The 72089-nt window shown below is 43.0% G+C and overlaps 1 long non-coding RNA gene across 1 annotated transcript; it reads right to left on the bottom strand.

Annotated features, from left to right (window-relative positions):
• Positions 1-25720: 25720 nt before the first annotated feature.
• LOC128349482 (uncharacterized) lies at positions 25721-53148 on the bottom strand. The gene is made up of 3 exons (XR_008318831.1): positions 53038-53148; positions 26557-26646; positions 25721-25883 (listed from the first exon to the last, which is right to left on the bottom strand). It is a non-coding gene; the product is annotated as an uncharacterized LOC128349482 (long non-coding RNA).
• Between the last annotated feature and the right edge of the window lie 18941 nt (positions 53149-72089).

Below are 72089 nucleotides of genomic sequence, written 5' to 3'. Positions count from 1 at the left end.
AAATTTGAATTAACAAGTCTCCCATTATATTGTTTAATTAGGAATGGTAACCAAAATTGGGTGTATTGGCTGCTCTGCCATATCAGAAGTTGTGTGTGTGTGTGTGTGTGTGTGTGTGTGTCTTGTTGTGTTGAGAGTTGAAACTTAGGGGAGGTGTGGCTACCTGAAACTTCTAAGCCATGCTTTTTACTGAAGAATCCATATAGCCAACCCTATTTCGTCTTCTTGTCCCATTCCTCCAAGGGGTTGGAGGCAAAATTTCCCCATACAAGATGGAATGTGGAACACTGTGATATTAGAACAGAAAATAGGTTTCAGTCTAAACATTACACTGTGTTATTAGAATAGAATATAGGTTATGTCTAAGCATTCAGACAAGGATCAATGTTCTGTCTAATACTAATCTGATTTCATTTCTGAAACTCTTTTATATATGGTATCTACTTCTACTTCTACTTCTTCTATGAACCACAGCTTGCAAAATGACTTAACTGTCTAATACAGATTATAAAACAAAGCAATGTGAGTTTTGAATCTGATTCTTAGAAAGGTCATACACTTGCTTGATTGACAAATGTAGGTCATTTGCTTTTTGTAGATTAGATTCTATAAAAATGTAAGTGGTTTTTAATTAGCTGGCTTAAATTTATCATACATATAAATTTGTGCATGCTCCTTCTTGAATAAAATATTTCCCACCCTTATTTGAATTCTAATAAGACATATTTCTTTCAGGTATTTTCCTTAGGCACAGGTAATTTCTAGAATGAAACCATAAGATGTTGCAAAATAAACAACCCATTGGGATGTCCTCAGTAGGGATGTGCAAACAGGTCCGACGTCAAACGTGTTAGATGTTGAAACGGTTCAGTTCGACTGTTTGTGCTGGAACCTAAGCCCCCCACCCTGGGGTTCATGAGTTAAAAAAAAAATTCTTTACACTTACTCCCTTCCAGGGGAGTTTTCTGAGGTGGTGGTGGTGGTCCAAGGAGGCTTCCCTTCCACTTCTGCTGTCCTCCAGTTTTGGGCCTTTCTCCCGTGGCAGGGTGGCCATTTTGGAGGCTGCTGCACCTATGAAATAGGTGCATGATCTAGGTCATGCAAAAACTCATGAACTCGCCCCAGACCTAACCGAACCATGGGGGTTCAAGGGGGTACCAGACTGAACTGTCCCGGTCCTGTTTGGGACTTGAACTGAACTGGACCAGCCTGTTCTGTGCACACCTCTAGTCCTCAGTTGACAGTCACTGGCAACAGCTTGGACATATTGATAACCCATCACATAATGCATGGGAGGAGAGCTGGTCTTAGGTACATAGGAAGCTGCCATATACAGAGTCAGACCATTGGTCCATCTAGCTCAGTATTGTCTACACAGACTGGCAGTAGTTTCTCCAAGGCTGCAGGCAGGAATCTCTCTCAGCCTCTTGGAGATGCCAGGGAGGGAACTTGGAACCTAGATGGTCTTCCCAGAGTGGCTCCATCCCCTAAGGGGAATATCTTACAGTGCTCACATGCAGTCTCCCATTCATATGCAACCAGGGTGGATCCTCCTTAGCTAATGCGTGCTACTATAAAACCAGGTCTCCTCCATGTCTTGTGGTAGCAAGCATGAATTGTCTCCTTTGCTAAGCAGGATCTGCCCTGGTTTACATTTGAATGGGAGACTTGTGTGAGCACTGTATGATATTGCCTTCAGGCAATGGGGCCGCTCTGGGAATAGCATTTGCATGCTTGCATGCTGAAGGTTCCAAGTTCCCTTCTGGGCATCTCCAAAATAGGCCTGAGAGATACTCCTGCCTGCAACCTTGGAGAAGCTGCTGCCAGTTTGTGAAGAAAATACTGAGCTAGATGAACCAATGGCCTGACTCGGTATAAGGCAGCTTCCTATGTTTTCTATGTTTGTAATAGTAAGAATGAAGCCCTATTAATATGTTATTTATTTATTATTTATTTATTTATTACATTTATAAACAGGCTCTGGGCAGTGTACAACAAATTTAAAAAGACATAAAAACACACACAATTTAAGACACAGTACTAAAAACAATATAAAAACAATTCAAAAACAATTCAAAACCATTTAAAACTAATTGAAATACTTTTAAAACAATGTAATGTAATTTAATTTAACAATATATTGTTATGTTATATTTTTATGTTCAACACTTGTACAATGAGTGTACATTATACTCTGGTACAAAACTGTACACAGATAGAGTTATTCACACATTATGTTGAACACAGGTACAGCAATACACTTCCTGTCTGTACCATGCATTTGAGAGGCATGTACCCAGGTTCACTTTTAAAATGAATACAGGTTCAGTCATTCACACAAAAACATGTACATGTGTACTGTAGCGGATTTAACCCAACTTTTGACTCGAAGGAAGCCCATTTTGGGAAAAGAAGAATGTTGAATCATTCCCTCCATGTTCACTTAACGAAGACTGTTCCTTTAAATGTAAACTGCTTCTTCAATAGCACTGCCACCACACCCATTTTTAACAGAGCTTATCCCCTCTCCCTGATGTGGGCAAAATTCCAGGGAAACTCTCCTTCTCTTTACCACTGTAAAAGTACAAAAACCCCTCCATGTACAGCTTCAACATGGTGATAAAACTTGGTAGTGAGCTGCTGAGCAATTAAACTTGAGATGTGTGTTGCACCAGAGTAAAACCCCTTTTCCTAAGTTAAAAATTCACTCAGAGGCTGGTAAAATACAAAGAACAAAAAGAGAAATACTACACAGTGCATCCATCTGAGGCTTTCTCAGGTTTTAGTTACAGGTAAAATTAACATTCAGTAGTTGCAAGAATACTTCAAAAAGCATCCCCATTGCAAGGAACAGGGATATAGGAACCTTTAAAATCACCTTTAAAGGTTACAGAGACTTTTGCAGTGCCCTGGATGGATAGAAAGGGTTCCAGCTAGTGCTTCTTAGTTTGTTGTGTTAGAGATAGAACACAATAGAACAGTTGTAACAATTTGCAAAGCACACCAAAAGAAAGTAATCTAACACAAGCTAACTAACAAATTGTCCCCTGGCTTAACCCACCAGAAGCCCAAGAGCCCTGGCTTCCTTCCCCCCGAACTCACCCCAAACTCCAGGGGAGAATTCAAGCTTCCTGCAGTCCTCTCTCTCAAGGATCTGCAGATGTCCTTCTCTGAGAGAATTCTCCAGGCTGGCTGTTGACCACGAAGCAGCAACGTTCCATGCCGCTCACTAAGCTTTCCACCCGTCCTCTCTCATCTCCCACCTAGCTGCTTCACAGACAAAGTAACTCTCTCTCTCATGGCCCTCAAGGTCCCACCCACCATGTGCTGAGTGGCTGATCCCTAGCCTGTTAGTCAGAACAGGGTACACTTCTGGTTCACTCTTTACAGGAAAGGAAAGGCTGTTACTGCCTTATCGTTACATGTACAGACATCTGCACACTTATACAACAATGTTGGAATAAGGCTTGAGAAATATTACATTGTCTAAACTAAAGACTAGAGTTGGAATCTTCACTTTTGTTTACTAATAATTTTCCATTCCCCTTCAAAGATTTTTTTTTGGGGGGGGGGCAATCCTACAGAACACATATTTAGGAATTTGAATGAATTGGTGATGTTTTCAAGACTCACATTTCCAGGCTGGAAGATGAGTCTTGGGGGCTTATAATGCTTGCCTCAAATACTGACCCCAGATCTGACCCCCTCCCCAACTGAGAGACAACGTGGATAGATTAGGGTATGAGACAAGTGGGAAGACCCAAACTCTGGGCAACCTCAAGGCTCCAGGAACATAACCATCATGAAAACCAGTACTTCTAATATATTGCATGTTGCTAGACCTAAGTCTTATGGGTTCCTACTCAGAGTTAGGATCCCTTTCCCCTTGAAGATATACAATGAGGCTATTCACATGCATGTGCAAAACTGGGCTAAGGGAGCCCAGCTCACTTTTGCACACATGTGTGAACTTCTGGGATCGGGCCCAATCCCGGCAGCATCATGGCAGCAAACCCGCTTGTGGAGCCACCCTTTAAAACAAGGTTAAGGGAGTGTGCACTCATGTTTTTTTAATCATCTGACAGCAGCCGTGGCTGCCAGACTGTGGAGAGCCTGGGGAGGGGAGGGGGGATCCCCATGATTCACGTGGTGCATTATGGTATTTCATGGGGGCCAGGATGAAATATCCTGGCCCCCAACCCTCCCTGCTGGGGCATGCAGGGAATTGTCTGGATGTGCAAGGAGTGTGCCCAGCACTGGAGGAGTGGTCGTCTGCAGGAAAGGTAAATCTAACTCAACTTCCCCGCAGCCTGCTCTGAAGCCCTTCCCACTGGTTGTGAGAAGAAGCTCATTGTCTAGGTCCCTCCTGCGTTCCTGCCTTGGCAGAAGACCAGGCTTCACCTAGAACAAGATAAATATGAGATGAGCATTAAAGCTTTGGAATTCTTCTCTGACTCAAATTTAAATCAAGTCAAAGAAGAATTCCTCTGATGGATTTATACCAGGTTTGAACAATATAAAGTATGTTAGACCTTGGATAATATTGGTCCTATGTATCTATAGGAATCACTCACTCACTCAGTCAATTAATCAAGTAATCATTCTTGGTCTTTGGCAGGGGATGGGAATCCAGGATGGGTGGCAAATCCTGGGAGGCAATTATTTATTAATTATTAATTTATTAATTTAAATTGTTAGATTCCATGTGTGATAATAAAGGTAGTGACATAATGGTAGTATGTGTTGGGAATTCTCTCTGGTAGGAGAAACCCTTTTTCATTATAGCAGAGTGCACAGAGGCACAACACAGCAGAATTTAATTAGGCATGCGTGTATGCTGAGAGTAAAATAACTTAGAGCCAGTTCATAGTTTCAAATCAATATAAATGGTATTTATTAAAGAACTCCATTCTAGATAGGAAAGTGATGAGTTAGGATCTCTAATCTATCTAGCTGGCTGGATGCAGATGAATTCTGCATCTCTGCACACATGGTGCAGGGGAGAGGAGCTTGCATGTTGCAAGGTACAAGGAAGGGAAGAAGAAGGAAGAGGAAGTGGCCAGGCAGGCAGGAAGTGTCCCTGAGAGTAGCAATCTACATTCCAAAGGGATAGTGTCAGAGCAGTAGAGAAGGGATGACCAATGTCTTGACCCTCTAGCCCTCTAACTCACTAATCTGTCCTCCTATGTCATTGAGACAAGAGACAGCACATAGTCCTTCACTTCCAACAGTATGAATGTGAAGAGAAACAGCTGTACCACTTGTTCAGGAGGTAAAGAGAATAAATATGAATGAAGTCAGCTGTTGAAGGAATAATGCCTGTGCTATTGCTCTCAGAGGGCTTAAAGCTGCAGAAACCAATATCAGAACAGAAGAATTCTCAAGTATATGGAAAATAATGCCATTTTGCAGAACTCATTTTGCTCTTACATTAAAAATGTTTCTTTAATATCACTCTAGACTTACTGGTGCCATTGTTTTTAGAAACCAGAGATAGTCTGAATATCTAATGAATCTATTCATGGGCTCTTTAGAATGGAGTATATAATGCATTGAAAAGCAACTATTGACTTTATCCCTGCCAATCTTGATTGCTTGTATCTTTTTTGTTTGTTGGACTATTTATTTATATTAATAAAACAGTGACATTGGCATAATGCTTTGATCTTATTATCTAACCCCATGAGTGTAGAGGCCAGTTTTTGCCCCAACCTATGTAGGGAGGCAGCATACAGTTGAAAAATGAAGCTACACCACTAAGGTAGCAATAGTCAACTAGGAGAATAAAGGTACCGAAGCACATATGTAAATGTTTAATGCTTTTTACTGTCTCAACTTACCCACACACCCAAAGTCAGAAAGTGTAGAACTAGCTGATAACCTTTCATGGAGTTGAAACTGGCCACGAGACAGTGTTTTTATCTATGGCAGGGGGTGGGGTGGGGAACATGGAAGAACGCAGAAAGGATTGGTGAGTTTCCAAATACGTATTTATCAAGTAGGATTCTCATGTTTGCTTCTTGGTGGGAGTTGCTTAAAAACCGTGGAAACGCTGAACAGCTGGAAGAAATGCTGGTCTGAGTGAGAGTGAACAGACTCAGACTTAAGCAGACAGAGGAGCTATTGGTTGGAAGTTTTCTCATCTGTGTGATCCAATTTTGTATGGGATTGTACTTCCTTGAAAACAAACAGATGTGCGCATTTTGGCATTTTGATCCAGTGTTGTGCTAGGATTTTCAGGTGATAGTCTGGAGCCAGGAGCAATTCTTATCAGTTCTGGCTAATTTGGAATTTTATCTGGAGAAAATGGACCTGTCTTGGTCATCAGTGCATAACGTTGAGCGATGACCAGGATTCAGTCTTTGAGGGAAAGGAACAAATCAGATCCACATCACCAGCACGCATGGCCAAAATACTGGACTCAGGTCCTGACAGTCAGCATGAACTGGGTAGCAAGAGCTGCAGGATCTTGAACATGGAGCCTCTGAGTCAAGGGGTCAGGCCCTGCTCTGCTTGGAACCTCTCATTCTTCAGTGAATTCTCATGGAGACATCAGAATGCTTGACTCCAGAACTGCAGATTGCCTCTAGGAATTCTCGCTTTTTGGCAGGGTCAGGAATCCAGGAGGGGTGGCAAATCCTGGAAGGCATCAATGTGCTCAGCTGGAATTGGAACTCTGTCATAACAAGATGCTCACTTAGAGCTATCTGAAGTCCCTCAGCTCAAACCTGCCTTCACTCCTATGGGTTTCTGTGCAAGGCTGTGAGATGAGAGTCATACACCCAGGATGGAAGACAGCAACATTCTCTATGTAGACTCCTTTTAAATACAATTCAGAAAATACTATTGCTTCAAAATATGACTGTAAATTTGCTGATTACAGGGGCAAGATGGCAGCACATATTGATATCAGATTCAATATCAGATTCTGAGTCAGATTCATGTTTTAATATTTTAGCTTAATATTTTAATTGTGTATTTTTATAGTCTTGTTTTAATTTTTCTGTGTGAACTGCCTTTGGATTGTTTTAATGAAAGTTGGTATATAAATTTAACCATCAACCAATCAATATCTGTTAAACTGGTTGCCACAATGTTTCTGGGATCAGTTTAAATTGCTGGTGTCAATTGATCCCAGGCCAATTATCATTTTAAGGGTTATCTTAAGGACCACTTCATTCTTATGAGCCTCCTGGAAGGAGACCAGCACTACATGCACTCAGATCTGAACTCTCTGCTCTCTGAATAGCATATATGAGAGATGGGGCTTTTTTGGTTTTTTTGAGGTGGCCAAGAAATGGTGGAATTCTCTTTCTGAAGGCATTGGCAAAGACCCTCCTACCGTGCTTTTAAAATAGTCTTTAAAACATTTTTATTTCAGGATTGATCCCATTTCTGTAATCATATTTATTTGTGCTGGTTCTTTAATACCTTTTTATGCTGATGTGATTTTATCTATCTGATTTTATCTATCTGAAATAGTAAAAGTCATAAAAATGCATGAAAGGCATAAAAAGTAGGGGGGGCACATAAAAATGGATGTAATAAAGTTAAAAGACATGAGAAGACAGAAATATATAAAAGCCTGAGTAATAAAACTGGAAAATAGCCAGATTAAAGGTTATAAAGAACAGTAAAAATGGAGGCATGTGAGCAATTGCAGGGCCTGCCCAGAGTCACCGAGGGTCAGATTAAGGCTGATAGGACTCACTGCCTGTCATCCGCCGATGAATGCTGATCACAGCCACACAGTACCTGGCGATGTGATATGTGATGGCAGGCTTAGTGTCAGAGAGTAGCAAGGAGCTGTAAAACTGGCTTGGACAGCCTGGATACTTGCTTAGCAATGGAAGGATGAGGAAGGCGCAAATGTGTCTATAGAACAAGCAGTAGAGGAGAACATGCTCAGGAGTTTTGATCTGCCCTAGGCCACAGGGGCATAGTTGCTCTGCAAATGGGGTTCTTGTATGGGGTCCTTCTAGCACTGCTGAAGGGAGGCCATGAAAGCGAGCCAAAGTGAACACCCTTCTGTGCTTTCGAACATCCAGTTGGGTGAGGTATGCTGCTGGAGGAGCAGAATATCTAAGCCCGTCACTGATAGGAAATTGTGGGACACTGCTGAGATCAGTTTGGTGCTCAATGTCTATCATGTGTTGCTTGATGGTTACTTTTGCCTGATCGTGGCCCATGCTGAGCAAGGTCAAGGGGGAAAGGCCCAGAGTAGCTATTTTTGTCTCAATTGTCTGAATCCAGCTAGGTTGGTAATCATCATGTTGGTAATCTCCAGCTTGATCGGGTCTGTCTCCAGGCTCAGAGTGGCACTGGAGACACATCTCGATACTTGGAGTGCTGCCCTCAGGAATTTAGATTGTACAAGTTCCAGAGTTGTAATGTTGGGGAAGGGGCCCAATTGAGCACCATAGATGAGCTGAGCTAGCGATTTGGCTGTGATCAGTTCAAGAGCTGCAGGTACATAATGGCCTCCTCTTGTCTGCAGGAATCTGAGTATGGCAGAGGAGCTTCTCTGGGTATTTAAAGCCATGTGTTCTCCATGAGCTTTCCTAGAGCCGCCCAAATGAAAAACTATAACCAAGTATTTGAGGTGTGCAACTTGCTCAATCTTATGTCCCTCAATCCACCAAGAATGAATCTTGGGCCTCCTGGTGAAGGCCATAATTTTAGTTTTGTGACAGTTGATTTCAGTCCTCCCCACAGTGCAGCATCAGGGCCCTCAGTACTCTTCTCAGGCCAATGGGGGTCCTTGAGAGGATGGCTTCAGCATCCACACACAACAGGATGGCAATGTTTCTCCCAGTGAGCTTTGGAGGGTGGAAATCTAGGTTCCTGAGCTGGCCAACAAAAGAGTTAATATAGAAATTGAAGAGGAGAGGGGCCAAAATGCATCCTTGTTTGATGCCCTTCTGAGTTGTAACAGCTCTTGTGAGGTGGGCTTGGGGGCTACATCTCACCTTGAGTGATGTGTCTACATGCAGGGTGTGAAGAAGGTATAGCAGGTGCTAGTCAATGGAGGAGGCTTCCAACTTCTCCCATAATTTGACACATGAGATGGAATCGAATGCTGCCTTGAGATCAATGAAGGCGGCATAAAGAGAGGTCACCCTGCAGGAGGAGTATTTCCTGATAAGATGCTGTAGAACTAGGCACTGATCGATAGTGGAGCACCCTTCCCTGAACCCTGCTTGTTTTTCAGCAAGAAGATTTTCCTAAGTTTCCCATATAGGTGTCTCGCATAAAGTTTGCTAATGGTATTGATCAAACTGATGGGTCTGTAATTGGTGTGGTCATCCATCCATAGGGACAATGATCGCTACCCACCAGTCCTTGGGAATTTGGCCATTCATGTCAATATAGGTGAAGAGCGATGCCATGATAGGGGACCACCAGTCCAGATTATTTTTAACAGCCTCTGGTGGAATAAGGTCCTCACCTGGAGCCTTCCCCAGTCTTAACTGGGCGACTAGACTGTGGATCTCTGAAGTTGACACCAGAGCCCATGCTGGAGTATCCTCCATGGCACAGGTGGCACTTCTGCAAAGAGCAGCAAGGCCATTGTATAGGTCGTGAAAGTATTTCTCCCAGATCCCTCGGTGAATATGACAATCCAAGTGATTTGGACCATGGCTGAAAGAATGCTTTGTAAGACACCAGAACATGGCAGAATCGTTGGATCTAATGACCTGGATGAGTCCCATCCAGGCATCTTTCATGGCATCTATTTTCTTACCAGCCAGCAGAAGTTTGTACTGTCTTTTCTGCTGAAGGAGATTCTGCGTGGCCAACAGACCAGACCTAGATTTATAGACTTGATAGGTAGTGGTAAGGGCTTTTTTGGCATTAACACAGTCCTTATCAAACCACTGCTTGGCGACCTGTTGACACTGTGCATGTGGCTAGCAGTTCTTATGAGAGAGGAACTGCTGTAATTCCTGGACTAGGGCATTGTAGGACTCCAAAGGCACACAAGTAGGGTCGTTAATTAGTAGGAATGATTGCAGAATGACTGCAGGTGGTCAGAGGCAAGTAGCTGACTTAACTCTTGATCCAGCTGTGGAGACCATTTAGCACAGCAATATGCTCCTCCTGCCAAGGATATGGGGGGATTATAATGGTTCTCTGTGTGGGATTGATGAATGAAAGGCTTGAAAAGGATCAAAATGGGGAGATGATCACTGCCAAATTTGGGGGTAATCTCAAATCTCTCCACCAGAGGGAGCAGGTTCCCTCACGTGATAAAGTAATCAATCAGGCTCATTCTGGATATTTTAAATAGAGATGTGCACGAATTGATTTTTTTGATTTGATTTGTACCCAAATCGAATCAACCCTGATTTGTTTTGGGTCCGAATCTGGCCAGCTAGCACAGGGGCGATTTGTTTTATCCACAAATCTCCTGAAACAGGTAGATTTGGGTACAAATTGTTTTCTACCCAAATCAGTTCACACGGTCAGCAGTCATAGGCAATGATTCTCTCAGCAGCAGGAAGGGGGTGAAAAAAAAATCTTTTTTCCTCAGTCAAGAAAGCAGGAACAAAAAGCAGAGAATCCATTCCAGGCAGCAGGCAGGCAAAGCAAAGCTCCCCCCCCCCTTCAGGTCCGAAATCTGGGTGATTTGTTTGAGACCCGAATCTGGCCTGTTAGCACAGCAGAGATTTGTTTTGTTCACAAATCACCCCAAACAGGTAGATTTGGGTACATATCATTTTGTACCCAAATCAATTTGCACATCCCTAATCTTTAGGGATGGTGCTCTTACCCCTCCTGCAACATTCACCCCGCTGGCGCTGTCTTTTAAAACAGTCTGGCAGGGCAGCAGCATACCTTCTTGCCACCCCGGTGCCTCCTCGGACCAGAAGTGGTAGGAAGTGCTGAGTGCATCTGCTCACATTGTGCGCATGCATGCATGCTATGTGTGTGTGCACACGCACAACATGCACAGTGCATCGGGCACTTCCGGGCACTTGAGGTCCAAGGAGGCACCGGGGTGCATGCGCACATTGTGCTTGCATGCGACATGCATGCGTGCATGACATGCGTATGCGCATCAGGCTCTTCTGTCCATTTCCAGTCTAAGGAGCACCGGGGTGCAAGGAGGTATGATGCCTCCCCACTGGACCATTTTACAAGACAGCGCCAGTGGGGGAAACATGGCAGGAAGGGTACAAACACCTTTCCCCACCTTCAAACTGGCCGAACCAACAGACATTTGAACTGGTTTGGAACTGGATGTGCCAAACTGGTTCATGCACATCCCTAGTGGATGAGCTCATGATGAAAAAAGTATAGTCTAATTTCGTAAAAAGCTAATACATTCATGTATGTGATCCTGCTACTACTACTTGTAGGAGTTATGCAGCTTGCACATTAATTGTCTCTTAGGAATTAACCTACAGGGTATACATAGCTGTAACCTTGCAGCTGAATGCTCTGTTTTATACATGCAAATACTCACAACTAGTTCTGTGTTATGCCATACACAGTCAATAATTTCCAGACATCTCCAGTTATTCTCCTAAGAAACTGCACTGGTTGCTTGGGGAAATCCAGAAATTCAACAGGTTCAGTCCTCCAGGAAATATTTTTGGGTGGCACAGAGGGCTCCTGGGGAAGAGGATAGTAAAAAAAAAAGGCTGCTTCTCTGATGTATAAGTGCAGTTAATCTGGAAGTGCTGTTATTCTGCACCTCTTTCTGCACTAGTGCTTTCTTGCTTTGAATGGCAACCAGTTCAGCTGTAGGTTTTCACACCATATGCATTCATTGTTCCGAAACTACCAGATTGGGATCTTTGCCTGCTCTTGACTGAAGTGTAAGACAGATGTTTTGAATTAATGAAAACTATGCACTTGTCTACCAGGTTTAGGTGGTGGCCAGAGGTGCTTTCTATCAGCTTCGGCTGATATGCCAGCTGCATCCATTTCTTGAGATAATTGACCTCAGAACGGTGGTACATCTGCTGGTAACCTCCAGTCTTGACTGCTGCAATGCACTCTAGGTGTGGCTGCCTTTGTATGTAGTCTGGAAACCTTAGCTGGTCCAGAATGCGTCAGCCAGGTTGGTCTCTGGTTCATCTCGAAGAGACCATATCACTCTATTGAGAGAGGTACACTGGCTGCTGATAAATTTCTGGGCAAAACACAAGGTTATAACCTACAAAGCCTTAAACAGCTTAGGCGCTGGGTATTTAAGAGAATGGGGCTATTTTCATAATGGGGGGAGACGGGGTGGTTTCCCCCCATCCTGAGAACCACCAGGCTCACATGAAAGCCTGGTGGTTTTCTGGCGGCTGGCCCACCAAAGTAGCCCTTCTCTTAAACCAGGTTAGCAGAACGAGTACTCTGCTAACCCGGTTTTCTGATTGTGTGCCGCCGTGGTGCAGATCCTCACCATGGCAACACACAAGGAGACCCTCACTGGGAGGTTCAAACAGGTCTCCCAATCCTGGAGGTCTCCTGAGGATGCTCCATACATGAGGATGCTCCGTGCAGGACATCCTATGATTTCTGGGGGCCGAGTGGCCCCCATCCCCACTGCCCCAACTGGTTCTGCGACAGAGCCAATAATTGCATGGGCAGATGATCAACCACCCAGGGACGGTTTGCAATCATCTGCGGGGAGGGGTAAGTTAACCCACTCTCGCCGCAGATCCACCAGAAGCTCTTCTCACTGATTGTGAGAAAAGCTTCAATGTCTTCTTCACTATGAACCCAATTGCCCTTTGAGATCATCAGGGTGGCTCATCTGGTGGCTACTCAGGGATGGGCCTTCTCCATTGCTGCCCCGAGGCTCTGGAACACGTTCCATGCCGAAATAAGAGTCTCCCCATCTCTGACAACTTAAAAAAAGTGTGTCAGGACACATTTGTTCACCTAGGCTTTTAATTAGATACAGGTGAAACTCGAAAAATTAGAATATCGTGCAAAAGTTCATTAATTTCAGTAATGCAAATTAAAAGGTGAAACTGATATATGAGATAGACGCATTACATTGTTGTGGTTTTAGCCTTTTTATTTTGTTGTAATTTGTATTTTATTGTGAGCCACCTAGGCACACACTTTTCTGGTGGGATATAAATATATCAAATGCATGCATGCATACATACATACATGCATACATATCAGTGAAGATTGCATGGCTCTTGGTCTCTTTCAGTCATTTGTTTGAAGTGTGTTTGGGCACATCTTGCTGCTTTCATTTGTAAGAATAAACTAAGGCTGGCAGCAAAAATTTTAAAAAAGTGAAATTTGAAGTAAATTTCAGGATTGCTCCCAAGACAAGATATCTGACAATTTTCAAGGGAAGTCAATCAATATTCCATTAGAAAAATGAGATGTCTAACAGGTTGGCACATTCCTAGGACTGGCACAGAAATGTCACATGCAGTGAAATTTAAAAAAATGACTGTGAGACAAACAGTCTTCTGCTCATGTACAAACTGAAGAGGAAGTATATTGATATATGTATTCTGTTTTTATATAATGCTTTGGTTCTGTTTGTCAGAGGTTCACTAACCCGCGGACCTTGGGGACTCGGTCAGGTCACCCGGGGGAGCCTCCAAATGGCCAGGGTCGGGAGCCACCCTGCGCCCACCTCGCCAAAGCTCTGCTTTTAAAAAAAAGTCTTACCATGGCTGAGGGGTGGCTGCAGGGGGGTTGGGGAGTTGAGCAGCCCATTTTCCTTCTCCCCCTTTCCCAGCAGTGGTGGGTTGGTAGCAGGAGAGACGCTTGCCCCATCCATTTGGGCCAGCATTTCTTAGCAACTGCGAGGCATGCCCACGCAGTTATGATCGTCGCAAGCCCATGACATCATGATGTCTAAACTGTGCAGGCACGCCTCGCAGTTGCTTAAAGACAGTGGCCCAAATGGATGGTGAAAGTGTCTCTCCTGCTACTACCCCACTGTCACTGGGGGGGGGGGTTAAGGGAACATAGGAAGCTGCAATACACCAAGTCAGACCACTGGTCCATCTAGCTCAGTATTGTCTACACAGACTGGCAGTAGCTTCTCCAAGGTTGCAGGCAGGACTCTCTCTCAGCCCTATCTTGGAAAAGCCAGGGAGGGAACTTGGAACCTCCTGCTCTTCCCAGAGCGGATCCATCCCCTAAGGGGAATATCTTACAGTGCTCACACATCAAGTCTCCCATTCATATGCAACCAGGGTGGACCCTGCTTAGCTAAGGGGACATGTCATGCTTGCTACCACAAGACCAGTTCTTCTCCTGTTATGGGCTGCTCCGTACCCCCACCCACAGGAAATGGGTGGAAATGGGCTGCTCTGCTCCCCCACCCACAGCCGCGATAAAACCTTTTTTTAAAAAGTGGAGCTTTGGCGGGGTGGGCCCCGCAAAGGAGGTTTGGGGGGCCTTGTGCGGCTGGGCAGTTTGGGTGCCCAAATTACTTTGGTGCACCCCTGGTGAAACAGATAGTTTTTTGATAGAAGATATTATAATCTCCATTATAATTAAAAAGTTAAAAAATAATCTCATGAAAAACTGACTACAGCATCACACTGTTAGGTTCTTCCGTGAAAGAAATATAAATGCTCATTTTCTCAAATCAGCCTCTGTTAAAGAAAATAAAAACTTTCATGTTCTTTAGGCACAAGATTTTTGCTGTTGTCTGCAAAAGGAACTCTCACAGTTGGACATGTAATAAGATTCCTCTCAGCTGGAAGATTAATATCAGATCAGTTCACCTCTCTTGTACAGTAGGATGAGAATAATGTACCAAGCAGAAATTTGTTTCAAACTTCTCCCAATAAATAAATGATGAACGATTTTGAATAAAATCAATTTGACTTCCAAATTGCTGATCTTTCTGTCCATTTTTAATTTATATATTTTCTTCTGACAGAAATAAGCTTATGGGTTCTTTTTTTTCCTAACCTAACATCTCCTGAATTTTCCTTTTTATCATCATTAATGATGTAGCCTGCACACAATTTGCAATTCTTCTCTGCTACAAGCAAAACAATGACTGAAAAAGCCCCCTCTTCTAAATGATTCTGCAGAGGTCATGCTAGACATTTTAATCTGAATGGAGAAAATGCAATGATTTGATCACACACAAACAAAGACAGCCTTCAAATTTCCCACTGGGATCTGAAGTTCCCAGAATATTTGTTTGGGGGGCTTTAACAATCAATAGATCAGAAAACAGCATGTTCTAAAATATTATAACAATGATTTTGTGCAATTTTTAAATTCGTAAAGGTAAGGAAAATACTGTTTCTGAAAAGTAAGTTTGGATATTTTATTAATTTAGAAACAAAATTCTGTCTCTCTTGTCTTACCTAGAATGTAACCTGGAATGTGCCCTGGAAAACTGGAAAACTTGTTTGTTTGTTCAGTTATTAAAATTTTATACCACCTAATCCAGATGCCTCTAAGTGGTTCACATGAATAAAAACAAATACAAACAAAATTAAATTAGATTAAAACAATTGAAATTAAAATGATTTAAAACCAAACACCAGGCTTAAAATCTGTGTCTTTATGGCACTTCTAAAGGCTGGTAAGAATCCCGTACTAAGCCAGTTCAGTTCTGCACCCCCTCAACTCTCCCACCATTTGGTTCAGTTTGGGGGAGTAGCTATATATATAATGATATATACGGGACGATATAACTCGTCTCGTCTGGGGGACTTCTCCAAGGCCACAGGGGTATGTCTCCAGAGGGAACACCCACCGGCCTACACCCACTGGCCTCCATCATGTTGCAAATTGTCCAGTCCGGGTAGTCTTTGGCCTGTTCCAGGACTGCCCTGCATGGTGATTGCCATTTTGGAGGCCACTGAGCATGCCCAATGGGCCTCTGTGTGGCCGGGACATGAAATTCTTTTTTTTTTTTTAAGGATCATGAACCCCCCTGAACGGCTGGCAGTTTCAGTCCGATACTGTACCAAACTGGGGGGATTCTGTTTTATATTGGACTGTCGAACCGAACATGTCCGATGTCTAACTTTCCCATCCCTTTGTCTACCTTTTATACACTTTTATGACTTTCATTTTCACACTTTTTATTCCCTCATCCATCTGGTGTACTTTCTACTATTTTTAGCATTTTTTCTATGGTTATGTGCCTTAAGTACCCTGTGAACTTTTTATCTGCTCTCACTTTTAATATGTGATCACCCTTATACTTTATGCTGGTCTATGAATGTAATAAAGATTGATTGATTGTCATACTTGTTCAACATCGAACCTGTTTGCACATCCCTAAGTCAGAATCCTGAAGGCCTTTAAAAGTAAGTTCAAGCACCTTGATTGTTGCAGATATGGCACCAGAAGAGAAGAATCTGTTGTTGTTTCTGCTGCAACTGTAGTGAATTACACAACAATTTTGAAGCAACTCTGCATCACTTATAACTAGGGATGTGCAAATCGATTTGGGTGCAAAATTATTTGGACCCAAATCTAGCTGATTCAGGTGATTTGTAGACAGAACAAATCACCCCTATGCTCAATTAACCAGATTCGGGTACAAAACAAATCACCCCAGTTTCGGAGCCAAAAAATTCAGATATTTGGACCTCCATTTCGTAGCCAAAGTGGTTTGTGTGGTAGTGCCTAATGGGTGGACGCTACCACCCAAATTGCAAAGATATTGGACCAAGGGTGACTTTAAATTTTTTTAAGTTCGTGCATCTTTAAGCTTTCCCCCATATGGAATAATGGGGATTTCAGCAGCCTTATAACTTCAGGGTGGCCCAGAGTGGGTTGTAGTGGGTGGTAGTGCCCAATGCGTGCAAGGAAGCTATCACCCAGATTTCTAAGAAATTGGGCAAAGGAGTTATTTTTTTAAAAAAATGAAGTTCACTTGTCTTTAAGCTTTTCTCCATAGGGAATAATGGGGAATTTCAGCAGCCTTAGTTATATAACTTCATTTAGGGGCACCAGGGTGGCCCAGAGCAGGTTGTGGTAGGTAGTAGTGCCCAATGGGTGGTAATGCCCCCGGAACCCATTTTTGTGCCCCAAATCAATTCAGAGTCAGATTCAGAAAATTTGGGTACAATCGAATCTGGGGTTTTTTGGGGGGGAAGGGAGATTTGGATACAGAACAAATTAGGGGTGATTCAATTTGGGTACAAATCAAATTGAAAAAATTGATTTGTGCACATCCCTACTTATGACCCACAAGACCAAAACCAATCTACCAAATATGTGTGTTCTCAGTCATTCTAAAACTGCAAAAACAAACAAACAAACAAAAAACAAGTAGCTGTCAAATCACAAAGGACAATGCTACTGGTCTCTGTTCACTTTGGATGTTACCAGTTGTGTGCAGGCCTGCAAAAATGACGTTTTAAGAAGGTATAAGGCACAATATAACAACATACATAGGAAAGAAGTCCCAATGCACTGATAATTAGTTACATTTAATTCCTGTTGATTTCAGTGTGACTTGGTTGTGAATGATTTTGCTTGATTGTGCCCTATAAATGTCATATTTTATACACCACACCAGCTGAAATCTGTAATAACAATACTACAGTTTTGTGTGTGTGTGTGTGTGTGTGCGTGCGCACATACACACTTACCCCTTGGGGGGGTTATTGGAGGCGGGGGGGCATGCAGAGGCCAATTGTCATGGCTCATACATGTGCGTGCAGTTTTACCTCCACCCTAAAGGGATGGCATTGGTGGCGGGGAGGCATGAGCAGCTTCATGTAATCTAACTAACTGGAAGACATTTTAAGACAGCCATGTTTCCTAGTAGGCCTGTTCTAAAATGGTACATCCACTCATCCAGTTGTCAGCAGGGCTGAGTGTGCAATTGTTTCCTTCTATTTTAGAACTTGCAACTGTGCAGAGGCCCATTGGGCATGCACAGCGGCCTCCAAAATGACCCCTGCAATGGAGGGCAGGCCTGGAAGGGGCCAAAGACCACCCGAACTGGGAAATTTGGCCATAGAGAGAGGCCAGAATGGGGGAGGGGGTACCTCTGGACACCCCCTGCAGCTGCGGGAGCACCTCCCTGGAGGGGGTGAGTAAATTTTCTTTTTAAAAATCGCACACACACCCCAAACCAAACCGAACCAGAGGGTTTGGAGGGGTTCCCAAACAGAACATGCCCTGTCCAGTTTGAATCCAGTCCAGACTCAATCCAAACCAGGCTACCCAGTTTTTTGTATATCCCTACACACTAGCTGAACACCATAAGATTGTTTTACTATCATGTATGCCTGCCTGCCCTAAGGAGGGAAAGGTTCGCTTTAATTAGTTGCTGCAGATCAGACATGTAATATAATAAAATGCTTCCCATAATTTAATCCAATTGCTGTGCCTCATGTGTTTATTCTGGGAATATGAAGCTAGCCTATTTTTAGCTGGAATTGTTTTATTACATATGATCATTTCCTTTGATTATTGATTGAGTTTAATACCTTGCAACAATTTAATAAGCAAATGGGAATAAAGAGTTTTTCTTCTTGCAAACTTGCAGAGCATCAAGATGTTTCTGTGAAGAGGGAGAAAACAATTTCTAAGAACCAGTTCATAAGCATCTAACCAAAGGAATGTGCAATAGGTTAACCTCACAGAGCTATTCTTCAATAATATACTGAAATCGCGAGCAAAAGACCCACATCATTCTGACATCCATTAAAAATCCCTTCTAGGAATTCAGAAAGTGGCATTACATTGTACATGGGAAATACCTTCAAGAAAATATTGCCCTTCACAAGATGGTGGTTACATACTGTCTACAAACATATCGTTTGGGGTATATACTGGAGTTGTGCCCAGAAGTTGTGACTAATGTGCAGTGCCTGCTGAGGCTACGAGACAAGCCTGACATCAAAGGCAGAAATGTGTTTTCAGCAGTTCATCAATAATTCAGTGATCACTGAATGAAGCTGTATCCTCTGACCTGGCAATGTAGTAGAAAATTGCCTCTGCCCACCCTGATTGAGATAGTTCCCATTGGACACGTGCCATGGTCTTCACTTCCAGTAACCATTAATCTGTCCGGAAAGGAAGGAATAAAATGAGCAGCTAAGATCTGCCTCAAAGCAAGGAATCCTAATGGCTTTAGAAAATATTCACAGTAATTCTGAGAACTTTGGCACCATTTGTTATCTTCCAGATTGATGAAAGTGAGGAGCAGGGTTAGGGTAAAAGAAAAAGGGGGTAATCTGTCACCATTAGCAGAAAGAAAGCATATCCTTATTTTGAGAGAAGGGAATGCAGAAACTAGCCTTCCACTAAAAGGTAAAGTAAAGTAAAGTAAAGTGTGCCGTCAAGTCGATTTTGACTCCTGCACCCACAGAGCCCTGTGGTTTTCTTTGGTAGAATACAGGAGGGGTTTACCATTGCCTTCTCCTGCACAGTATGAGATGATGCCTTTCAGCATCTCCCTATATCACTGCTGCCTGATATAGTACCAGTGGGGATTTGAACTGGCAACCTTCTACTTGTTAGTCAAGCATTTCCCCACTGCACCACTTAAGGTAGTTACAGCCTTCCATTAGAAACTGTACAATCTCAATGCCTATATAATCACACTCCGACTATCCCATTAGAAGATATCCTATGTTGGAGTGGGCTTTCCCCACTTGAGGATGCTGACAACAATATGGGGGTTTGGGGTATGCCGGGCAGGACATTCTCAGGGAATTTCCTAACTGGAAGATTGAAGGAATATATGTTGCATCTGACCTCCTTCTGAGGTGCTGTATGCGAAGTGATACATGTGAAGCTAGGGATGAGTAGATTTCCCCCATGCTCTCAAATTCTGCTGTAAATAGAATAATTTCTAAAATTAATTCCAGAAGTGGAACCAGGGTGGGTTCTTTCATGAGGCAAAGGAAAGCAATTACCCCAGCGGCAGATTATTGGGGTGCCAACTGGGTGAAAAGATGCTTCCTCTGTTGCCATCAGAGTTACTCTTTGGGGCTGATCTGATCCTTGCAAGCTTTCCTAGGAGTGCCCTCCTCACACTCTTTGTAAAGATTTGAGGAAGAACAAGGAGAGAAGAGGAGGCTGCTAGAAAATTTCCCTCTCCCCCCCCCATGCCATTTCAAACCTTGCAAGGGTTAGTTTGGAAAGGGCTGCCCCTCACCTGGGGCATGGTGCAAGGCAGCATTTGTGCCTTATCTTAAGTGCCATAATTCCTTGGACTGCCCCTGAGTGGAGCATGCACAAATTGCTGAAGCTTTCAGTTCCTGGTTTATTTGCATCTTTTCCCCTTTGCTACATTACAGAAGTGCAATTACACATTGCTGAAACACTGCAAAAAGTATTCTTGATGTGACTGTATCAACATTCTCTTTGTGCAGTGTTTTTACTGATGTACTCATATGTTCCTTGGTATTGGAAAAAGTTCAGACTGAAATTGACAGAATATGCAAGCAAGATGTGATGCTGCTGGCTAGAGACTGGAATGCCAAAGCTGGAAAAGGTAAGGAGGAAAACATAGTCAGCCTATATGGCCTAGGAAACAGAAACAAAGCAGAAGAACGACTTATTAGTTTCTGCCAAGCCAATGATCTCTTCATTGCTAACAAATTCTTCAAACAACCAAAGCGGAGCCTATACACATGTACATCACAAGATGGAATACACAGAAATCAAACTGATTACATTACTGGTGCAAGGAGGTGGAAGAGCTCAGTTATAACAGCAAAGACGTGGCTGGGGGCCGATTGTGGAACAGATTATGAACTGCTCATGTGAAAGTTCCAAATCAAACTAAAGCAGAAAAACAAAGCTATCAAGCTTCCATGATATGATCTTGAGAATGGAACATAGGAAAATAGGAAGCTGCCATATACAGAGGCAGACCATAGGTCTATCTAGCTCAGAATTGTCTACACAGACTGGCAGCGGCTTCTCCAAGGTTGCAGGCAGGAGTCTCACTCAGTCCTATCTTGGAGATGCCAGGGAGGGAACCTGGGACCTCATATGCTCTTTCCAGAGCACCTCCATCCCCTAAGCATCTTACAGTGCTCACACTTCTAGTCTCCCATTCATATGCAACCAGGGCTGACCCTGCTTAGCTAAGGGGACAATTCATGCTTGCTACCACAAGAAAATGTAACAACCATTTCCAAGGGGAACATGAGGAAACGCTTTGAAGTTCTGAACCTCATTGATAGGGAACCAGAAGAACTGTGGAATGAAATTAAAGAGAGAAACCAAAGTCATGAAAGATAAAGACCTCAGGAAGGAACTTAATAGGGAATTTCAGAAAACTTTTGAAGGAGACAAGGAGCAGCACTACAATGACATCTGTAAGGACCTTGAGGATGGAAATAGACTTGGAAAAACAAGGCAGGTTTTCCAAATGATGTCTGAACTCAGAGGGAGGTTCCAAACTCAAATTGGTATGTTAAGGGATGCCAAAGGACAAATAACAACTGATTCAGAGAAGATCAAAAAGAGATGGAAGGAGTATACTGAAAATCTGCTCAGCAGGGATGTCAACATGCAAGATACTCTAGAAAATATTCCCTACTTTCAAGAACCTCCAGTACAGTAAGATGAAGTTAGATCAGCACTCTGGTCTATACCAAATCAGAAGGCTACAGGAATTAATGGAATACCTACAGAAATATGGCAGGCAACAGAAGAAGAATCATTCAAGGCTCTAACCAAACTATGCCAGCAAATTTGGAAAATGACACAGTGGCTAACAGATTGGAAGAGGACAGTCTACATACCCATACAAAAGAAAGGAGACTTGCACAAACCATTGCACAATATACTTAATTTAACATCCTAGCAAAAAAAATGCTCAGGATCATCCAATGCAGATTAGAGCCCTATGTGGAAAGGGAAATGCCGGATGTTCAATCTGGTTTCAGAAAAGGCCAAGGAACAAGAGACATCATTGAAGATGCAAACTGGATATTTGAGAATGCCAAAGAATGCCATAAAGAAGTCAATGTGTGCTTTATTAACGACAGAAAAGCCTTTGATTGCGTCAACCATGTCAAGTTGTAGAGTATCCTTTGGAAAATGGGTGTCCCAGAACATCTCATTGTTCTCATGAGAAACCTATACACAGGACAGGAAGCCACAGTCCGGATGGAACATGGTGAAACAGACTGATTCCAGATCGGTAAAGGAGTAAGACAAGGCTGTCTACTTTCTCCTTATTTAGTCAACCTATATGCTGAACATATACTGAGAGAAGCTGGACTGGAAGAAGATGAGCATGGTTTTAAAGTTGGAGGAAGAAACATCAATAACTTGACCAACGCTGATGACACCACTCAGATAGCTGAGAATGCAGATGATCTGCAGGCTCTAGTAATGAAAGACAAAGAGTACAATGAAAAAATGGGGCTACAACTAATTGTAAAGAAGACTAAAGTGATGACAACGGGTACAGCAACCAGCCTAAGAATTGATAATGAAGACATTGCAGTGGTGGATAGCTTCTGCCTTTTACAACTGACCATCAACAGTAAAGGATCCAGCAGTCAAGAAATACGCTGCAGACTAGCACTTGGTAGGGTTGCAATGAAGGCCTTGGAAAGGATATTTAGATGCCGTGCCGTGTCTATACCTACAAAGATTAGAATCATTTGGACAATGGTTTTTCCTGTGACACTATATGGATGCGAAAGCTGGGCTTTAAAGAATCAAGACAGAAAAAGCATTGACGCTTTTGAACTTTGGTGCTGGAGAAGACTTTTGAGGATACCATGGACAGGCAGGAAAATGAACAAATGGATCATAGAACAAATCAGTCCATAGTTTTCATGTGAGGCACAAATGACCAGGCTCAAACTATCATACTTCAGACAAATTATGTGAAGATCCAGCTCCCTTGAGAAGTCCATAATGCTGGGGAAAGTTGAAGGAATGGAAAGAAGAGGACGACCATCAGCAAGGTGGATGGACTCGATTACGACAACAGTGAATGCACCACTGAGAGACCTTAAAGGCCAAGTTGAAGACAGATCATCCTGGAGAGAATCTATCTATGTGGTCGCTTAGAATCGACACCGACTTGACAACACTTAATCAATCAATCAAGTGGAAAAACATTACACAAAAATAATTTTCATACAATCAATTGCACAAACCCACCAAGCTTGCATTTTCCAGTGATTTATCAATGTGTGCATGCAAATCATGAATACAAAAAGAAAAAAGATGACATGAATAAACTGAACAAGCTGAAAGCTGTGGAGCCTGGTCCTGAGCAGTGCTCTGTACAAAATCCGAAAATGAAAAACAGAAAAATGTTTTAAATATATGTTTTTAATATATTGGGGGGCGGGGGGGGGCAGGGAGCAGTTCTGAATGCCACAATCTGGAGATAAATGTAATGGGGAGAAATTCAGATAAGCAATGATGGGGAGTAGTTGGGACAGTGAGTCTTTTGTTAGTTTGGGGACCTTGAGGAATGCTTGATGACATCTCTATTTTCGGAAGCTGACCTTGCTATTTGCCTTAAGGTATAAAGGCCATCCCTGTTCTGAATTCTGTGTTCAATGAATCATTGAGACAAACAATTGTTGCTATAATAATTACGTGGCATTATGCTGAACATTATGCTGAATATTTAAGAAAGATAGTTTCACACCACCATACAATTTTGGGATTATCTTCACTCTTGTGATGGACTGGAAATGTTTAATAGATATTTTCTTATCTGTGCACATTTTTGTTGTACTAATCATAATCTCTGGATGACTGACAGAATAATCTCAGACTTCATGGAAACTTTGGTTGCTCAGGCAACCACTGTTTCTGTGAAACAGTAAACAGATTTTGTGGATACATTCTGCTTAATTTTTTCCTTGCCCCCATACCAATAAAGACACGAGGCACAATTCTTGGAAAATTAAGGACCACAATTTCATTAAGCCAAATTCAATAAATATTGTAGCAGAAATGGGCTCTACAGCCCATTTTCAGTATGCGCATTAATTGTTTCTGTACCAAGACGGCATCCCTATGCATCAATCTTGTTGGACCATTAAGTTCTGTCTCAAAGCAGACTCACAGCTCTATAACTGATGCCACCTTCACACATCATGCCAAACCAGAGGAGACTAAGCCAGAGGTCTGGTTTTGTGGTCATCCAAATGTGTGAAACTGCAGTTTCATCACAGGTGTGAAACTGCATTTTCATCACATCACAGGCCAGAGGGCTGTTACGGCCCAGCCTTATTGCCAGTTCCACACAAGCCCTGGGGAAGGGAACCACACCAATACCTTTCCAGGTAAGGCAACTGGTGGACAGCAGGAGTGAAAATGCTCACTCTGGCAATCTGGTCGTCACATATGCATGTTGGTTTTGCCCAGTACAGCCACCGAGCTTGCCAGGGATCACTGAAATTAGGGGCTCCCTTCAACCCCACGGAGGCCAATCTGCATATGCTGCAATGCCGGATTGTGGCCTCAATCCCCTGTATGGGTTGAGTGTAGAGGGGAAGTCAAGGAATGTGAGTTATATTTTTAAACAGATATACTGGGGCCCCATCATCACTAGGGGCTCCTATAGTTGGATGGCCTTACTCATGATAGTACAGTCTGATGGAGACCCAAATTTCATGGAGCCTCAGCAACTCCCCAGTGGACTGGCTCTCTCATGAAAGAGCTCATCCCTGGCCGACAAGCCGACACAGGGCAGGAGTCTGTTGGTGCTTCCTGGTCTGCTTTGACCGGGTCTGCCATCACAAGAACATCCTTTGTCACAGTGGATCAGATCTGAGGATCCTTTGCCTGCCCTCATATACAAATTCCCTCCTAGGAAGTCATCCTGATCCCTTCCCGGAGTAACAAAGAAATAATGTCCCTCTCCATCCCTCCTCCTCCTCATCGAGACCGTTTGTATGCAGGGCTCTTGAGAGTGTGGTCATGCAAATGTTGTGAGGGAAAGGATTTAAATGCCATTTAAAAGGGTTTAAATGCCCTTTCTCTGCCAAGGGCAGGTGGTCCATGCTGAAAAGGCACAATCGTGCTGGACATGCACCCTTGCAGATTGTGACCAATAGCTGCCGCCCTGCTGATGTGCTGACGCCTTGCCTGCAGTCTTGCAACATGGCCGCTACATATAGCTTGCTGAGATGCAGCCTCAGAAGACCAAGAAGAAGTAGGGGCTCCTCTGCTCTGAAACAAGAGATTGCATGACCTTGTTGGAAGATTGCAGGACAGTCCCTGGGTACAAGAACCAACCTCGGGCTGTTAACCCCAAGTTTGGCGTTATGTGTGAAGACAGCCTGAGTATTGCTCTCCTTGGCTGACATGCAGGGTCAAGTGTCAGCTAGCAGTATTACTTCCATCCTCAGTCTTTAAGGTTTACAATTCCCCAATGTGGAGAGAAGTCCATGAGATGTAGGGAATGGCTGGAACTTCTCTTCACACAAAACCCACGTGTCTTAGGGTGTTCACCAATGAGTTGCTCCTAACTGTGCTCGAACCCAATTCAGAGGCAGAGCCAACTTTGTGCGGTAGGGTTCAAAGAACCTGGGCCACCAATGAAAGGGGCCGCTAGTGCCCTCCTTGTGTGTGATGTCATGCTCAAAGAGGATGTGGCCCGATAGCTGGAAGGCCCACTCCAGCCCTCCTGATCACAAATCTAGCCAGCCAGTGTTTCCCGTTTGCTGGAAGGAGAGAAGGGGAAATAAACACAGCCTGGGAGAGCTTGCATGACAAGATTTTCAATAGCTTTCTTGCTCCATCCACCCAAACCCCTCTGCCAATTGAAGAAACCTGCTTTATCAAAGGCGGTGTGGGACAAACTCACTGCACCTAGCATGTACTGGTTGTGCCATGTGATTTTGAAAAGGGGGCATTCTGAGCTTATATGTTTTGCAACGTCTTCCATTTTGCCTCTTCAACCAATTTCTTTTGCTCCTTTAACTCTTCTTTTCTGCATTTTTACATTTCCCAATTCTAAATAATCTCTGCAAGGAAAAGAAATGACAAAGATAGTGAAAAATGAAAAAGTCCTCTGTGCCAACAGGTGTGTTCCACATACTTTGAGGGGAGCTCTAAGCTGTCCCAAGGCCTAGCAGGGGCCTGAGGGACCTCTTTCTTCCCCTTTCTATAACATTTTCTCTCCCGAAAGTGATCATACAGTAACAATCTCCAGTTGCTAATGAAGTACTCTATATGCAGAAACATAAGAAAGATAAAAGGCTCCATCAAACATTATCTAAGTTATGTATTATCTGACTCATGTTTTCCTTTACTTGTGCTCTTGTTAAAGGCAAATCTCTCAACTTTTATTCATTTATTCAGCAACAATGTGAGGAGATCTCCTACTGCTATGCCATTACTGATGAAGATTCGGGAGTACCCTTTCTTGTACTTCCAAATGTTCTATGACCAAATATGGTGGATTGGCTAGCACATCGAATCTAAACACAAGTGAACAAAATTGCTCCCTTGCAATAAGTTAAGGGACTTTGGTGATTAACAAAATATTTTGCTGGGTTGAGCTTTTGGCTTTTGGTTGAGCTAAAGTAATAAACTGTGATAGGTACAAAACAAGAAAGCTTTGAGTTAAGGTTCAAGCTGTGTCCTCAGCTTACTTTATAGTCAGAGTATGCAATGTTGTTAAGTGAATTCACTTACTGTTTGTTTTCCTTTTCACACACAATGGAATTTGCTGAGGATGAAGGTTCAGTCTGAACTTTGAGTTGTCATGCTTCAGTGGGTACAAACCTTTAGAAAAATAATTTTAACCAGACATAGTTTAGTAAGGTGGCGGGGGGGAGAATAACTAGACAGATCAGGAGAATATCAAACAAATATAATCCTTTAATCTCTAACAGAGGTCACAGACTTGAAACTATCCTATTAGAAGATCACAACCAGGAACTAACACTGTGGCTAATGTCTTTAATTAATAGATTGGCAAAGACCTAGAGGAGATCTTGAAACTGGTTCCAGTCCAAAGCTGTGTGTGTACTCAGGCATCTCCAGAAAGCTCCCAGTTGTGCACACTGCACAATTCAATAGGGCAATTTTATATACAGAGAGTCATGTGCTTGAACAGTTGTCCCTAGTTTTCATGTGCCTTGTGAGCAAGTTCGTCCATTTGGGCTGAATGAATTCAAGTTGAATAAAAAGGGAGTTATATGGATAACTAGAAGAATGCAACTGCACAATTGGTGATTTAGTTCAAGTCAATATGTAAAATTGTCTCAGTTCTCTACATACTTTGCAGGAAAGTCTCTTTCTGTTTCACCTACTATTCTCTTTGATTCTCTGTTGCCTAATCTGCACCCTCCATTCAGCCATCTTGCTTCCAGCTCCCGTGTCTCTTGGGTGCCGTACCTTCTGAGAGCTCTTCACAGCTGCCATGCAAAGCTACTCTTTTCTATAAGGAGGGTGTGAGATTTTAATCCTAACCAAACATTTCTTTCTCTTGCAGAAACTAGGCTACAAACCCTTGGATGGCTTTGTTCCCTGAGCAGGTGGAATATTCATGAATATTCCATGCCATCATTTTACCTTAGCAAATGCTTGTCTAAAGTTTTGTTTCTACAAATGCAATACAATAAGGCCATTCACGTGACTGCTGGGGCTGAGGAGGGCTGGGGAGAGGCAGAATCCTATCTATCCTGCCCCCACAATAGACTCCTCTTTGGGTTGCCACCACTCATGCACCCACATGACTGGTGCGGTGGTGGTCACCTAATGTAGGATCACGAAGTCCTTCCGCATCTCACAATGCACCACATGGGTAGCATTGCATTGCTGCAATGCAGCAGGAATCCTCTCCCTGGCCACTCTGCAGTCAGTTTGGAGTCAGTGCCACACTGACTCCACACTATGGCCCTATGGCCGCTTTTGCTGGAAGCCGTTTTCAGAGAAATGTGAGGTAGGACAGAAAAGAAGTCCAGGTAGCAGATCTGGGCTATCTGGGGCTGCAGCTGCTGGTCTGAAAGACCTCCCAGTCTCCTGGCTACTTGGGTAAGAAAGATTTTACCCAAGCAGCTCATATCATGTGAACAACCTTAATATAAAGCAGATTTTATCTATCAGAATTGCCCAGGGAAACTACATTTTGTTCTGTGAACCACAATGCTGATACATGCTTGCTCTACCAGTGCACTCTGGGCCTGCTGTGTAACTGCACAGACCATCACCAGGCAATACATCCAGCACAGAAAGCACCTCTGTACCTGCTCTCTGCACAGAGAATGGAATACATCTGTATTTAGGAGAATCAGGAAACAGTGTCTCACTTTTTTCATCTAGAAAGGTACTGGAACTGTATTGATTAACAGTTTAGTAATATGTTCAGAAAATAAGTAGTTGGGCAAACGTTATGAAACAATGAAATAAATAAGTTGTTATGAGATATAGCATATCTCAGGCAAACAAAATTAAAAACTCCCTCATTTAGATGATAAATTGTCAACAGATATTAGTAACATTAGCAAATGAAGCACTTCTTAATTAAGATTTCCTCCAAAAATCTAGGGTGAGAATATGATAAAGTGTTTTATGCCAGAGGAAGGCTGACTGAATCCCTTCCCTTCACATGAGATTAAACTGATTCTAGTAAAGGAAATGTTAAAATAAATACTGACCACAATCCACTTAATCACATTCAATACCTCTTTGGATTATGGCCATTGTCTCTTAGGATATTACACACACACACACACACACACACACACACACACACACACACACACTTTTGCACTAGTCCTAAATATATTTTATGTGCAATAGGTCCAATAATTTTGCCAAATCAAAGTAAGCTAATAAATCTCTCGCAAATAATAAATCTAATAAATCTCAAGGATAAATGTTTATTGTCTTTCGAAGTTGCTTAAATAATAATAATGATACACTAAAGGAGGTGAAGAAACCAATGGAGAACATCTTTAGTCAAAGTATTATGCTTCCGTCATGAGATGATATATAATAATGCACACCTGTGCTAACCTGTTTTTTTATCCTGCTTTCTACTAATCACCCAGAATTCTGCATGTGTGTCAGTCTGTGTGTCTGTCTGTCTGTGTGTCCCCCTCACATCAACTTCAGTTGTAGGGTACATTTGTAGGGACACACAGGAACACCTCAACAGCATAGTTTGTGATGATGTCATCTACCCCGATTCAAGGTGGCAGATGTGTAAATGTTAGAGGTGCAAGTGGGCTAACTTGTGAACCACCTAACAGATTTTAACCAAATTTGGTACAGTTGTAGGGGCACATATGGATACCTCAAACACATAGTTTGTGATGATGTCATCCACTTCACTTCAGGATGGCAGATGCATGAACAGTTGAGGTGCAAGTAGGCTAACTTGTGAACCACCTAACCGATTTGGACCAAATCTAGTCCAGCTATAGGATTACTGAAAGGAAAGTAAGCAGATTAGTTCTTACTAGAACAACTTGTTTTGTTTACTTTTTTGCACCTGTTTTGTAAGAACATTATAATATAACACTGGCCCCACCTCCTGATACAGAGGAGCCTGCTAGCGAAGCCCTCCTCTGAATGTAGCTAAGTATTTGGCACTTGTCTGCCTGGATGATCAAGGTTCTAAAATAAAATGGAGAAACTCACCATGAATTGTGCAGGTTTGCCTTTTACAGGCAGTGTCCCATGAAGTGCTAGCAAATGCCAAATTCTATCCATTGCTAGCAAATGCCAAATTCATGGTCATCAGAACAAGTGGCCAGCAGACCCACTATGAAACAGCTAACTCACTGGTGGGAGTGACAGCAGAATGCACCCTGTATCTGCATCCACAGGCCACCTTATCACTTCATTGAGTCATTCTCACCATATCCAGCTATGAGACTCACCACTCTTTTCCTTCACACTTGCTTCTACTCTGTTCTCTACCCATTTGAAAAAAAGGGATGGAGCAGCACAAGTAGAAGAAGTATTGCCAGACATCCTCCTCTCCTCATGGGAACTTGGCTTCTAGTCTTAGCGAGACTGAGTAAAATCATTCATAGAGCCCACCCCATTTGGCTCCAGAAGAAAAATGGCCTCTATTTGGATCACACCACTGCATCATACTGGTGGAAGCTCAAGAGATGGCACACCCACCTTGAAGTTCTTGCATTCTTAATGAAGAATTCCAGCATTTATCTACTGCCAGGCTAACCAAGCTACTAACCTCTCTCTCTCTCTCTCTCTCTCTCTCTGAATTGCCTTCACTTCCTTCCTGTTAGGTACACAGGAAGCTGCCATATACTGAGTCAGACCATTGGTCCATCTAGCTCAGTATTGTCTTCACAGACCGGCAGTGGCTTCTCCAAGGCTGATTGCACTGAAGGTTGCCAAACACCATATTTTCACATTGTGCTCCTGCTTTATACAAATAAATGTTACCTATTTTCAGGAACCTTGCCTCTGAGTTTGTTTGCTCCTCTGGGATACTCAATAATGAACGTTGAACACAGCTCTCTTTGGTCTTGCTTGGAAGCTATTTTGAATGCTGCAAGCATTTATTGTTACTTTTTTTTTAGTATTAGAGAATAACTCTGAATGTTGAGTCAAATTTGAGATTTCTGAAAGGAGAAAGGTTTTTCATCCTTATATTTTAAATGTTTGACTGTTGCAGCAGTAGTACATAAAATTAGCTGCCCGTCTCTTGTCAAATTAAAATCTTCAGGATAAAAAGGCAACATTTGCTGAGCCATATGGGGACTGGAAGCCTCACTGGTGATACATTAACCTTTTATCCCTGAGACTTGAAGTTCAGACTTTTTATGTGGAGAATATGGAAATACAGTAAACCACTGTCAGACATATGATGATTAAATTGGAGAAGTGCAGCTGTGAATTAGCTCTTACTGAACCATGGTCAGTATGTGCTAAGATTATGGTTACAACTATTTTATAGTTAGTCCCTACTGGGAATTTACTAGAATGGCAGACAGATTTAGATTTGAACAGCATGGTGGATTACAGAAATGTATCTGAAATTGCTTTCTAAAGAACAGAACAACAGGACAATGATTTGATGATCAAATTATAACTTTTAAGGGATTAGAGAATGGCAAATACTTACAATTATGGGCATTCATCTGATGCTAAGAGTGTTATATTATCTCAGTTATCTTATTTTTAAAAGAACGAAATCTGTAAAATAAACACTGATCAGATGAGGTTATTCTTGCAATCCACTCCTACTAAGATATGCAGTTGCCTTATATGGAGTTAGATCATCAGTTCATTTAGGTCAAGTCATCTTACTCTGGCTGGCAACAGCTCTACAATCTGGTGAGGCTTTCCCCCAGTTCTGCTACATGGAATTCTTCAGGTAATAAGAGATGCCATCTGAGATTCTAGAGGTAATGGGAGATGCCACCAGTGACTGAAACTGAGATCTTCGGCATGCATGGGATCCACTACTGAGCTCTGGACCTTCCCCAAAACCACATATGAATTTACCTGTATTGATTCTGACCATTGGTCCATCTATCCTTTCTGGCAGTATATTTCCAAGATCTAGGCAGGAAACTTTCCCCACCCTGCTACCCAAGTTTCTTTTAGCTGCTCATCCTAGAAACTGAACCTGGTACTTTCTACATGCAGTGCACGGACTGTACAATGGAGCTATGGCTTCTTGCTATTTTACAGTTGAAAAGGTGTAACTTATTTTTTGCTGGCTCTTAAGCATTCCAAGAAATTTTATTTTCTTTGTTTTTATTTATATCTTGAAAAGCTCAAGAGCAATCAAAAATAAATGACTAATTTTCAACAATAATATGATTTACTGGTCACAAGAGCTGGTCCTGTGGGAGCAAGCATGACTTGTCCCCTTAGCTAAGCAGGGTCCACCCTGGTTGCATATGAATAGGAGACTCGGGGGCTATTCTGACAATCAGCAAAAATCGGGCTAGCCTCCACTAGCCCGATTTTTGCCGATTGTCAGAACCACCGGGCTTGGCTGTGAGCCCGGTGGTTCTGGAGCGGGTAAACCACTCAAGAACCCCTGCCCCAAAACCAGGTTTGCAGAGCGAGTGCTCTGCAAACCTGGTTTTTAGAATCATGAGTAGCCGCGGAGCAGCTTCGCACTGCACCTACCCATCAGTAGACCCCCAGAGGGGAGGCGAAAAGCTGCCTCCCAGCTCTGGGGGTCTCCCAAGTATGCCCTGTGTGATCCGTATGCCCTGGCCGATCCCTGGCCGATCCGGCCACCCAGGTCTCTCTTCCCGCTCACCGCCCCAAACCGGGTCTCACGGATCGTGAGACCCGGTCCTTGATTTGTGAGCACTGCAAGATATTCCCCTCAGGGGTTGGGAAGAGCAGCAGGTTCCAAGTTCCCTCTCTGGCATCTCCAAAACAGGGCTGAAAGAGATTCCTGCCTGCAACCTTGGAGAAGCCGCTGCCAGTCTGTGAAGACAATACTGAGCTAGATAGACCAATGGTATGACTCAGTATATGGCAGCTTCCTATGTTCCTATAATAATATGTAAGATTTCCAAAAGACTGCACAGTGATGCATTCCCTCTACCATCTTCTTTTTCTTGTCTACGTATTTTGAAATGTGTGTGTGGTGGTGGTGGGGGAGAGACATTTTGCCTACTTAGCATCTCCCACCCTGCCCCAGTTAAGTAGAATAAAAGCTGTCCAATGCAGGCATGTCCAGGTGGGCATCTCAGTTGGAATGAAAAGGTACTACTTGTTAGCAAGAGCAATAACACTTGGGCAGTAATGTCATGTTAGCTGAAGAGCTGGGGAACATTACAATAGCTAGTGGCTCACTCGTTCAAATATCTCTTTTCTCCTGGCACATTTTTCTCTCTAGCATACTCTGCCCTTCCACTTCATCAGCTCTATGTTCATAAAACCAGTTGAATGATTCAAGGGGACAATGGCACGCACCAAATATCACTTTACTGTTTATCAAGTAACCTGTATTAAGAATTAAGTATCACGGCAATGTATTTCGTATAAATTCAAGCCAAACAACATTGAAGAAGCTTTTGCTCAGCATCTAAAACAGAATTTGACTGTAACCGTTTACAAAATAAGTTCTGTAGAAAAGCAGAAATGGAAAGAATACTGTCCCCTTGTATCTAGATATTGTTTGTGAGCAGAAAAAAAATTATGTAAGGTATATTTTGATGGTAGAAATGGTGTCCTGGTGATCTTCACACTGAATGAAAAGCTGTATGCAAGAGAAAGTGATTTAAAATGTAAACATTGAGGTCATTCCCATGACTTGCAAGTCAGGCAGCAGGGGGATAGCACCTACCTCCCCTCACCATGATCTCTGGTCCTCTCCAGTCCTCTTCTGGCTGCACAGTTTGCACGCCTCTGTCCTGGGAGCTGCGCAGCCATCTGGAAGCCGAGAAAATGCAGCCCAGCCTCCAGAAATCCCTAGTCCAGAAGCCTCCTAGTCTAATCCAGGAGCTGCGTGTAGTCCAGTTATTTGATTGTTTGTTTGTTAGTTTAAAAAAAGTTTGGAGGCACTGTCGGTTACTGTGTGCTAAGCAACAGCTGGGTCAGAGGGTCACCCAGCCAGAGGTGCACCTAGGTAATTTTGGGGCCTGGACCTAAAGGCCTTTGGAGCCCCCCCCCCGCAAGTTAAGCATAATCCCCCTACACACACACACACACACACACACACACACCATGAAATGTGCAGTATTTTTAACATGTGGGTTCTTGAGGGCACAAATAGTAACTGAACTCACAAGAATGTAAGAATATAAACCAGGTATATTTATGCAAATATGTATTGGCAGAAACATTTCAATACACAACATATTCCCATCCCAATTTCTTTCTTTCTTTCTTTCTTTACTATTTCTTTCCTCACGCCCCACTCTGTCTCTAAAGCAGAGGTCATGATTGACTACCCGGAGCAGGTCACAGTCACGTTCAACCGCCTGACATAACCACACCACCTCAGACAGGATTTGGGGATCCCCAGGGGGTGTGGAGGCCCTGGACCTTGGCCCAGAAGTCCAGAGGTAAGAGCACCTCTGCACCTAGCTACCCATTAACTGTACCCAGCCCTTTAATGAGGTATGAACAAAAGCCCTCTGACACAGCTGCTGCTTAGCCTACAATCATGAGATGGTACCTTCCACCTTGTTTTTAACTGACAGATGATCAAATATTGGAAGTGATCACAGCTCCTAAACTAGGATAGAAGATTTCTCCTACCCTATTCTTGTGAACTAGCCTATTGTGTGGGAACATATGAGGTAGTGTGTGTACACATGAGATTGAAACAAGACCCCCTTCTTCACTCTTTCTCCTATTAGTTTCTGCTCTTCTACGGTGAAAGAGTGCATCTATGAGGTGTTAAAGAAGCAACTGACTGGTGTACAGTGTGAGTATACCATGTGAGAGCATGGGCTCTAGTCTGAGTGCAACAGGCAGGGGACTAGATACAGGGCCTTTTTGGTTGTGGCCCCTCAGATTAGGAACGCACTCCTGGAAGAGCTTTACCATGCTCCTTCCTTCAATGTTTTAAAGAAACAATTAAAGACACATCTTTTTACAGAGGCCTGCTTTATCAGCGACACCATACGGACAATGCAAATGGCCTCTGCTCATGCGCAGAAGCCAGGCGAGTGCAGCCACCACGCAGGATGCTGGACGGGGCACTGCTGCTCATGACAGCTTGCAGGTGCCAGAAGTACTGCTGGTCATCATTTTTTAAAGGTACCTCTCGCCATCCTCACCAGCCACCACTGATTTTCTCCATTTATCCTTTTATCTGTTGTTTATATCTTGTGGAACTTCACTACTCCATTAGATTTGTGGAAATGTTCAACTACTGCAATGCAGCCTAGACTTTCCTTGCTCTTACTGTTGCTTGTTTAAGCCTCAAAGCCCTTACAGCACAACTCTTACTTGCTTTGCTTTCACAGAGTCTAACCTTGCACCCCATATTCATAGCACCAAGTTAGTGCATTACAGTTTATAAGTTCTCCTTCGATGGCTGAGGTACAGCCACAAGGGTTACAACTATAATCCTTGTTTGCCATACCAATATTTACATTGTGAGCCCTTTGGAGACAAGGATCCATCTTATTTCTTTATTATTTCTCTGTGTAAACCGCCCTGAGCCATTTCTGGAAGGGCGGTATACGTAGAAAGTGAATCCTCTATAATAAAAGGCTAAGTGTGTGTCCGTGCCTTTAGAACGTTGGGCTCTGCGTCTGTGTCTCCCTCTCCCTGGGCTGTTCTAGGCATGCGCAAAGCGCATGCCCAGAACAGTCCGAGGGAGACACGACCGCCGACACCAGGCAGCCATTTTGGAAGGAAGGCTGGAGGCGGCGGCCGCGGCGGGGCGACTGACCCCGATGGCGGCGGCCGCGGCAGCAGCAGTGCGGGCGAGGCGGCAGTGGCCGCGGTGGGCTGGCTGGCCCCGCTGGCGGCAGCCGCCACGGCGGGGCGACTGGCCCCAATGGTGTCGGTAGTGGCCGCAAGGAGACTGGCGGGAGAACTGGGCTTGTTGGCGGTGGTGGCCGCCGCGGGAAGCCCAGAGGCGGCAGCCGTGGAACCAGACCGGCCATGTAAAGGGTAAGGGAGCCCTGAGGTGGGAGGCCTGAGGTGGTGGGGGGGTTGGCCCAGCTGGGGAGGCCGGCGCCGGCCCCGGATGGTGCCGGCCCCGGCCGAAGGAGGCGGTAGGCCCGAGTGGGAGGAGGCGGCGGTTGAGCGCGCAGACTAGCGCCCGTTAAATTAACGGGCTGAAAAATACTTGTGAATGAATAACTAATAAATAAATAAATAACTATATTTTACTATGCTTACAGAGTCTTCCCCTGTCCTAACCCTGTATTTTAAACCCTGTATTTTAAACCCTGTATTTTGCAACTACACCCATACATAAATCCCACCCAGGAATACTATATAAAAAGTGTAAACCACATGTGAACTGTAGATCTATCTATCTATCTATCTATCTATCTATCTATCTGTAAACCACTTTGGGAACTTTTGTTGAAAAGCGGTATATAAATATCCGTTGTATTCATTGGCATAAGTGCATTTTCAATCCTTTCTACAGGTAATATTCATTTCCCACCACTAGGTGGATACTTTTTGAAGCTTAAACTTTACAAAAGCTGTACTTCCTAATTATTTCAGAAAGAATGTATTTATTCTGCAGTTCTATAATATTTCATTAAAAGTTTCTCTGTCAAATATAGCTGATTTCACATCCTATTATTTGAGATAAACAGCCAGTCAGCCAGACAGGAAAATATCTATCTACCCATTCCAGCTATTAATGTTTGAGAAAACCCACACAAATCTGCCCAACACAACTCACTCAAATGGGAGAGTCCCAGATCTATCTATCGTTGCATGCTAAGTATTGAGGGGAAGTAAACAGAGTTGCACATTCAGAATACATAAACATGAGAATTTTTGTAAAAGAAACCAAAATGTACAAAACGTTGATCAGAATATCTAGCACAAAGTTCACTTTAGCTTTGTTGTATGCATGTAGTGTGGGAAAATGTATTTCTGTTTATGTCAGCTAACAGTATTGCTGACCTTTGTAGGAGTCATAACTCTACAGATAATAAAGAAACTGGGTGGGGGGGAGCTATCTGATTAGTGATGTGGAGAGTGGCATTTCTGGACAGAGGTGACATTTTATGAGTTGGAGTGTGAGCAAGTATTGTGTAGACTGCTGTGAGAGTGTTTGTAAAATCCATATGTCTAACACAGTTTCTTTGAAAAAGAAGAGATGTTTATCAAACCACAAGCTGAAGAGCTTATCTTAAGTCATTGTATCTTCCTGAGGCTTTCAAAAGTGTGTACACAGACATCCTCTGGGATTCACCTAGGCCTTTCCCTTCCTATGCTTTGATGTGCCAAAAAAGACCCCCCCCTGCCCTTTTTACACCTAGTAATCTCTAATTCTGCCACTTTCTTCATTTATTTTCTTTTTATTCACTGCTAAAGCACACCTTTTTAAAGAAGAGGGATATTTCAGTAATGAATGTGAGTATGTAATAAAGATTAAGGAATGACACAACAGCAGTAGTCTGCAGATTTAGCTTGAGGAATGAAAGCCTGTTAAAAGAATGGGCAGGCTCCTGGTTCACCTTTTCAATGATATAGTGGGGATGGCAGAGACTTTCTTTTCAGAAAATGAGAAAGTGATAAGGTAAGTCTATGGAAACAATCCTGTACACACTTACCTGGGTAACTTCCATTAAACTAATACACAGGATTGTGCTGTTTGCAAAGAATCATGAACTATGACTCATATCCTGAAGCTTCCTTCACTGAAAAAGATTTTCAAGTTAAAAGGACAAGATGATGATGATGTTGTTGTTATTTATTCGATTTCTATGCCGCCCTTCCAAAAATGGCTCAGGACGGTTTACACAGAGAAATAATAAATAAATAAGATGGATCCCTGTACCCAAAGGGCTCACAATTAGGGATGTGCAAAACATTTCCGGTACAGAACGATCTGTACCCGGGTGGCCAATTTTGGGTGATTCGGAGCCGAACCGAATCACCCCCGAAGATTTCCAAAAAATTTCGGATCCGAAACAAATCACCCCTGTTTCGGATCTGAAATATTTGGATGTTTCAGACCTCCATTTTGTGGCCTTCTTCCCCCCCCTCCATTTTGAGCAATGACGTCTATTTGAATTTCCCGCCTTTTTGCCTCCCATTGACTTCATTGCAAAAAGGTCTGATGTGACGTCTGCTCAAATTTTGGGTCCCAGGGGAAAAATAGTGGGGTGGGGTGGTAGTGCCTAATGGGTGGAGGCTACCACCCCAATTGCAGAGGGATTGGGCAAAGGGCTGATTTTTGGTGAATTTTTGAAGTTTTAGTGTCTTTGGGACAGATTGGGGGCATAACATGGGATGTGGGCCAAAAGAGTGGGGTGGGGTGGTAGTGCCTAATGGGTGGAGGCTACCACCCCAATTGCAGAGTGATTGGGCAGAGGGCTGATTTTTGGTGAATTGTTGACGTTTACGCATCTTTAAGGTTTTCCCCCATTAGGTATAATGGAGGGTGTATAGCTTCACGTCGGGGGAAAGGGGTGGCCTAGAGTGGTGTGGGGTTGGTGGTAGTGCCGGGTAGGGGTAAGGAAGCTACCTGAATTTTTTCAAAGGATTTGGGCAGAGGGCTAATTTTTGGTGAATTGTTGAAGTTTACGCATCTTTAAGGTTTTTCCTCATAAGGTATAATGAAGCTTTCAGCAGCCCCATAAGTGCACTTGGGGGGTGCTGGGGTGGCACAGAGCGAGTGGTGGTGTAGTGCACATAGGGTGCCAACCACCCCCATGGGTTGCTAACCCATGGGTTACAGGGTTCTGTTGTTTCTGAGGTATTCTGAGTGTGGATTCTATGATAGCAAATTAGAGTGGATTCATGGTGTCTCATTGAAAATCTCATTTGCTATCATATTACCTCCATCTTGTCTGAATTCAATCTCAGTTTTTTTAGCCCAGATCCAACCCATCATGGCCTCTAGCCCCTGATTCAGGACATCCACTGCCTTCCTAGGATCAGATGTCAAGGAGAGATAGAGCTAAGTGTGATCTGCATATTGCTGACAACTCAGTCCAAGTCCCCGGATGACCTCTCCAAGCGGTTTCATGTAGATGTTAAACAGCATGGAGGACAAAACTGAACTCTGCAGGACCCCACAGGGCAATGGCCACAGAGCCAAGCAGTAGTCACCCAGTACCACCTTCTGGACCCTTCCCCAAGAAAGGACTGAAGAAATATTTCCAATTCCCATACTCGAGATGCAGTCCAGAAGGATACCATGGTTGATGGTATCCAATGCCGCTAAGAGGTGCAGCAGAACCAACAGGGACACACTCTTCCTGTCTAGCTCCCGACATAGGACATCCACTAGAGCGAACAATGCAGTTTCAGTCCCATATCCAGGGTGGAAGCCAGATTGAAAAGGGTCTAGATAATCCATATCATCCAAGACCCTCTGCAGCAGGGATGCCATCACACGTTCTAGCACCTTGCCCAAAAAGGGAAGGTTAGAGACAGGTCTATAGTTATCCAGGTTGGAGAGATCAAAGGAGGGCTTTTAAAATAATGGTCTTACCATCGTCTCATTGAAGCATGATGGCATCCTGCCATCCCTAAATGAAGCACTGATAATCACCTTCAACCATCTCCCTGCACACTCCCTGGCAGCTTTTGTTAGCCATGAAGGCAAAGGGTCAAGAGTGCACAATGTGGCCTGCACACTTCCCAGGATCTTGTCCACATCCTCCGACTTCACTATCTGAAAAGAATCCAACACAATAAGCCCAGATAATACCTGAGGCATGTCTGCCTCAGGTACTCTGGAGTTTAAACGAGCACGGATGCAAGTGACTTTATCTGCAAAGTGACATGTACACTGATCACAACAGGCTGTAGATTATTCCTTCCCCATTACCTGGGGTGGGGGGGGATGTGTGGAGCAGTGTCTTTGCTACATGGAATAGTTCCATTGGTCTGCACTGAGCAGATGCAATGGAGATGGAGGAAAAAAGCATTTCTTCGTTGTTCCCACTGCCACGGAGTAGTCCCTAAAGTGGGCTCTAGCCTGTGTTCAATTGGATTTGTCATGACTCTTCCTCCAGCATTACTCCAGTCATCGTCAAGTTGTTTCATCACCCAACGATAAGCAACTTGCAGAATAGGCTCCAGCAAGCTGGAGAGGGCATTTAAGAGCAACCGTGTCAACAACCCAGGCTGTTTTCCCAATCCAGAGATTCACCAGGGCCTTGACAGAGTCACCAGCTTCCAGCTGGACACTGGAAACTCTCTGAGGGCTGTCTCAGTTGCCTGGACCGTTTCCCCCTGTAATAGCCTGCCCAGCTCCCACGGCCATACCTCCCTCTTCCCACTATCTGTGAAATCACTGCACCCAGACCATTCCCACTCTTCTGCTCTCCCAGACACATCTCCCCAGCCCAACCCATTTATATACCACTTTTCAACAAAAGTTCCAAAAGCAGTTTACAAATAAATAAATAAATAAATAAATAAATAAATAAATAAATAAAATGGGTCCCTGTCCCCAAAGGGCTCAGAATCTAAAAAAGAAACATAAGATAGACACCAGCAACAGCCGCTGGAGGGATGCTGTGCTGGGGATGGATAGGGTCAATTGCTCTCCCCCTGCTAAATAAAGAAAACCACCACTTTAAAAGGTGCCTCTTTGCTCAGCAGGGGTTAGTGTCACTGAAGGTCATGGAAGTCTGAAGTAATTTTAATGAGGATTAAAGCAGGGCTCTTGTATTAACCTTTCTTTTAAAAACAAAATGTTGTGATAATTAAAGTAATTGAGAGCATCTGTAATCCATTGGATCACAAGGATTCCAGATCAGCACTGGAACTAGTAAGGAGTCCTGGGCACATCCTGTGATTCTAAAATGGAAACAACAACACCAAAACTCTACAAGGCCCTTTTTAATGAAGGGTGAAAGAAAAACAACAGACAGCTTCCTACAAAATTTTTGTTCCCACCACCCTCGTAAGAGCCCTGCTACCAAACAGTCTTGCACAAGCAGAATTTCTGGCAGTGGGGGGATGCTGGGGGAGCACTATTTTCCTGTTACTTAGGAAAGGGAAGCGTACTTCCTAGGAGGGGATAGGTATATAAGGGAGGGGGGAAATCCTGGACCAAGGATGCTCTGTGAGAGCTCACCCTAGCAAAGCAGTCCATGGAGATCAAACCACACTCCTGCCCATATGGTGGCTTGCTGCCAGGGGACTAGCTGAGAGGGCCAGTCTACTGGGGAATACCTTAGGCTTGTCAAAACCTTCAGTCTTCCATCAGACGGCATGCTCATGGGTTGAGCTAACCCAACAAAGGGGGATTTGCATGGGCTCCACACTCTTGCTGTTTAAATACAGAACTTTTGCACAGGTACCCTTCCTCTCCAGGGAATTATTTCACAGAAACAAGGGATATTTTGATGCTCCATGTGTCCAGGCATAGCTGGGTGGGTGGACTAGGGAAACACCAGGACCAGGGATGGATGTTTACTCACATTCAAAATTCCTGATTTGGGACCGGCATTGTGCTGTATATAGATCTGCCACTGTGGAGAATCACAGGAGAGGGAAGCCCCAATTTCCAATGACCGGAAGAGAACGAGGTTGCTGTTCTGGGCAAAACCAAAGATGGACATGTTCACATGGGCAGATGGGCTGGCAGAGGACAGCTTCTTCCTGGCAGTCACCAACAGGGAGAGCTGTTGCTGGGGTACCCATCTCCACGCCTTGCTAGTATCTAGCAACCTGGCTGGACGGCATGTGCCTTCCTGCCCCCATGGCCTGACACTCTTATGAAAGAGTGATCTGCGGGAGAAGGGATTGTCATCACAAATTATTAGTGATTCTGCCCAACACCCCTGTCCCCACAGACAGTTCTTCTCATGATTTGTGAAGTGGTATCTCTATGGCCTTATACTTTCATGAGTGAGTGGTCCTCTCAGGAACAGCATCCATCATCATCACATATGTCAAATTGCTCCTTTCATTGGGGCAACACTGATCCTGCTGCCAGGACCTCGTCATGATCCTGCAGCCAGGTTCTTCTCAGGCCCTAAGGACTGCACACCTTTCCCCAAGGGGAAGGGGCTACCCCCCCTTCCCCAACACAACTGTACAAAAATAGGCCTAAGGCATTCAACAATTCCTTGCTGGGGATGCCTTTTAACCCCCACCCTGGGTATCACCACTCTGTTGCCATCTCAACACTCTAAAGGGGTACCCTGCTTATGTTGCCTCCTGGAGTGCATGTGCATGTGAACATACATATTTGTTGCTTCATTTTCAACATCTTCTTCACCATTAGCCCCACCACCGGTTAAGATCATCTGGAGAGATTCGTTTGTGGTTGCTGCCAACCTGTTTGGCGGCTACTCGGAAACCGGCCTTCTCTGTTGCTGCCCCTGGACTTTGGAATGTGCTCCCTGTTGAAATAAGAGCCTCCCCATCTCTGGCAACTTTTAACAAGTTGTTCTAGTAAGAACTAATCAGCCTACTTTCCTTTCACTATCTCTACAACTGGACTAAATTTGGTTCAAATTGAGGTCCACAAGTTAGATCTCGCACCTCAAATGTTCATGCGTCCACCATTGTGGATTGGGGTGGATGAGATAATCACAAACTATGCCATTGAGGTGACCCTGTGTGTTTCTACAGCTGCAGCAATTTTGGTTCAAATCAGTTAAGTGGTTCACAAGTTAGCCTACTTATACCTCAAAAATTTATGTATCTACCACCTTGAACTTGGGTGGAAGATGTCATCACGAACAATGCCATTGTGGTGTCCCTATGTATCACTCACTACAACTGTACCAAATTTGGTTCAAATTGGTTAAGTGGTTTAAACGTCAGCCCACTTGTGCCTCCAAAGTTTATGCATCTGCCATCTTGAATTGGTGTGGATGACATCACCACAAACTATGCCATTTAAGTGTCCCTGTGTGTTGTGCACTGCAACTGTACTCAATTTGGTTTAAATGGGTTAGGCAGTCCATAAATTAGCCTGCTTGAGCCTCAGATTTTCATGTCCCTGCCATTTTGAATTTGAGTGCTTGATATAATCACACACCACGCCATTAGGGTATCCCTATGTGTTCCTACTGGTGTAGCAAATTTGGTTCAAAACAGTTAAGCGATTCACAAGTTAAGCCCACTTGTTCCTCCAAAGTTTATGCATCCTCCATCTTGAATTGGAGTGGATGATTTCATCACAAACTATGCCACTGATGTGTCCCTATGTTTCACTCACTACAACTGTACCAAATTTGGTTCAAATCGGTTAAGTGGTTCACTGGTTAGAACACTTGCATCTCAAAAGTTTGTGTCTGCCATCTTGAATTGGAGCAGATGACATAATCACAAACTATGCCATTGAAGTGTCCCTACGTGTCCCTATAGCTGTAGTAAATTTGACTCAAATTGGTTAGGCGGTTCACAAGTTAGCCCACTTGCACCTCAAAGGTTTATGCATCCACCATCTTGGATTGGGGTGGATGACATCATCACAAACTACACCATTGAGGTGGGGGGGGACACATGGATGGACACAGACACAGACACAGACACACACACACACACAGCTGGATTATCTCATAAGCCTACTGGAAAGTAGGCTAAAAAGTCACTGAAGACACATTTATTCACCCAGGCTTTTAATTAGATTTATGGTTTTAAAATCTTAATCTTAATTGTAATGTTTAAATGATTGTAATTGTTTAATTGATTAAGTTTTGATTGTAATTGTTAATTGATTTTAATTGTTTTTATTTTGATGTCAACCACCCTGAGCCATTTTTGGAAGGGTGGTATATTAGATATATAGATAGATAGATAGAATAAAATAAAATAAAATAAATGAAATAAAGAGCAATCTTTATTTGCAAGCCTGTCCTGCCATCTGTCCCAAGCAAGGGACAGATTGGGAAGAGGGGATGCCCTTGTGTGACTTTGCTGTTTGCTGACAAGCTTGGGATGGGATGTTGTGGCATCCCTTTTGCCAGGCAAATGCTTTGTTGGATCAGAGATGGGGGTGGGGTAAGTGCTTGAGAGATGAGCAGAGAGAAGAACCTCAGACATGGAGCGGGTGCAGCCCCGGGTGGGTCTGTGCTCCTATCTCTATGATTTCAGCTCCAGAAAGTGAATGAAACTGTGGTTATGGTACCATCCACATTCAGCTCTAAAGCTGCCACTGAAAAACCTCAGGTTATGGCAGTGAAACTCACTACAAACCCAAGATTCTAATAGGAGTTTGGCAAGGCAAACTGAAAGTCACTTTTGCTGCAAAACTGCAGTTGCATGCATTCGGGCATAATGGAGTTCCAACCGCTGCCCTGCTTAAATGCAGGTTTGCATTATGTGCTGTTAAATCCTGCCTGACTGGCTCAGTTTAGCTGCCGCTGAAACCCTTCTGTGTACATGAATATAAAATCATTCATAGCAATAGGCAAACTATCCTTGGCTCAGTTTGGAATCAGACTGATATTTTGTCAATGTCAGTTCCCACTCCCACAAAAAAGGAAAACGATGGAGGTGGGAACCCAGATTCGGATCAAATTGATATTTTGTCAGTATCAGTGACAGAACATGGCTCAGTCTGGAATCAGATTTATATTTGTGAATTTTCTTGGCAAGCAATTAAAAAAAGCTCATCTGTTTCGAGAGTTTTCTTCTGGTTTGAAATATTGTGCATATGCATTACTAGTGCAACACACATGTATCTTTATTTATGATCAAAGATCAAATATTGAAACAGTTACAATACTCAGATAGATAACTCAGATTACAAGAAAAAGAAAAAGAAAAAGCACCAGCCGATTAACACATATAGAAAGCCTTGGCAACCCTAGTCTTAATTAAGACTACTGATCTTAATTACCCTGATCTTAACTAAGAAATAAATTGCTCTCACCAGTTGTTAATTGCTGCTGGGTTTTAACTGCTGCCACACAAAATTTTGCTTCATTAAGGGTATTGCACACCCATATTTACCCGGGAAATCCATTAATAGAAGTGTTATAAATCTAGCACAAGAATCCTTGTAGAAGTGGCAATAAAGCAGAACATGTTGTATTGATTCAATTGTGCCTTCACTACAAGGGCCGATCTGATTAACAAAGGGGATTTTGGAATACCTACTCTGTAGCACTGCTGATGGGAGAACATTGTATCTTGCTCTAAAAAGATATTAGGCAGCATAGGAAAAGTAAGAGCTTCCAATTAACCTGCAGGTTCCCAGCTAGCATTGCAAGGTGACCTTTTGAGGCCTCCGGGAGCATATTGAGTTCATTTTGATATTCAACATCCCAAAGTCTCTGTGAAAATACCTCTTTCACCTGGTTGGATCCCAGAGACATGAGAAACTCAGTGGACAGTCCATATGATAAAAGCCTCCTGGCTATAGCTAGCTTCCAGCTCAAGTGATAATTCTCCATGAGTACTAAAGAGATTAGGCATCCTGGGAGGAATTTAATCTTCAGTCAGTAACTGACTATCAATATCCACACCCTTGCCTCAACTTTCTGCATTCCTGTCTCTAACCATAGTTAGGGATGTGCAAACAAGTTCAACCATTCAGGGTCAAACTGAACCATCTCCTGTTCGGTCTGACCCTGGACTGAACACCCCCCGACTGTTCGCGGGGGGGTGGGTGGTGGTGTGCGCAGACATTTTATATATATATATATATATATATATATATATAAACTTATCCCCTTTGGGGGAGTTGTTGGAGGCAGTGTGTTTGTTGAGGTTCCCCTTCCCCCCGCTGGCCTCCCTTCATGCCTGGCAGGATCATTGGCCCATTCAGGCCTCCCCCCCCCCGGTGCTGTGGCCATTTTTGAGGCTGCCATGCTTGCGCAATTGGCTTCTGAATGCCAATTGGTGTCATAAATCTGTTAGCTCAGCTAACCCAACAGGATTTACAATCCCTTTCAGCACTCCCCAGTGAGTTAACAGAAAGCGGCAGCAGAACTGCACAAGTGAAAAATAAAAGGCTCAGAAAGAAAAACAGTAAATGAATTAAGTCCCCTGAACTGCACTAGGTACCCCCCTCTAACAATAACTGAGTAATAAGTGAAAGAAAACACAGAGAAAAGGAATGAAAATAGTGAAGGACAACAGAAGCAAGGAATTAACAAAACAAAGCAGGAAGCATAAACAAGGCAAACTGGAACAAAGTTTGGGAATTCAATGGCACACTGTCTGCAGCCAGCGAACGTTGCAAACAGCACCTGAGCAACTGAGAGACTACCAAATATATATGGCTCAAGAGAACCAGCAGCCAATCAGGCTTCCCTGAGTCAGCACTTTGGCTTCCTCTCTAATGATCTTCTGCGCCTGCGTGACTTCCACTGAACCTCCCTCTTGAGCCGTCTTCTCAAGACAGGTGAAATCCCAGGCTCCTCCCCATCAGAAATCATGTCTGGCAGCTGTTACAAATCCTCAGCTCGAGAGTCTGGGCTCCCTGCCAAGTCCTGTCACTGTGCCTCTGAGCCCTCACTAGCAGGCGAATCCTCCCATTCCTGCTCTGACTCTTCTGAGTCAGAAGTCTGAGCCATGACAATTGGCCTCTGCATGCCCCCCCGCCTCCAATAACCCCCCCCCCAAAGGGGGTAAGTGTGTATGTGCACACACACACACACACACACACACACACACACACACACACGTTCCTGAACCCCTCCGGACTGGACCAGACCGGGGAGTTCGAGCAGGTGCCGGAGCAAACTGGCCCAGTCCAGTTTCAGTCCGGTCTGGACTCAAACCAAACTGGACCAGCCGATTCCATGAGCACCCCTAACAAATATTTAAAGTTGCAGACTTCTATTACCATCTATTCTATTACCATCCACAATCCAGTTTGACTATTTATACCTTTTGGAGAATGACATAATTTTGGTTTTATGGAAATTAATCACCAGCTGGTTCTCCTTACTAAATTGCATGACAATCAAGGCTCTCTTAAGTAGGGATGTGCACAAAACTACCTGGCCTGGTTTGGTTTGAGATTGAACCAAACTTGAACTGCACCAGGCCAGATTGGTTTTGGCCCCCTTAGGGCCCCCCCGCCCCCAGTTCAGTTTGGGGGGATTCAATGAACAATTTTTTGGGGGGGAATTATTTCTTTTTTAAACTTACCCCATCCGGGGTGTTTCTCCAAGGTGGCGTGTGTGTGTGTGTCCTTTTCCTAAAAAAAAAACCTGGTTCAGGCATCTTTGGCCCTTTCCGGGCCTATTCCGGGCCATTTTGGAGGCTGCTGCACCTGCTCAGTGGGACAGTGTGGCCTGGGTCATGATCCGGCCACACCAGATCAAATGGTGGCTCTGCTAGTCTGTAGGGAACAGGGGGGAGGCTCTTCCTCCCCGCAAACCACCCCAGATGATTGTGTGAATGGGTTTACTAAGTCAGATAATTGTTTACCAATGATCTATATTATCTAAGCTGACTGGCAGTTGGCCTCCAGGGTTTCAGGAAGGAGTCTTTCTCAGTGGCAATGCCAGAGATTAAACTTTACCTGGATTATCCTTTTGCATGCAAAGCAGATACTCCGCCACTAATATACAGTGATTAAGATTAAGCTGTGTTTTAAATCTTGATTTGTTTTAGTATCTCCACCCTTGCAGGGTATGTTCATTCTCTCTCTCACTCACACACCTACTAGATCGGAGGTGAGCAAGGGTAGGCTCTGAAAAAGCTCTCATCCCCAGGGAAGCAAAATACATTTTTAAGGCAATTAAAGACATTTTTCAGGAGAAGTTTTGCAGAGCTCTAAGAAGGTTTAAAGGATTTTTAACTAGAGTGAATGAACTAGAGTTCACACTGGGACTGATTTTTTCTGAATTTTTTTACAGGCAGGGTAAGGACAACTTTAAGAGTGGTTGCAAATTACTCAGCTCAACTCAATTTGGCACATAAAATGTGCTTCGCTATGTGTACGCTGCTGTTTAATGACTTACTTTGTAGTCTCTCTCATACTGAGCACATGTTGGGGGGGACTCTCTGCTTACTTCTCATGCACTAGTTTGTTGGAAATATATTTTTATAGCTGCAGGCCATATAATCATTTTCTGCCTTATTCTCAGCTCAATTAAGATGTGACATATTTTTCCTGTTCACTGGTTTCCTTTTATCTCTCCTCCTTCTTATGTTTCTATGGTTCTGTTTTTTCTCTTCTTGCAATGGAATGATGCTGAATACTGATGAGGCTAAAATTACTGTTAACTGCCATGGAAATGTGTAAAATGTGTGTACCTGACATTTCACATAAATCCCAAAATCCTTTTCAGGGTAGGGGAGTTAAAACATTAATACTGTACATATTGCAAACAGACTCACAATGTTATTTAAATTCAGGATGTAATGAATACTGTTTTTTAAAGCATATAACACATATTTTTCTACTTGTGATATTCAGTGCACCACAACTCTGACAAATTTTTCTTTCATTTTGTATTATTTTCTCCAGGAATGTGCACAAAACAGATTTTGGGTTTCATTTCAAGCTTGAAACAAAACACAAATGGCCAAAATGTTCTGTCAAAACAATTGGTCTGACTGGCAGTTTTGACTGAAGAAACTCAAAATGTTTCAAGTGTTTTGGCCATAGGGAACAATGGGGAAACCCCAAGCATTCAGTTGTTCACCATAGATAGGTCTTTGTGACATCAAAGCGGGTTGTGTGGTAGGGGATGATGGATACTACTTACCACTCAAACCACGAAAGAAATGGGTTTTTTAAAACAAATTTTTAACCTTTCCCCAAACATCCATAAGAAAGGGGGGAAAGGTATGGGAAACCCCAATAGGAAAGGGGGGAAAGGTTAAAAATTTGTTTAAAATGGCCATTTGCCCATTTCTTTTGTGGGTTGGGTGGTAGGTAGCACCCATCATGCCCTACCACACAACCCAATTTGGTGTCCCTAGGAGTTACCCATGGGGAACAATGGGATGTTTCAAGTTTCCTCATTCTTCCCTATGGGTGGAACAAGCTGCCCTCCCAGGAGTGCACCGCACATGAGTGTTACATGAGTATATTTACATTATGTTACATGAGTGTATCATGTATATACATGAGTGTATTTCATTGCAAATACTGCAACCCTGTCTTGAAAAACACTGCAGAAGCACATAGTAAACAAATATAGTAAAAGGTTATCTGTAAAAGGTCATATGTATTTGAAATACATATTTCAAACAAAGTCCAAAAATGGCCAAAAAGGAATCACTGACTCAGAATCCAGTGCCAGCCACAGTGTCTGCACTGCACCAGCATCATTGGCACAGGATGCTCTCTCACACACAATTATGACTCCTTACATTACTTCCTAGTACTGCAACAGCTGCCACAGCAGCACCCTAACATAGCACCAAGCATAGCCATAAGCTCAACTACACTTCACCCACATTTTGACTGAGTACACCTTGCAATACAGATTGTAGAACAGACCAGAACAATGAATGGACAGAGACGTTAGTCTCAAGGCCAGACATGGAGCTCATCACAGCAATCACCAAGAAATATTACACAAACATACACACAGAGTTGCCACTGTCCATTTCTTGCCACAATACTATCTCACAAACAAAACAAAGCACAACTCAAAGAAGGCAGGCACCGAAGTTCTGCTTTTGTCAATCCAAGATACAGCAGACCCAGATAGTCATAGCAGCAATAGCACAGCATATTATATTCAGTGCTGAAAAAAGTAAATCACACAGTCAAACCTGCCTTGATTTCTTCCTGCTTTCCTGATGTTTCCTCATCAAAAATCTATAGGCTCTTTCTGCATTCCTCTGAATACATTTTGAAATTCCCTCTAAAATTGTTCCCCCTCCCTCCTCCTTCTGCCCAGTCAGTGTGGGCATAGTTGCGCATACTTGATTTGTATGATAACAAGCCAAGCAAGAAGGAAGGAGATCACAAGCCAATCAGAAGCCAGTGCCAGAAAAACAATCAGCAAGGGAAATACAGGCACACAAATGGTGTTCAGAATGCCAAAACATTTCGATCAAAACAGGGCGATTCTGCTCTGAGCTCGAAACTGGCCCTTTATTTAAAGGATGTTCTCTTCCAAACTCAAAACATTCAACATGGTCCTTTTCAAGTCAGAACGTTTCTCCATTGGAATGTTCTACACATCCCTAATTTTCTCTTGCCAGAACCTAAGGGGTATACTCGTGGGTCAAATGGCTTTTAAAAAGCCAAATCTGGCCACCTAGCTGAGGACCTGAGGTTCAATTTGACTATTTAAGATAGCTAAATATGTGCTAATGGAATCATTACAGAATAAAGGGCTGATCAGTTTTTCCCCCTTTAAAGTTTTATTGTATAAAATTTTGAAAGTTGGATTGTCATAAGCACTGAGAGCAAAACGAAGCCTATAGACTGTAAAAACAGACAATTCCCTAAAGCAGGAGTTCCCTCCTTGTGGTACTCCAGATGTTGGTGAACTACAACTCCCAGTATCACCAGCTGAAATTTATTATGTTTGGGGATGATGGGAGTTGTAGTTCACCAATATCTGGAGTACCACAGGTTGACTGCTTCAGCTGTCAACTAGAGTACTTTAGGATTTGGGCAAATTCCCTACACCAGCAACATTGCATCAGGATTAACTGGTGTAATTCCAAGGATACACTGAGATAATGCAACCCTACCAATGGAAGGGTCAAAAATGGTCGTAGTGTTGCTGAGTCAGGGGAAGAATGGGCTGAATTCAAATCCTAAGCACCTTCAGACACCATTCCCAGTCCCTAACCCCTGCTGAGCAAAGAGGCACCTTTTAAATGTTGCAGAGTGTGAGCTGTCTGCGTGGTTTTCAGAACAAACACCAGAGAAAGGTTTAAGATAACTTTACTTCAGAGACAAACAAAATAGGCACTTGGAGATCAGTATGGAACTTGCTGACTCACACACAGGAACAGGAAGGAGAAGGGAAACTCCTAGCTAGCCCAACCAGTACTGAGGAAGCTACAGTGCCCCCTCTGGCTCCATAGCAGATTACATACAAACTATACACAGTTGTTGCATATCCCAACATTAAAGTGGTGATTCTCTTATATTAGCAGGGGGAGAGAAATTGTCCCTCTCTAAACCCAGCACATTGGCTGTTCCTGGTGCCCATCTTGTATTTCTTTTTAGGTCATGAGCCCTTTGGGAATGGGGCCATTGTATTTATTTTTCTATGTAAACAACTTGTGAACTTCTTTTGAAAAGCGATATATAAATAGTAGTAGTAGTAGTAGGATAGATAGATAGATAGTATTATAAGAGACTGCTCTGCAGTCTCCATCATTTTGAAAAGCGATATTTTGAAAAGCGATATATAAATAGTAGTAGTAGGATAGATAGATAGATAGATAGATAGTATTATTATAGATAGTATTATAAGAGACTGCTCTCCAGTCTCCATCACAGTTTTTAGAAAACAAGTAAAATTTTGCTTTCTAAAAACCTTTTTACCCAGGCTTTTAAATAAGTGTTTTTGTTTGCTACTGCTTTGTATCTTATGGTTATATTGTACACTTTAAAAAAACTTTTAATTGAATTTTTATATTCCATTTTAATTCTTATCATGTAGTTTTAATGGTTTTTATATTGTTTTAAATGTTTTTTAAACTGCCTTGAGATTATGTTAATGAAAGGCAGAATAAAAATTTAACAATAAATAAATAAATAAATAAATAAATAAATAAAATAAGTATTGCACCAGCTTCAGAGATGATGCAAGTCATTCCGTCATGAGAGCAAAAATACATTGCCCCAATTTTGCCCACACTGCCATGATGGAATATAGGATTCTGACTAACTCTTTAGCCAGTCACAGCACAACTATATTACAGGGAGCCTATAACTCAGGGTTTGTGGCATTGGGCTATATCCCTCTGACTGCACTTAAAGCAAACAAGGGAGAAACTGGTGATGGGAACTATGGAGCAAGATCATTTTGGATAAATAATCCTCTAACATATATGAAAGGACAAGTTGCTAGAGGTGTGCACGGAACTGGGTTTGGTGGTTCAGTTCGAATTTGAAATAATTCAAATTACGCCACTGGTCTGTGAGCTGGTTCAGTTCGATTGAACTGGTTCAAACTGGTTCAACCCAGTTCGACCAGGTTGAAGGACTATGCTTGTAAAGTGGAATCAGGTGAGGATTCAAAGTGGTGGGGAAATCCTTTAAAAGTCTTCTAAGGTCAGCCAGGGGGGCAGCTAGAGGGCATCTTAACAGCTTTGGTGACAATTACAGCGGCCAGCAGCTGCCCAGCTTCTGTGGTGGCTGGTCCAGTTCTGGCCTCCATGCATCCAGGCTGCTGGGGGAGGCACTGGTGGGGTTTAGAGGAGCCGCTGCTGCACTACCACTGAAGCCAGTAAGATGCCCTGTTGCTGCCCACTGCTACCCTAAGACTTTTAAAGGATTTTCCCATCACCTTTACTTGTGAAAGGGAATCTGATGAGGATTCCCCTTTACAAGCATAGCCGTTGAACCGGGTCAAACCGATCCATATTGGACCTAGCCCAGTCTGATTTGAATTTGGACCGGCCATTTTTTTTTTTTAATGGCCAATCTGGTTTGAGTCTGAGCCGGTCAAACCAGGCCAGTTTGAATTAAACCCCATTTGATTCAAATTGGTTCAACAAATTGCTTCTACTTTGTCAAATTGGTCCAACAAATTGCTTTATACTTGTCCCTACAAATCGCTTATACTCGTCTTTTCAGAACTTTACAGATAATATGCCTCAGGACCCCAGACACAAACATCCAACAGAAAACTAATCCACTAAATACATGAGGATTCAACGCAAACACACTCCACACAGATAAGCAAAGGGGGAATATACTGTGCTGCAAAGTCTGAAAACAAATGTCTACCATGTCTTTTCTCCCTATACACAGCAATATTGTCCAGTGACTGTTGCTGGTGTCTATCTTATGTTTCTGTTTAGAATGTGAGTCCTTTGGGGACAGGGATCCATCTTATTTGTTTGTTATTTCTCTGTGTAAACCACCCTGAGCCATTTTTGGAAGAGCGGTATAGAAATCGAATTATTGATTGATTGATTGATTGAACAGTGTATTTGCTAAACTGTGCTGGCTATTATTTAGTATAGCTACTATAGTAGTAGTAGTAGTATAGCAGTCTGGTACATAGGAACATAGGGTAAGTAGGTGGTGCACACCACCTAGAAATGTATATATCATGTGGTATATAAATATGATTAAATAAACAAATAAGTAAATAAATAAGTGCTTTGCAGAAATGGGTGCTGGTGATGGCAATGACCCCGCTTGCCGGTAAGTTTCTTATCTATCTATCTATCTATCTATCTATCTATCTATCTATCTATCTATCTATCTATCTATCTATCTATCTTGTTACCTTTTTATACCACCAAAATAAATAATCTCTAGGTGGTTTACTATCTTTATGTTCATGAATTCCAAGCACTCCATTTCTTATTGGGGTGAAAAGCTCCATCCATGGGTCCTGCTTTCAAAAATCACTCTATCCATGATGCTGTTCAGTTAAAGCTTTCATTCTGTTGCCATTGTTATATTTATGTAAATAGGGGTTATGAGATAGGAATTCCTTCTTCTACACCTGGTTCTGACTCTATTCAGCTGACCTTGGATGGGATAGAGTGGGAGGGATGCGCAGAGGTTTCTTCTCTTCCAATGTGGATTGTGTCTGTAGAAACAACTCGTAGAGACATTTCCATCTCATAGAGACATTTCAGTGTTGATGCCTATGGAGTGGTTCATTTTATGCATGGATAATGTAAGGGAATTACTGGCTTGCTTCTCCATGATTGGTGATTGTGTCGTGTTGTCATGAATGCTGTAGGAGTGGCTAAAGTAGAGCTCATTTACATAAGAACAGGCCTGCTGGAACAGGCCCAAGGCCTATCTAGTCCAGCATCCTCTTTCACACAGTGGCCCACCAGATGCCTCTGAGAAGCCCATAGGCCAGAGCATGCCTGCATTGTTGCTCCCCTGCAACTGGTATTTAGAGACATCTTGCTACTGAGCTGGAGGTGGCCTGTAGCCACCAGACTAGTATCCATTGATAGACCTGGCCTCCATGAATTTGTCTCTACCCATTTTAAAGCCATGCAAACTAGTGGCCCTTACCACATCTCATGGCAGAGAATTCCATCGATTAATTATGTGCTGTGTGAAAAAGATCATTTTGTTGGTCCTAAATTTTCTGGCCTTCAGTTTCATGGGATGACCCCTGGTTCTAGTGTTGTGAGAGAGGAAGAAAAATTTCTCTCTGTCCACTCTCTCTACTCCATGCATAGTTTTATACACCTCTATCATGTCTCCCCGTAGTTGCCTCTTTTCCATTTGAGATGTCCCTCACGTTTTCTCCACCAACTTCTCAGCTGGCAAAAAGAGAGAGGACAAATTCTACAATTTCTGGGGCAGGGGCTTAATTCTAAGAAATTCCTCACCCCCACTGGTGACCCGTTACAGCCAGTGTGGTGTAATGGTTAGAGTGCTGGATGAGGACCAAGGAAACCTCACTTCAGCTCCATGTTCAGCCATGAAACTCTCACTTGGTGTCCCTGGGCCAGTCACTTCTCTCTCAGCCTAACCTACCTCACAGGGTTGTTGTGAGGATAAACATAACCATGTGCACGCCACCTTGGGCTCTCTGGAGGAAGAGTAGGAAAAAATGTAAATATAACATAAAATAATAAAAATGACATTACTGGTTGTCATTCTGACTAGCTGTGTGCGTGCTCCAAACAACAGCATGTGCACAGCAGTTGTCCCCTCACTAGTGCCCCTACTTGTGCAAGAGTGTAAATACTTCAGCAGTCTCCCAGTGCTCCAGAAGTGCTCTGTTAGTCTAGCAATGCAAACCTGACCCTCACTATTTTATTTGCTTGACATTTAGTACTAGGGGTGATTATATTATTGGTGTGTGTGTGTGTGTGTGTGTGTGTGTGAGAGAGAGAGAGAGAGAGAGAGAGAGAGAGAAATCCTGATCTAGCAAACACATGTGTGCCCTGATCTAGCATACACGATATATTCATGTAAGCATGCTTCCATGCATATATCTCTTACATGGATCAGGAAATGTAGGTGTAAATCAAATTTGCATCAGAATGCAGTGTACATCCAGTGTTGATACTGTATTGCACTGCCTACAATGGAATGCACAATATGCGTATACATTCCCATTCTCCACAACTGTCATGTTCAAGTACACTATAAAATTGTCCAATCATATCATGCAGATACAATAGGAACTAGTATTTACAGAAACTAGTATTTGCAGAAAAATATGAAATTAATATAAACTGGTGTGTGTGTGTGTGTGTGTGTGTGTGTATATACACATACATACATATATACACACACACACATATACATATACACACACCAATATAACCCAATATATCAGGGTAAATTATAAAATATGCTTCTTTCATTTTATTCTCACAAGATCCCTAAGAGATCAATAAGTCTGAAAGACAGTAACTTACAGGAGCCCCCCAGTAAGCTTTATGGCTTAGCAGGGATTTTATCCAAAATCTTGTGATAACGCTGTTTGTTTGTTTTTAAATAAAGTTTGCATACATGTAATGATTGTCGGCAAAACCAACCATACTGTAGAGTAATATAGCTAACTGTGATTATAGTATTGAAAAGGCAATTGTTAATTTTTTCTCTCTTAATTAGAATCTGAGTGAGAGGATCTAAAACTTCTAATGATAAACTTGCCTAGCCTGATCAAGTGCTATCAGAGGCATACATTTAGTTGTAAATGTATTACAACTTTAGTTTCTTATTTTATTGATTTAACTCATTTTTTTCTGAGTTTACTGCTTTAAGAACTTTTGTTGATAAATGGTATATAAATATTCATCATCCTTGTCATCAGCATAGTTGTAAATGATTTTGTTAGGCAAAATATAAAATCCAGAAAGAGACAGAGAAATAATTTAAATCTCTAGAACACTACAAACCAAAGTAAGCACCTTTAAGTCTCATTTATTTCCAATGGTCAAAAGAGTTACTGTACATCCATGCTTACTTAAAAAAAACCTTTTTATTGTATGCTTATTTTTCTGTGTCTCTTGAATATGTTTATGTTTGGCTGGATACTGTGTTTGTTTGTTATATTGGAAAACTGCCCAGGGACTTGCATTTTGGGCGGTATACAAAAGTGTTAAATAAACAATCAATCAATCAATCAATCAATCAGTATGAAGGATTGAATGGCAGGACTAGTTATCTTTCCCAAAAGATTGCCCTAAATCATTTTATCCTTATTGTATTTCAGAAATACAACACTATGAAACTATGTGCACAGGAAAAACAAGGTTTTTCACAAGGTTAATGTAGCAAGCCCAGACTTGCCCGTGAGAACAGATGGGATTGTGCCTAATCCCAGTGGAAAACCCATCAAGCCAGCCACACTCTTAAACAGGGTTAAGAGAGATAGCATTCCTTTAGCCCCATTTTTTTTAAACCGTCTGCCAGCCCTGGCTGCTTGCAGCCGGGACTGGGAAACTATGAGCTTCCGTTCAGCATTGGGAGAGTACCCACAATGCACGTGCACTTGCATGATACATTATGGGAGTTTGGGGGGGGGCAGGGTGACATGCCCCAGCCCCCAGCCCTCTGCACTGCCAGAGGAGGTAAGCTTTTTGAGTCTTCCTCCCCGCTCTTCCTCGAGGTTTTTCTCTCCGATCTTGAGAAAGGGCTCCATTACTTTTATTATTTCTTCAAGATTGTTTACAAAACTGTGGGAAAGAAGGAGAAGGGTTTTCCCCCTCCCTGTAAGCTAAGTGGGAAGCCATACACACAATACGGAGAAAAGATTTCTCTATAAATATTTTCCCTCTTTGCCCTGTTCCTGTGTGGGCAGTCCTTGCCCAGAAATGTGTTCTGTGCATAGATTGTTCTTTTAAATGTGTTTTCCTATGTACAACAATGGTGCTGCTCAGAAATCAACCCTGTGACTGGAGCACTTATTAAGTACACCGTCCCCCCGACAAGTCACATCCGACCATACTGATATCTATTCAGCAGGATGAGTGCTTGAATTAAGCCACATGGTTCACAGTCCAATCAATGGCGACCCCAGAAGAAAATGAGCGGGACACAGAAGGGCCAACATGACTCAACAGGTCATTCCACCTGAGGTTGGTGAAGAGACTGTAGGTGCCTCCATCAGTTCTACCATCTTCCTGATGAGTGAGGATGGCATGGTCTTCTCGATTGTTCAACAATCAACCATCTCACCTGAGGCAGCGGAAGAATAGTACCAACATTAACCTTTGCTGCTTTTAACTATACTACTACTACAACAAATATGTATATACTGTATTTTGACAATGTGCTCAAAGCAATGTAAATAAATAAATGATTAATAATTTTTTTTTTTTTAAAAAAGATGGTTCCGTGTCCCAAAAAGGCTCATAGTCTATAAGGAAATATAGGGTAGTCACCAGCAACAGCCACTGGAGATATGCTGTGCTGAGGTTGGATAGGGACAGTTTCTCTGCTCTTGCTAAATAAAAGAGAATCACCACTTTAAAAGCTGTCTCTTTGCTCAGTTAGCAGTGTTTTATATTAACCCTATTCACGCATTTATATATTTAATACGCTAAGGTCGTGCATGGCAAACCCCACCCCGGCTACAGCTGCGACCAAAGCCTCGCTACTGCTGCAGCCACGACTTGTTGTTGCCATCTTCTCCGCCACCATGGGGTGGCTTAAGGCGGGGTGGGGAGGTGGGACAGAGGGCTGAGCGGGGGAAGCAAAGGGTGAGCAGGGGAAACAAAGTTTGAGTGGTGAGCAGGGGGAGCAAAAGGCTGAAGGGCAAGCGGGGGAGGAACAGGCAAATGGGGGAGAGCAATTGCTGAGTGGTGAGTGGGGCAGGGGAGGCATGGGGGAGGACAAAGGGTGAGCAGGGGAGAGGAATGGGTGAATGGGTGGGGGAAAGCAACTGCAGAGTGGCGAGCAGGGAGGAGAGCAAAGAGTGAGTGGTAGAGAGAGCAAACAGTGAGAGGGGGGAGAAATGGGTGGGTGGCAGGCAGATGGGCAAAGCAGCTGCTGAGCAATGAGCAAAGGGCGAGCAGGGAGGGGAGAAACAGCCAAACAAAGTCTTAGCAGGGTGGGTGGGAGGGGGTTGGGTGGAAAGGCCAAGTGAGGGGGCCTTCTGCTGCCCCACTACATCTCTGGAGTGTGGAAGGCTGACTGAGGGGGTGGGAAAGCTGAGTGCAATAGTGCACAGATGCTCTGTGCAGGTTAAGCTTGTAATGATTAATGTGTGTACTATCTGTGTACACTGTACGTATATACAGCTCTGTAGTGTACAAATGTCCAGTTCTTCACAGGCTGTGCTGAATGTATGTACATCAGTACGCTTCCTATCTGTACCACACACTTGAAGAGGCCTGTACCCAGTTTCACTTTTAAAATGAATGCATTCTTAGTCATTCACTGAAAAATATGAACATGTGTAAAGACTGAGTAGCTCTCAGGGATATATTTTTGGATGGCACAGAGGGCTTCCTGGGGAAGGGGGAGATTGTAAAAGATTGCCCCTTCTCTGATGCACTGGTACAAATACTAATTGCTCTTAGCCTGATGCTCTCATTCCACTGGTGTTTCCTCACTATGTATGTGAGCCTCAGTCCGTTCTAAAGTAACACTGGATAAATCACAGTACTACACTTTGTTTTACTTTTGGATTATCTTCTTTTTGGATGTCATTCAGAAATATGGATGAGTAATACTTTACTGTATTCACACATACAAAACACAGAAATTATATAAAACATCACACTTTGTGAAGGATTTGAACAAATAATTCCTTGGCACAATAAATTGAGGTTTTTTTTTTTCTAGAAACAGAGGCAACAGTTATTAGTGGATGAGGATTTGTTACCAACTCATCCCTAGAGAATGAGATTTTATCCAAATAAAACTAATTAAATCATGTTCCAAGTTATTATAGTCTAGCATTACATATTGTGGAAATGTGCCTCAGGGGATAATACTTAGAGTGTCTAATCAACACCACAAAGATATTCATGAATCACATGTATTCTATAGGTAATCTCATCAGTGTCATTGATCCCTTGTATACACTTATGCATGCACTTAAATTTCAGGCAACATCAGAACTTTTAGTGTTTAAAGGATCAACCTATATAATATGCATAGAGGTTGGAAAATATTGGAAATGACCATAATAAGTGGACTTATTATGAAATGTGCCATTGGTCCCCCATATCAACTATGAGTGATAGAAGCTCTTTATGGTTTCAGACAGGAGTCTTTCCCAGCCATATCTGGAAATGCCAGGAACTGAACCCAGGGCCATCTGCATGCAGGCAGCTTCCTATTGTTTAATTGTGGCATCTGGAATAGGAATAATCATTTTCCTTGTCTTCACAGTTTATGCTGTGTCTTTGCAGGCATCAGCAGAAACAGAACTGCAAGTGCTAGATTTTTTTCCCCAGTGGTCAGCTCCAGTACATCATGATATGATTGAAACGGAATCCAAGCAAGACAGAAGTGCTCGTTGTAGGGACTCAGAATTTGAGGGATGACTTAGAGCTTCCTGTGCTCGATGGGGTAGCACTCCCCAGGAAGGAGCAGGTACGCAGCTTGGGAATATTCCTGGACCCAGGCCTCGCCCTGGTATCTCAGGTCAGGAGTGCTATCGATCAGCTTCAGCTTATTTGACATCTGTGTCCATCTCTTGAAGAGGATGACCTCAAAACAGGGGTGCATCAGCTGGTAACCTCCAAGCTTGACTACTGCAATGCACTCTACATGAGGCTGCCTTTGTACATAGTTCAGAAACTTCAGTTAGTTCAAAGTACAGCAGCTGGACTGGTCTCAGGGGCAACACAGATATTGATTTATATATTATGCCTGTTTTGAAACAGTTACACTGCCTGCCAATATGTTTCTGGGCAAAATACAAAGTCCTGGTTATACCTTTAAAGCCCTGAATGGCTTAGGTCCAAGTAATCTTAGAGAGTGCCTTCTTCTGCACAATCCCCACCGCATGTTAAGGTCATCTGAGGTCCACCTTCCATTACCACCAGCACGTCTGGTGGCGACTCACAGGCAGGCCTTCTCTATAGCTGCTCCTGGGTTGTGGAATGCCCTTCCACTAGAAATCCTGGCAGAAATAAAGAGTTCATTATTGGCCTTCAGGAGAGCCCTGTTTGGCCTGGCCTTCCAGGGTTTTTAAACTGTAAATGTTTAGCCTGATATTTCAGGGTTTTTAAGAAACTGTTTTAATTTATTTTATTTTTTGTTAATGGTTTTATGTTGCTTTTATAGTTTCTGATTTTAACTGTTAAATGATTTTAGTTGTTCTTATTTTAATGTAAACCATCCTGAGTCACTTTTGGAAGGGCAGTATAGAAATCAAATCAAATCAAATAAATGAATAAATAAATAATAATGTTATTCCTGTGGCATTCTGGGAAAACATGCACCAGAACAGATCCAGCTGTATGGAGGCGCTCCAGAGGTTCTAGTGCTGTTGCTGCTGTCACTCCCAATGGGATAGGATAGAATAGGCCACCACTCCATGGAGCTTCAAGATTTTGTACACACTACCCACCCTTAGAATGCTGACCCCTCTCTGAGATGCTGGCCCCCTCTCCGAGATGCTGCAGATAAAATGCTGACCCCTGTCCGAGGTGGGGAGGCTCTTATTTCAACAGGGAGTAAAACCCACTCACAACATACTTTTTCTGCTTACTTACCAGCTGCCCTACCAATTGTGATAATATCATGAATAAAAGAGACATCTCAGACTTGATGAGGGCGCAAATTCTCCCACTCCGAGCCCAATTCATCACATTTGAATGGGGCCCATATGGATCAGTGCTATTACACTGTGTTATTCTGAGGGCTCTTTTAAGTTGTTGTTTTTTTTAATAGTTGATGCCTGCTAACTGGGCAAAGAGGTTCCTTTTACACTTGTGGTTGGCGCAGCAGGGAAATGACTTGACTAGCAAGCCAGAGGTTGCCGGTTCGAATCCCCACTGGTACCTGTATCAGGCAGCAGCGATATAGGAAGATCCTTAAAGGCATCATCTCATACTGTGTGGGAGATGGCAATGGTAAACCTCTCCTGTATTCTACCAAACACAACCACAGGGCTGCGTGGTCTCCTGGAGTCAACACCGACTCGACACCACACTTTACCTTTTCTCATATTTAGTAGGGGAAGAACAAGTGTTCCTGTTCATCCCAGCACAGCCCTTTCTAGTGGCTTGGACCAGTATTCCCTTGCGTTTCATTTTAGTTTGTCTGTACTTTTGGGACAAGGGACATTTCCCCCCCTTTGTTTTGTGTTGTGAACCACTCTGAGAACATTTTTAAAATTGAAAAGTGGTGTGTAAGTATTCTAAATAATAATAGTGGCCAGCTGACCACTGGGACATATTTTCAAGAGGCAGAAGGGGCTGCAGCAGGAAGGAGAACTGGCCACAATCACTCCTCCCGTGTTGAATGTGTGAAATTGTTTTTGGTAGGCTCAGCCTTAGTTTGGAAGTTAGCCTTTAAAATTCAGCAGGGAACTCTGATAAATCAGTGCGGAAAATGTTCATTTCAATCCTATTTTCAGTTTCCCCCCAAAGTACCCATTTTGTTCTGAGCATATTTACTCAGATAAATAAACAAATAAACAAATTGAAATGTAATACCTCTAGTTGCCCATGCCTATCCTACTGGAATCAATAGCAAAACCATATCTATTTTACTAAAGCTCAATGGAACATCTCATATTTGACACAGCTGTTGAATATTTTCTGTCATTCAACTTTTCTAGAAATTTGGGATTTACTGTGAAGCTCTGTTAATGTCCAGAATCAGAGAGACACTAGAAATTATAATAAATATAGTTTCAAAGAAAAATCCTGTGGCTTAGAAAGGAAAGCGTGAGAAGTCGGAAGTCTAAAAATGCACACATTGGCTGCTTTTTGCCCAGGTCCATCCTTCCGTGACTTCTGCAGAGAAACTGGGCTGATGCTAATCTGGGAGGACAGTCACACCTCATGAAAGAATCATCACTGCTAATCAAATCAGAGTGAAAACCCACCACTCTGTATCACTGGAGACATTTCATGTGCTGAATATTTCATGCTATGGGGGCTGTGGCTATAGACAAAACACTATGAACAGCTTCTTATTGTGTGCAAAGATTTACTTAAACATTCCAGTGCAATCAAACTGGTGTGCGGCAACACCAGTAAGCCAGAAGTGATCCTTATAAATAACAGTAATTACATGTGACACCATGCTTGCTAGGTCACAGTGGCTTGCCGTCAACCCCTCTTGCTTTGTCAGGGCTCCCCTTGTCTGCATGATTAAGTGGGCAGTATGCCACAGGAAATCTGATGTATACGCGATTACAAATGTCTGTTTTGGCTGCTGAGAATTGAACTCAATCGTGGATCGGCAGAAACATCAAAACACAATCAAGGATTGACATCAAACCCGTGAGCCAGGAGATTTCCTCAGGCAAAAGGGTCGAACTTGAAAGCATAAGAAAAGAGGGCTTTAGTTTTCTTAAGCTGCTACAGCAATTAATTTCTGCTGAGTTGTTACAAAAACATCCCCTTCCATCTCAGACTTTTTGGTGATACCTTATATTTGGGCTGTAATATATGATTAGCAAAAGAGTAAAGTACAACAAAGCAAGGAGTTTGCCTCCAGTAGCTTAGTACTTATAATATATAACTGAATGTTATCAATGTGGACCACACTTTATCATGTCCATTTTCATGGTGCACATGTTCCCATCATCCTGTTAATAATCCAGCCTTCACTAGTTATTTCAACTTATCCCCTTTCCTCAAAAATACTTCTTGATTTCCATGTTTCCCCTTCCATTTCCATGAAAAAAGAGAAAGATTTCATCCCATTGTCTTGTTTTGGCTTCACATCAGGTACTCCCAAGATTATCCATTACTGATTAGCATCAGATATTTGCCTGCTGGTTCCAGCCTCAGGTAGTTCAGTCCTCCTTGGATAACAATGTGATTTCCCCCAGTTTCTAAGGGCATCCATATTGAAGATGAACTTCAATTATCTGGTTTCCCCAAATAGTTTGGAAACTGTTTTGGCTTTAGAAAGAAGGCTACTGGTTCTTTCTAAAACAAAACAGGAGCATGCAAAACAGGAGTGTTCATACATTTCTCACTTATTTATGTATTTATCAAATTTGTATACTGCCCCAAACTTCTATCTCTATTATAACTTCTATCTTATCTAAAGGTATGTTGTGGGTGATTTACAACAACATAAAACAACATAAAGCACAAAAGTAAAAACCTTAAAACAACGTAAAACCACAGTTAAATTAAAAAGCTTGGGTGAAAATATAACTCTTTAGGGACATTTTAAAAGTTATCCGAGATGGGGAGGCTCTTATTTCAACAGGGAGTTAAACCCACCCACAACATACTTTTTTTGCTTACTTACCAGCTGCCCTACCAATTGTGACAATATCATGAATAAAAGAGACATCTCCGACTTGATGAGGGCACAAATTCTCCCACTCAGAGCCCAATCAAAAAAGGGTGCAAAATTCCCTCATGGCCTCTGTAAAGTGAGACCAGCAAAGCCCATAGAGAGAGGGCACCATTAAGGCAAGGGAGAATGGACAGACATGCTTAAGACTACACCCAAATGCCAGCTGGAGGTATTCAAGATGATCCATTTAGCCTATAGCCCCATTTTCTGTCTCTCACAATCTTGCACAGGATATGCTGTTGAGGCAAACACAAAAGAACAAAGAACTGTTTCACAGCAATAGATGAGAAGACCCCATTGTACTAATTTTAATTTCTGAATTGTGCAATTGCTGCAGCATTAAGTTCCTTCATTTAATGCATGTCTTCCTCTTTCATCTGTTACCAAAGTGTATGTGGATGTATATAAAACGCTGGGGGAAAGTAGTTGTTCTGTGATTACATGCACAACTTTATCAGGATTCTTTTTGTTCAGTGCATTTGCAATGCTCTAGAACAGGGTTTCTCACGTGTGGGTCCCCAGATGTTATTGGACTTCAACTCCCATAATCCCCAGCCCCAGTGGCCTTTGGTTGGGAATTATGGGATTTGAAGTCCAATTACATCTGGGGACCCAAACATTGAGAATCCCTGCTCTAGAACATATGTATGTATCAGTAAAACTCTACACCAAAAGAATCACATATATATTGCTTCTTCTGCAGGGTTCTGTCCAGAGGCAGCTAGTACTCACTGGTAAGGATGTGCAAACAGGTTCGACCCTGAACCTGTTGGGGGTCGAACCACGCCCCCATTCAGTCTGACCTCTGAATGAGCCTCCCCCCAAGGGCTGGGGGGCGGGAGTTCGTGGATTTTTCTTTTTCTTTTTTAAAAAATTAAATATTTTTAATCTACCTTTAGCACCTTTGGGGGGCTTCCATAGGCTTCGTTGGGGGGGGGGGTTCCACGAAGGTTTCCCCTTCCAACTCCAGCCTTGGTCATCACCCCCTCTGGCCAAACCAGCCGGTTCTTTGGTCTGTTCGGGCCTGCATAGATCGGCACGGTAGACATGTTGCCCACCACTGTGCATGTGCAATAGCCCAGGGCCTCACGGAGGCCATTCGCGCATGTGTGGCGACCACTTTTTTTTAAAAAAAATTTAAATGGCAGCCATGCATATGCAAATGGCCTATGCGAGACCCTGAGCCATGCCAGGCCTCACAGAGGCCATTTGCACATGCACAGCAGTGAGCAGCATGACCGCCATGCTGATCTATGCAGGCCCTAACGGGCTGAAGAACTGGCTTGTTCGGCTGGAGGGAGTGACGACCGAGGCTGGCGGGGGCAGGGGAACCTTTCCAGACCCCCCTTGCAGCCTAAGGAAGCCCCCCAAAGGGGCTAAAGGTAGATTTAAAACAATGTAATTTTTTTAAAAAATTGTGAACCCCCCCGGACTGGACCAAACCAAACCAGGGGGTGTTCGAAGGGGTGCAGGACTGAACTGGTCCAGTCAGGTTCAAGTCCAGTCCAGATTCGAACTGAACTGGGCCAGCCGGTTCTGTGCACACCCCTACTCACTCGGGCAGGAGAGGCTGTGAACAAGGCAGTTTATGCTTTTATTATGGTAATAAGCCCCACTGCTGCAACTGCCCCACCTCTGCAGCCACCACAGCTCAGCTGCCTGAGGTTCAGAAGCACCAGACATTTCAGGATTGCCTCCTGGAAGGTTCCCTATAATGCACCATGCTCTCATGCTCTGCATTATAGGTGTTCTGGGGCTGGAAAGATGCATCCCATTCTCCAACCCTCCACACTACCAGCCGTAGCCTGCAATCATCTGGGTGGGCAATCTGCCCACCCAGGAAGGAGCACTCAATCATCTGGGGGGGGGGAGTGGATAAGCATTTTAAGACTTCCTCCCCTGCAGATCGTGAGAAAGGGCTCATTATGTTTTAAGATGGCTTCAGACATAGAAATGAGATATGGAAGCACTTGTGAACTGTAAATGTAAACTGATGGCCATCTCTGGCACTTTGTACCCAGTGCTTTCATACATTCATTCAATTTGCTTTTCTGCATTAAAAAAAAACCTGAACAGCTTTTCACTTTGTAGATAACTTCATCTGTTTTCCCATACGTTTTTGCATGGAAGTTCTTTTTCTTCATTCCTACTGTGTCGTGGTGACACCAGCTAATTTTGTTCCTTTCTCAAGATCTTGTGACAAGTCTGATGCGACAAATCATCACCAAGTTTCAACAGCAATGAACTTTGGTTGTTCTGATGAAAGTAAAGACTCGTGGTAATGATTACAAGCATTTCCAGCATCTCATGATAATTAAAAAATTAACATTTCATTGGCATGAATGCCAAGCAGCTGTGTAAAGTCACTGTATAGAGTTCTGTTTAAACTGGGCTTGTTGGCAGTTGCCCAGGACTTCTGAAAGCAATACACTGTATCTGAACAAAGGCTTTTTTCTATAGATATAAGAGGTCAGGTAAAGCCTCATATGCTTGGTTTATTTTTCTGCTTTGATATGATCTGTTCCCTCTTCTCACATACAAGATTATCTTCTATGGAGTACATCAACATTGATGCTGATCTCAAATCTTATCAAATAAATCTAATTCTAAATCTGAATCCAAACTAAAAAAAAAAAAAGGCTGATCTGGGTCATAGCAAGGCTGAAGTGGGCCCTGGTACAAGAAGCAAAGATGGGCCCATGCCGTCTTCTTCTCTGACCACCCCCGCATCCATGTCTTTGCTGCAGAACTATATGGGCATAGTGAAAAAGAAATCTCAGCATCAGGGGCGTATCTAGGGTGCGGCAGGCAGGGCACATGCCCCAGGTGCCACCAAAAACAAAATGGCCACCACACATGCTCAAATGGCCTCTGTGAGGCCCTAGGCCATGCCAGGCCTCACAGAGGCCATTTGAACATACGTGGTGGCCTCCAAAATGGCCACCATGCTGATCTTTGCAGGCCTGAAAATCAGCCCGGAATGGGCTGCGGTGGTGAATTAAGAGGCTAGCAGGGGAAGGGGGAACCTTTGCTGCCCCCCTCACAGCCTTTAGGAAGCTGCCCGAAGGGGCTACATGAAAAAAAAAATTTAATTTAATATAATATAAGTCACTGTACACATATTCAGTTTGGCACTATCTACAGAGAGTCAGGGCTTGTGAATACTGAGCTGAATGGTGAGTTTTAATTTGAATCAGTGTGAAATCATTATTAAGGCCTACTGGTAGTTTCTTGCTCTCTTTCTCTCATTTTAACTGTCTTTCTGAAATACTAGAATATATTCCAAGCAGTGACACAGTTTACTCTCCATATTCTTTAATTATTTTCAGAGTATCTGGGAAAAGTAAAATTCTCCATTTATTTTTAAAACGTACGTAACAGTGATGCTACAATGCATAGTACAGAATTAGACAGGCACTTCTGTTTAGTTTTCCAAGTACACCTACACATAGTATTTGGGTATTTCATGAGCCTCAGCTTTCTGAAATTTGTAGTTTTCCAGCATTTTTTGGTCTGGCTACATCCACTGCTAAATAGTTTTTGAAATATTAAAAGATTAACGAGCTGATTATTTTTCAGCTGATATTATGGTAAAATTATCTGAAAGATGGGTGTCAGATGTTTGGACAGGGGGTGCAATTTCAGTGCTTTCCCTAGGTGCTCTTTCCCCTCAATACACCTCTGCTCAGCATGCCCCTTCCCTTACTCATATGGATATAATATTACCTCCTCCCCATACTCTAGTAGGACAGGAAATCTGGTCTTGTAGTAGCAAGCATGACTAGTCCCCTTAGCTAAGCAGGGTCCACCCTGGTTGCATATGAATGGGAGACCACATGTGTGAGAACTATAAGATATTCCCCTAAGGGGATGGAGCTGCTCTGGGAAGAGCAGAAGGTCCCAAGTTCCCTCCCGAGCATCTCCAAGATAGGACTGAGAGAGATTCCTGCCTGCAACCTTGGAGAAACCGCTGCCAGTCTGTGTAGACAATACTGAGCTAGATAGACCTATGGTCTGACTCAGTGTACGGCAGCTTCCTAGCTTCCTGTAGTCCTAGTCAGGAGTGAGCAGTTTGCCAATGAGTCAGGAAAGTGGGAAGGGAGAGTGAAGAGTGGGCAGTTTCCCAGCCAGTGCCCTTCCATAGGCCTGGGGACATGCCCCCCTCCCTACACCCCTGATGCTGACAATGTCCTCAGATACACAAGTGATATTACAAATTGGAAATAAGTAGAGGAAGGTTGGCACTGTTGCCAATTATGACTGTAGGTGTCTACCTACCATTGGACATCTGGGGCATGGTGACTACTGCTACTATTTACTGTATATACTTCATTTCAACAAAAGTTTGCAAAGTAGTTTACACAGAAAAAGAAGAACAAGAATAAGATGGTTCCTTGTCCCCAAAGGAATCACAATCTAAAAAGAAACACAAGATGGACACCAGAAATATCCACTGGAGTTTGATCTGTCCCAATGAGACTCATCATTCTGAAAAATGCCTTTTTGCCCAGTAGTATCTCAGTTTTGGAACTGAAGATGGCCCATAACTCTGCTGGCATATAGGTGACCAGCAGAAATGCATTCATTTCATCTGGTCATCATGGTATACACTTTCCTTTTATATTTATTTATCTGTTTGTTTCTGTATCGAGGCCCCCACAGCTGCTATAGCTGCTATTTACCTACAAACATACAGGGCGAAATGTCAGGTTTAAGATCATGTCTAGTTTAGTCATTTGGCCAAGTGATTCTAAAAGCCATTCCGTGAGCCCATGGCACAGCAATGCCCAGACCTAAAACCATTCTGTTTAACAGAATTTTTTGGCTCACTGTAGATACTACACTTACTGTATCTACTGCACCTACCAGGGCTGACATCACTGATAGACCAGGTTGGGCATACCTACCCAGGCCCATCCAAGGCCCATGCCCACCCAACCAGCTGACCCATTTGTGATGGTATGAGTCAATCAACAGATTTGTGCTACCACTGTGCTCCAGGCATCCCCCATCCAGTCCCCTGCATTAATATGGACTAGGGCAATGCTCCCATAGGACTATGGGAAAGGTGGAGAGCTTCCAAGTGTCTTTAATTAATTAAGCTGCAATCTCTTTTGTAAAAGGAAGTCCCATTATGCACTGTGGAATATACACCATTATGCAATGTCCCATTATGCACATGCTTTCCAAAAAAGCATGCATAGGACTGCAGTGGCTGACATACAAAGGTGAAAATATGCACCAGTGCAAGGATGCACTGGTGGAACAAGAAAGCAGCCTAACATAACTGCATCAGTGCAGTGGGGAAGTGGCAATTCTGACACCCTTCCCTTCTCCAGAAAGCCTTCTGTGCCACCTGAAAATATGTCCCTGAGAGTTGTGCAGCCTTCAGGGACATATATTTTGGGAAGAAGAAGGCATAAAAAATTGATCCTTCCCCACTGCACAGGCACAGTTAGTTGGCCTCCCCACCCCCTCCCACCACTGCATCCTTGCTCTGTATGTCAGTCATTGTTAGCATTTTGCCTTAATCATAAGCTTTATGGAAAAACTATGGAGTAAAAGATATGCATTGGAATGTAAAACAAGATTAGTTCATATACTCAGAAGTAAGTTCCACTGTGTTCAATGGGGCTTACTCCCACATTAATATCACAGCATTCAGCCTTAGGCTGATGGACAATTTGAGCTAGAGATAATTTAGATCTGGCCCTGTTCATTTTTTCTAAGAAAACAGACCTTCGTCCCCAGAAGACTGCACAGAGATTGGTGTGTTCAGACTTAATATGTTGACTATTTACTGTTGCTGCTGATGAACAGGGTTGATGCATTAAATCTGCCTTAGCAAGTGGCAATCAAGTTTAAGGCTGTAACGAGGCCAGCTGCATCTTTCAGTGACTCCTGAAGGTTAAGCATTTCTGAAGCCTGTTGCTGCTTATAAATAAGGCTGCTGGTGTAGTTAGGTCCTGAGATTGTAACCCCAAGGATCTGTTCAACTTCAGTATTGTCAGAAATTGTAGCTTTATTTATTATAATATTCCAGATGGTGCTTTACACTGCATGCAGATGGCAGTTGATGTCAAAGAGTCTACACGTTCTGAAAGAGCAGCAACACCTCCCCAATTTCTGTGAAAAACAAAAGTCATGATGCCATATTCAGTGCTGACAGAACATTAGAGCATGGAAGCAAAGGGTCAAAGCACTCAACCCACTTAGGGTAGTGCAGCTGAAAAGCTGTGGTTCAATTGCTGCTTCTGCTTAGATGAGAAAACAATAATGATCAGTTGTAAGTTTATAAGCCCTTGACATTCCTGTCAAGGTGAAGCCTTTGCAAACAAGGTATTTGCTGCAGATTAGCAAGAGAATCAGAGAAAAGGGAAATTTGGGTAAGGAAGACATGCAAAGTCAATTTGCCTGTGGCTGGCGTAAGGCCATAAGCAAAACACATAATAAAATAAATAGAGGCTCTATGCCTGTAGCAAATTCATGACAGGTAGAAATTAAATCAATGCTGTGTCCTCTGTCCCTGTATCTATTTTCCATACTAGAAAAAGTAGCATTGCCTGAATGTCATCCTGTACTGCTGTCCCAATGAAAATTCCTCCATCCATTGCTATTTGCCTTTAGAGGGAAGCTGCCATTGATGCCAATGGCAGCTTCTCTTCCAGGGAAACAGCAGCTATTTACAATAAAAAAACAAATAATTAAATAGAATTAATGGACCCTACTTCCTGCTTTTGTTTTAAACACAGCGACTCTTAACCTACAACACCTTTCCATATGCTGTGAAATTGGTTGTATCCAATTGCCAACACATGGATTATAAAAGGGTGCTTCTATACTTTGAGTGGCTGCCATCACAACATGGCAGATTGGCCAAGAACAAAACATCAAAAAGTCTTGTCTCTTCTAGGACCCGCTTCCACGTGCTGTGAATTTGGTTTGTATCCAACTGGAAACACAGACCTTATTAGAGGTTAAATTATTAGAGAATCTGTTTGTAGAAATCTGAGCATAGCCACACCACAGTCTTCAGAGCAGTGGGGAAAGAACCCATTTCCAATTCTCCTTCTCAACTACTAAACTAACCAGGTGACCTTGTGCCAATACTATGCTCAGATTAATAAAAAATCAAATTGATTAATTAAAAACATTTCTTTCTTTCACAGCTTAAAACAAACGGCCTCTTCCAGAGAAGGCATGAATTAGTGTCCCCTTTTCTGCTGAGGGACACTAATTCCTGGTGCTAAGCTGGTAATTGCTGGTAATAATCAGCTTCCACATAAATGTAAAAGAGGACAGATTTAACCTTTCGCTGAACCATCTTTGTGCCCTGAAGCAATAGGATTTTCTGAATTCAAATATTGACTGTCTTTGAGAATATCCATGGTTGGTTCTTTTAGGAGTTACAGTATTTGCTGCTGCAGGTGCAGGGGGGGGAAATAGATAGATAGATAGAGAGAGAGAGAGAGAGAGAGACAGAGAGAGAGAGAGAGAGAGAGAGAGAGTCAAATATTCTTTTCTAAGTCTCCATTGGTCCATCTAGCTGAGTACTGTCTTACACTGACTGGCAGCGGCTGTCCGAGGCTTGAAGGAGGAGTCTCTCCAAGCCCTACATGGAGATGCTTGGTCCTTCCGCATGTCAGCACGCAGCTGATCTTCCCCTGAGCTATGGCAGCATCCCTTAAGGGGAATATTTTACAGTGCTCACATGTCCATTCAAATGCAAACCAAGGGAGACCTTGCTTAGCAAAGCGGACAATTCATATGTATGATTGCAAGACCAGCTCTCCTCCCCTGAGAGGAGAATCCAAGACCCTGGGTTAAAAGATGTGTATCCACTCTGGTTAAATTGTTATTCCAGCAACACTTGAATCAGAGTGCAATGAAATTGATGGGATTTACCATGAGTTTAGGACTGAGGGTCAAGTTATCCTAAGTAAATGTCATTTGTAATAGTGGCTACATGTTAATTTGTAGTGAAGGAACAATAAAACTGTTATGTCAGTTAATGATCAGAAAATCTGCATATTTAAATTTTTCTAAACTTTTAACTTATAAGAAGGGATTTTTAAAAGCAAAGGTTTAGTAAACCTATCCCTATCCCTGAATGAAATGAATGTGTATTGAATGAAATGCTTGTTTTTGAGAAACTCTTTTCTTCTACAAATTCTTTTACAAGTTGATTGTAAAAGAAACTGCTTTCTTGACTTCTATCAAGCTAAACATGAAGACAGAAAATAATAGAGGAGATTGCTCCTCTTTTGTTATCAAAAGAACATGACACAGGTCTAGGTATTCTTTACACAATCGATTGGAAAAGCATGTTTTGCCTCAGAGGTCTTTTGTAGACACAAAGCTGAACTATTATTTCATTCCTTAACTATGGTTAAGTGTTGCCTACATCTATCTAGCCAGTGGTGGCCTGTAAGGGTGGCACTGGGAGAGTGGTGAGAGGTGCCTTTAGTCAGCAGACTATGCTGACCATGCAAATGGCTTCCATGCATGCCCAGGGGCCAAATGAGTACAATAGATGGGGCAGTCACGCACAGGATGTTGGGCACTGTTCTGCTGCTTCCAGCGGTTTCCATGTGTTGCCAGTAAAGAAGATAATGTTTTTTAAAGGTACCTCTCACTCCCCACCCCACCCCATGGCACCCTCACCGGCCGCCATTGTCTAAACATGCTTTGGAGAGTGTGTGCTGTGGTTTGTCATTGGCAGTAAATTGATATCTCGTCTGTTTCAGCAAAGGAGTGAAGGTACATGGACATGACTGACGTGGAACAAAAGAACACAAGGTGTTGCCACTGAATGAGTCAGACCACTGGCCCATGCAACTCCGTCGCCCATTTGAACGTAATGGGAAACTGGGACCTGAGGTTGAATTTTTAGTATGTCCTAATGCGTGGAACAGACACAAAAGCCAGCTGAGGTTTCCCTCCCCAAACTCCCATTTGAACCTGTGGCTTGTACTGAGTTTCAGGGCTCCTACATGAGGTTCCAAGGTTCCAGCATTACATCCGAATGCTTAACTGCAGCACCACTGAGCTGTAATTGGAGTTGAGAGAAGAAGCTCCTCCCGCACTCCGGCTGTGATTGGCTGCCAGCCGGGGCTGTCCTACATTCCAGAAGGAAGCCCATGCAGCC

This window comes from Hemicordylus capensis, chromosome 3, assembly GCF_027244095.1.
Source record: "Hemicordylus capensis ecotype Gifberg chromosome 3, rHemCap1.1.pri, whole genome shotgun sequence".
In the NCBI taxonomy this organism is placed as follows: domain Eukaryota; kingdom Metazoa; phylum Chordata; class Lepidosauria; order Squamata; family Cordylidae; genus Hemicordylus; species Hemicordylus capensis.
This window is presented reverse-complemented; position numbering and strand designations above follow the sequence as displayed.